The 65,582-nt window shown below is 42.1% G+C and overlaps 1 protein-coding gene and 50 non-coding genes across 51 annotated transcripts; 50 read left to right on the top strand and 1 right to left on the bottom strand.

Annotated features, from left to right (window-relative positions):
* Window positions 1-14,147: 14,147 nt before the first annotated feature.
* Window positions 14,148-14,288, top strand: LOC115806276 (U4 spliceosomal RNA). The gene has a single exon (XR_004025176.1). It is a non-coding gene; the product is annotated as a U4 spliceosomal RNA (small nuclear RNA).
* Window positions 14,289-14,749: 461 nt separating this feature from the next.
* On the top strand, window positions 14,750-14,890 carry LOC115806275 (U4 spliceosomal RNA). The gene has a single exon (XR_004025175.1). It is a non-coding gene; the product is annotated as a U4 spliceosomal RNA (small nuclear RNA).
* Window positions 14,891-15,475: 585 nt separating this feature from the next.
* LOC115806217 (U4 spliceosomal RNA) lies at window positions 15,476-15,616 on the top strand. Its single transcript, XR_004025121.1, has one exon. It is a non-coding gene; the product is annotated as a U4 spliceosomal RNA (small nuclear RNA).
* A 587-nt stretch (window positions 15,617-16,203) lies between these two features.
* Window positions 16,204-16,344, top strand: LOC115806210 (U4 spliceosomal RNA). Its single transcript, XR_004025115.1, has one exon. It is a non-coding gene; the product is annotated as a U4 spliceosomal RNA (small nuclear RNA).
* A 581-nt stretch (window positions 16,345-16,925) lies between these two features.
* LOC115806293 (U4 spliceosomal RNA) lies at window positions 16,926-17,066 on the top strand. The gene has a single exon (XR_004025191.1). It is a non-coding gene; the product is annotated as a U4 spliceosomal RNA (small nuclear RNA).
* Window positions 17,067-17,647: 581 nt separating this feature from the next.
* Window positions 17,648-17,788, top strand: LOC115806274 (U4 spliceosomal RNA). Its single transcript, XR_004025174.1, has one exon. It is a non-coding gene; the product is annotated as a U4 spliceosomal RNA (small nuclear RNA).
* A 590-nt stretch (window positions 17,789-18,378) lies between these two features.
* LOC115806214 (U4 spliceosomal RNA) lies at window positions 18,379-18,519 on the top strand. Its single transcript, XR_004025119.1, has one exon. It is a non-coding gene; the product is annotated as a U4 spliceosomal RNA (small nuclear RNA).
* A 579-nt stretch (window positions 18,520-19,098) lies between these two features.
* LOC115806280 (U4 spliceosomal RNA) lies at window positions 19,099-19,239 on the top strand. Its single transcript, XR_004025180.1, has one exon. It is a non-coding gene; the product is annotated as a U4 spliceosomal RNA (small nuclear RNA).
* Window positions 19,240-19,826: 587 nt separating this feature from the next.
* LOC115806273 (U4 spliceosomal RNA) lies at window positions 19,827-19,967 on the top strand. Its single transcript, XR_004025173.1, has one exon. It is a non-coding gene; the product is annotated as a U4 spliceosomal RNA (small nuclear RNA).
* A 590-nt stretch (window positions 19,968-20,557) lies between these two features.
* LOC115806213 (U4 spliceosomal RNA) lies at window positions 20,558-20,698 on the top strand. Its single transcript, XR_004025118.1, has one exon. It is a non-coding gene; the product is annotated as a U4 spliceosomal RNA (small nuclear RNA).
* A 579-nt stretch (window positions 20,699-21,277) lies between these two features.
* Window positions 21,278-21,418, top strand: LOC115806272 (U4 spliceosomal RNA). The gene has a single exon (XR_004025172.1). It is a non-coding gene; the product is annotated as a U4 spliceosomal RNA (small nuclear RNA).
* A 581-nt stretch (window positions 21,419-21,999) lies between these two features.
* LOC115806287 (U4 spliceosomal RNA) lies at window positions 22,000-22,140 on the top strand. Its single transcript, XR_004025187.1, has one exon. It is a non-coding gene; the product is annotated as a U4 spliceosomal RNA (small nuclear RNA).
* A 581-nt stretch (window positions 22,141-22,721) lies between these two features.
* On the top strand, window positions 22,722-22,862 carry LOC115806289 (U4 spliceosomal RNA). The gene has a single exon (XR_004025189.1). It is a non-coding gene; the product is annotated as a U4 spliceosomal RNA (small nuclear RNA).
* A 583-nt stretch (window positions 22,863-23,445) lies between these two features.
* LOC115806271 (U4 spliceosomal RNA) lies at window positions 23,446-23,586 on the top strand. The gene has a single exon (XR_004025171.1). It is a non-coding gene; the product is annotated as a U4 spliceosomal RNA (small nuclear RNA).
* A 587-nt stretch (window positions 23,587-24,173) lies between these two features.
* On the top strand, window positions 24,174-24,314 carry LOC115806286 (U4 spliceosomal RNA). The gene has a single exon (XR_004025186.1). It is a non-coding gene; the product is annotated as a U4 spliceosomal RNA (small nuclear RNA).
* A 581-nt stretch (window positions 24,315-24,895) lies between these two features.
* Window positions 24,896-25,036, top strand: LOC115806270 (U4 spliceosomal RNA). Its single transcript, XR_004025170.1, has one exon. It is a non-coding gene; the product is annotated as a U4 spliceosomal RNA (small nuclear RNA).
* Window positions 25,037-25,615: 579 nt separating this feature from the next.
* LOC115806294 (U4 spliceosomal RNA) lies at window positions 25,616-25,756 on the top strand. Its single transcript, XR_004025192.1, has one exon. It is a non-coding gene; the product is annotated as a U4 spliceosomal RNA (small nuclear RNA).
* Window positions 25,757-26,333: 577 nt separating this feature from the next.
* Window positions 26,334-26,474, top strand: LOC115806269 (U4 spliceosomal RNA). Its single transcript, XR_004025169.1, has one exon. It is a non-coding gene; the product is annotated as a U4 spliceosomal RNA (small nuclear RNA).
* Window positions 26,475-27,059: 585 nt separating this feature from the next.
* On the top strand, window positions 27,060-27,200 carry LOC115806285 (U4 spliceosomal RNA). The gene has a single exon (XR_004025185.1). It is a non-coding gene; the product is annotated as a U4 spliceosomal RNA (small nuclear RNA).
* Window positions 27,201-27,790: 590 nt separating this feature from the next.
* Window positions 27,791-27,931, top strand: LOC115806267 (U4 spliceosomal RNA). The gene has a single exon (XR_004025167.1). It is a non-coding gene; the product is annotated as a U4 spliceosomal RNA (small nuclear RNA).
* Window positions 27,932-28,521: 590 nt separating this feature from the next.
* LOC115806212 (U4 spliceosomal RNA) lies at window positions 28,522-28,662 on the top strand. The gene has a single exon (XR_004025117.1). It is a non-coding gene; the product is annotated as a U4 spliceosomal RNA (small nuclear RNA).
* A 579-nt stretch (window positions 28,663-29,241) lies between these two features.
* LOC115806266 (U4 spliceosomal RNA) lies at window positions 29,242-29,382 on the top strand. The gene has a single exon (XR_004025166.1). It is a non-coding gene; the product is annotated as a U4 spliceosomal RNA (small nuclear RNA).
* Window positions 29,383-29,969: 587 nt separating this feature from the next.
* Window positions 29,970-30,110, top strand: LOC115806284 (U4 spliceosomal RNA). The gene has a single exon (XR_004025184.1). It is a non-coding gene; the product is annotated as a U4 spliceosomal RNA (small nuclear RNA).
* Window positions 30,111-30,691: 581 nt separating this feature from the next.
* LOC115806283 (U4 spliceosomal RNA) lies at window positions 30,692-30,832 on the top strand. Its single transcript, XR_004025183.1, has one exon. It is a non-coding gene; the product is annotated as a U4 spliceosomal RNA (small nuclear RNA).
* A 581-nt stretch (window positions 30,833-31,413) lies between these two features.
* On the top strand, window positions 31,414-31,554 carry LOC115806288 (U4 spliceosomal RNA). The gene has a single exon (XR_004025188.1). It is a non-coding gene; the product is annotated as a U4 spliceosomal RNA (small nuclear RNA).
* Window positions 31,555-32,137: 583 nt separating this feature from the next.
* Window positions 32,138-32,278, top strand: LOC115806265 (U4 spliceosomal RNA). The gene has a single exon (XR_004025165.1). It is a non-coding gene; the product is annotated as a U4 spliceosomal RNA (small nuclear RNA).
* Window positions 32,279-32,859: 581 nt separating this feature from the next.
* On the top strand, window positions 32,860-33,000 carry LOC115806296 (U4 spliceosomal RNA). Its single transcript, XR_004025194.1, has one exon. It is a non-coding gene; the product is annotated as a U4 spliceosomal RNA (small nuclear RNA).
* A 581-nt stretch (window positions 33,001-33,581) lies between these two features.
* LOC115806277 (U4 spliceosomal RNA) lies at window positions 33,582-33,722 on the top strand. The gene has a single exon (XR_004025177.1). It is a non-coding gene; the product is annotated as a U4 spliceosomal RNA (small nuclear RNA).
* A 585-nt stretch (window positions 33,723-34,307) lies between these two features.
* Window positions 34,308-34,448, top strand: LOC115806263 (U4 spliceosomal RNA). Its single transcript, XR_004025164.1, has one exon. It is a non-coding gene; the product is annotated as a U4 spliceosomal RNA (small nuclear RNA).
* Window positions 34,449-35,035: 587 nt separating this feature from the next.
* Window positions 35,036-35,176, top strand: LOC115806262 (U4 spliceosomal RNA). The gene has a single exon (XR_004025163.1). It is a non-coding gene; the product is annotated as a U4 spliceosomal RNA (small nuclear RNA).
* A 587-nt stretch (window positions 35,177-35,763) lies between these two features.
* Window positions 35,764-35,904, top strand: LOC115806261 (U4 spliceosomal RNA). Its single transcript, XR_004025162.1, has one exon. It is a non-coding gene; the product is annotated as a U4 spliceosomal RNA (small nuclear RNA).
* A 587-nt stretch (window positions 35,905-36,491) lies between these two features.
* Window positions 36,492-36,632, top strand: LOC115806295 (U4 spliceosomal RNA). The gene has a single exon (XR_004025193.1). It is a non-coding gene; the product is annotated as a U4 spliceosomal RNA (small nuclear RNA).
* Window positions 36,633-37,217: 585 nt separating this feature from the next.
* On the top strand, window positions 37,218-37,358 carry LOC115806260 (U4 spliceosomal RNA). Its single transcript, XR_004025161.1, has one exon. It is a non-coding gene; the product is annotated as a U4 spliceosomal RNA (small nuclear RNA).
* Window positions 37,359-37,939: 581 nt separating this feature from the next.
* On the top strand, window positions 37,940-38,080 carry LOC115806259 (U4 spliceosomal RNA). The gene has a single exon (XR_004025160.1). It is a non-coding gene; the product is annotated as a U4 spliceosomal RNA (small nuclear RNA).
* Window positions 38,081-38,667: 587 nt separating this feature from the next.
* LOC115806258 (U4 spliceosomal RNA) lies at window positions 38,668-38,808 on the top strand. Its single transcript, XR_004025159.1, has one exon. It is a non-coding gene; the product is annotated as a U4 spliceosomal RNA (small nuclear RNA).
* Window positions 38,809-39,393: 585 nt separating this feature from the next.
* Window positions 39,394-39,534, top strand: LOC115806257 (U4 spliceosomal RNA). Its single transcript, XR_004025158.1, has one exon. It is a non-coding gene; the product is annotated as a U4 spliceosomal RNA (small nuclear RNA).
* A 585-nt stretch (window positions 39,535-40,119) lies between these two features.
* On the top strand, window positions 40,120-40,260 carry LOC115806278 (U4 spliceosomal RNA). Its single transcript, XR_004025178.1, has one exon. It is a non-coding gene; the product is annotated as a U4 spliceosomal RNA (small nuclear RNA).
* A 581-nt stretch (window positions 40,261-40,841) lies between these two features.
* LOC115806255 (U4 spliceosomal RNA) lies at window positions 40,842-40,982 on the top strand. The gene has a single exon (XR_004025156.1). It is a non-coding gene; the product is annotated as a U4 spliceosomal RNA (small nuclear RNA).
* A 585-nt stretch (window positions 40,983-41,567) lies between these two features.
* Window positions 41,568-41,708, top strand: LOC115806254 (U4 spliceosomal RNA). Its single transcript, XR_004025155.1, has one exon. It is a non-coding gene; the product is annotated as a U4 spliceosomal RNA (small nuclear RNA).
* Window positions 41,709-42,293: 585 nt separating this feature from the next.
* LOC115806253 (U4 spliceosomal RNA) lies at window positions 42,294-42,434 on the top strand. The gene has a single exon (XR_004025154.1). It is a non-coding gene; the product is annotated as a U4 spliceosomal RNA (small nuclear RNA).
* A 587-nt stretch (window positions 42,435-43,021) lies between these two features.
* On the top strand, window positions 43,022-43,162 carry LOC115806252 (U4 spliceosomal RNA). The gene has a single exon (XR_004025153.1). It is a non-coding gene; the product is annotated as a U4 spliceosomal RNA (small nuclear RNA).
* Window positions 43,163-43,749: 587 nt separating this feature from the next.
* LOC115806211 (U4 spliceosomal RNA) lies at window positions 43,750-43,890 on the top strand. Its single transcript, XR_004025116.1, has one exon. It is a non-coding gene; the product is annotated as a U4 spliceosomal RNA (small nuclear RNA).
* A 585-nt stretch (window positions 43,891-44,475) lies between these two features.
* On the top strand, window positions 44,476-44,616 carry LOC115806251 (U4 spliceosomal RNA). Its single transcript, XR_004025152.1, has one exon. It is a non-coding gene; the product is annotated as a U4 spliceosomal RNA (small nuclear RNA).
* A 581-nt stretch (window positions 44,617-45,197) lies between these two features.
* LOC115806292 (U4 spliceosomal RNA) lies at window positions 45,198-45,338 on the top strand. The gene has a single exon (XR_004025190.1). It is a non-coding gene; the product is annotated as a U4 spliceosomal RNA (small nuclear RNA).
* Window positions 45,339-45,919: 581 nt separating this feature from the next.
* LOC115806250 (U4 spliceosomal RNA) lies at window positions 45,920-46,060 on the top strand. The gene has a single exon (XR_004025151.1). It is a non-coding gene; the product is annotated as a U4 spliceosomal RNA (small nuclear RNA).
* A 591-nt stretch (window positions 46,061-46,651) lies between these two features.
* LOC115806282 (U4 spliceosomal RNA) lies at window positions 46,652-46,792 on the top strand. Its single transcript, XR_004025182.1, has one exon. It is a non-coding gene; the product is annotated as a U4 spliceosomal RNA (small nuclear RNA).
* Window positions 46,793-47,379: 587 nt separating this feature from the next.
* Window positions 47,380-47,520, top strand: LOC115806249 (U4 spliceosomal RNA). Its single transcript, XR_004025150.1, has one exon. It is a non-coding gene; the product is annotated as a U4 spliceosomal RNA (small nuclear RNA).
* A 581-nt stretch (window positions 47,521-48,101) lies between these two features.
* LOC115806240 (U4 spliceosomal RNA) lies at window positions 48,102-48,242 on the top strand. Its single transcript, XR_004025142.1, has one exon. It is a non-coding gene; the product is annotated as a U4 spliceosomal RNA (small nuclear RNA).
* A 579-nt stretch (window positions 48,243-48,821) lies between these two features.
* Window positions 48,822-48,962, top strand: LOC115806281 (U4 spliceosomal RNA). Its single transcript, XR_004025181.1, has one exon. It is a non-coding gene; the product is annotated as a U4 spliceosomal RNA (small nuclear RNA).
* A 579-nt stretch (window positions 48,963-49,541) lies between these two features.
* Window positions 49,542-49,682, top strand: LOC115806228 (U4 spliceosomal RNA). The gene has a single exon (XR_004025131.1). It is a non-coding gene; the product is annotated as a U4 spliceosomal RNA (small nuclear RNA).
* Window positions 49,683-50,578: 896 nt separating this feature from the next.
* LOC115805005 (Golgi-associated plant pathogenesis-related protein 1) lies at window positions 50,579-54,039 on the bottom strand (the record flags this gene model as incomplete). Its single annotated transcript, XM_030765491.1, has 4 exons — window positions 50,579-50,605; window positions 52,486-52,688; window positions 53,065-53,142; window positions 53,820-54,039. Coding segments are annotated over 4 exons (528 nt in total), but the record flags the coding sequence as incomplete, so codon positions are not given.
* Between the last annotated feature and the right edge of the window lie 11,543 nt (window positions 54,040-65,582).

Below are 65,582 nucleotides of genomic sequence, written 5' to 3'. Positions count from 1 at the left end.
GTCAAGTAGAAGAGAGTGTTACTGTATATCACTTATTATAAATGATTGAAATTAATGCTGACAGGAAAAGGTCATGATTCAGTGTGACTGATTTCTGGAGCCTTGTGGTGTTTTTGCATTTGGACTAATTCTAGATGAGTTGAGATGAAATAGCGTAAAAGCCAGAACTTTTCCTAATTTCAGTCATTTAGATTATTCTTCAGGATGCTGTGGAAAACAAATGTATCCAACTTCTTCTTCCTTTTCTTTGGATTTCTTCTTTTTTGTTGTTGTTGCTCTTCTACGATGTGAATGTGACAGAGTGATCATTCACAGTTAATTACACTCAAGCATGAGTTGAGTGTCCAGTGTTGTTTCACTGACAGAAGGTTTGCATTGTGGAGATACATGAACTTTTATTGAAGCTCAAATCTGCATACACTTTTTAACAACACAACACAATGGAGAGGACTAGTTATTTTGAACTTCAACAATGTTTTGAAGCCATGCTTGATTGCTCATATTTGAACTTGTGTTATAGCAGAATTAGTGAGGGGCAGGATTTATTTTCTGTGTCAGTGAAACAGTGAATTGCTTGAAAGAGAAATTCACCCATAGCTCTGTGTTCTGTTTATGCTTAGAGAATGGCTCGTTGCTTCCATTGTTGTGTACCATTGTGCATAAGGCAGCTGTGTTGTGTGTTTTTGCCACAATCCAAATGAAGTAGTCTTACTGGACTTCCACTAATTTCAAATGCTTATGTAATTATAATCAGTACACATTAAAATGGTTTTAGTGCATAAAACAGGCCTAATCTGTTCATGCACTGGGCATCTGTAATCTACATGTATTAAGTTTCACTGAATTATAAATTCTTCAAATTTGGATTTAGTTCCATAATTGAGTGAGACCTAAAAGGCTTTGATATACTGTAAACTAGCGAGAGTGATTGTGCCAAATGTAAAGTTTGTTTTTGCAGCTCGTATCAAAACTATATCATTCTGTGATAAGGAGAAATCTTGAAAACTAACGCTAGGCAACAGTTTCAGTAGTGGTGATGCTCACTGAAAATATTAGTATTGGACTTTGGCTGTACTCCCTGTTATTATAACTTCAGCATGCAATAGTTTTGTCTCAGTTGTTTTTTTTTGTACAATAACAAAGTGTTTAATTGCCCTAGCACACTTGTTTACCTTGGCTTGTATCCATTCTTAGCTTAATCCACAAGATATTTTTGGAGGAAAATGAAGAGAAGAATAATCATGTAGGTTTTCCGTTCCATTTTTTTTTTTTGTTGTTGTTGATTTATTATGTCTGTCCACTGTTTGTTGAAAAGCAATTTATACACTCTCCTTTTAAGTTAAAAAAGAGATTGAAATTTTTTGTTATTGTTGTAGTTTTTTGCGCAGAGGTTCAAACTGCATACATTATATGTCTTGCTGATAGACCGAAAGTCCCGTTTAAGACAATGCACCATTATTGCCAAGTCGCTAATCCATTTTTTATTCGTAGCTTTTCTAAAAACTTTTCATGGTTGTGTGTCCCTTAAAGTCTCTAACTGATTTCTGTATGCTATTTATCACTATCTGTGCAGCAGTATACTTCTTATGGTGAGGACATGGGAAGTTTGTCTTCATATGAGTATGTGTTCTTATTTTGTTTTGATTTTCTACAAGGCTTTCATGCATTGCCATCCCACTGATTTTGCAATTGGCTGACAATATTTTTTCAAACATATGGAGACATTCATCTCATTTGGATCTATGCCGTTCTAAAATATAATCCACATTCATCTCCTTTGGATCGACGTAGTTATAAAACATAATCCTTAAATGACAATGTCCCATGAGTAATAAGACTCTAACAGAACTTATGCTGACAGTGTGTTGATCTACACTGTGAACCTGAGAGAGTACTACAGAGAGAGAAAAGTGGTTGGACATATATCTTACCTTTTCACAATTTATGTCATACAGATTGATCGAAACTGCATACTCTTAGTTCTTTAAGTATAGTAAAAAGATGTACTGACTGAACATGAACTGATGCACATTGTTGTGACAAGTAATTTAATGATTTTCATAGATCAATCACAAATCAATTACTCAACAGCTGCACAAGTGGAGCCCATGTGGTTGCTACTAGGGTGTGACAACCAAAAGCACATGACATATTAGGCAGAAATGTTGACGGGACTACAAGTTCTTTACCTATTGTTCCATTGTTTTGCTGTGTCATGTGTTATGTCTGTGATATATTAAAATCTGTAACCATGAGTAGTTACCTTGAGAATGTTTATGGTTTTCTGCTCCTGCATTTGCATAATATATTAAACCATTTTTTACTCTTATGGGTGTCAATGTGTTACTTCATTGTTTTGGTTTTTAGGTCCATCTAGATGGCAAACGTTTCTTATACTCATCCCTGCAGGGGCAACGCTAAGAGCATTCACTACAAACTCACAAAGAAATTGCTGCTATTTACACATACATACAAATAATTTATCTGCGGATCAGTCCTGTGAATCATTTTATATTGCATTTTGTCTCTGAATGTTCCTCAGTATCTCATTCCTTGATCAGACCTATTCTATATGCTGGTGTGGATCTGTCTGCCGTGCTGCACTCAGACATGACCGTCAGAAAAGATGAGAGCTGTCACGCCATCTGAGTCATTCTGTTTCTCAATCGTCCATCGGAGAAACTGGCACTGCAAGTGCTCTCTACCACTCTGGTAATGGGGTGTAAGGACCACAGCCTGGCAAGGAATGAGTGAGAGCTTAGACTTAAGAGTGAGATGTTGCGCATGGCAGAGCAGCATGTGTGGCAGGTGTGTGCCTCTCTTTTCTGATTTGCTGGCTGAGTAAGATGCCATTCAGCAGCTCTGGCGGATAGAGGTGTGAGAGTGAATGATTCCAATCTAATAATCTGCCTCTCTTCAAGTCTGCATCCATGTTCATTCCTCTCTCTGGCATCCTTCTCTTTTCTTAAGGGCCTATATCCTCTGACTCTCTCAGACCTTCTGTTTCTCTTCTTGCTCTCCACTGATGTGTATCCAAGCCAGTCACTTAGGCCATCTGGAGTAGAGTGTCAAATATTGAGCGCACACTGCGTGACCAGTAGGAAGACAGGGTATCTATGATTGTCATACTAGGTCAATGTATGTATATGTTTCAAGTTTATTTGTATAGCGCTTTTTAAAGTCAAAGTTGTCTCAAAGCAGCTTTGCAGTGATCAGTGATGTGTGTGTGTGTGTGTAGGGGGGGGGGGGGGGGGGGGGGGGGGGGGCAGAGAGAGAGCAGGTGCTGGGCAGAATTCAGACCCATACTAAATCAACCTGCAGATGGGAAATAACTTATCAGAAAAGCAGTTTCTCAGCATCAGCATGTGCAGTGACTATAATAAATCACAATTCTGTAATTATATGTTGTACGATTCAGGATCGCTTTATTTACTCCACTGGCAAGGGAATGGCTAAAGTGCCATTTCAGAGAAATTGCCTTTTGACCAAGTGAATTACTTTAAAGGGCACACTGAATTTTTAGCAGATTTAAGGAAAAATATTATGGTGCAACAGAGTAAACTGCTAATCTAACTACTTATAAAATCAACCTTGGCTCCAAAAGGTGAAAATGACATAAATGCATTGTGAACTTTGTATATATAAGAAAATAGTAAAAAGTTAGCCAAATCAATACTTTTAATATCACTCATGCAATTATTCTTTTGATCAATACAAAGTAATTCTCAAGTCTTCACCACCAACACGTTCTTCTTTGCTGGGAAAGCTCTTTTAATGTTTAGCTCACTCAGGTCTTGAGGAAACTAACAATACTCTCGCATGTTCTAAAAGATTTTACAACTCTGTTTATGAACAACATGTTTGAACACATTTTTATCTGCATTGTCATATATCATCACAAAACAGAGGAAGCTTTCTTCTGTGTACTGTGCAAGGTGGACAAGAATAAAAATATCCATATCAATTCCATGCATGAACTGAATAACTGTTCCTTTGACTATCAGTAGGAAGAAGTTTGTGAGAAAAGAACAACGTTTAACAATGTTTTATCATGACAGCGCTGGTATTTTCATTGGGTTCTGTCAGATTAAGGCAGAACACATCAATTCTGCATTAAATGCAAATGTTTCCTGTTTCCTTTTTTGAGTCACACCATGCAGCTGTCCTGTCACACCCTTTGTGTTTGAATGTCACTGATAATTGGGTCCTCTTATTTCACAGAGCCTGTAGGACAGTTTGTATAACAAACTTGAGTATATGGCCCTCATAGACAATTTAATAAGAATAATATAATATACTGTTAAACATGTAAAAATGTTTTTGGACAGACATTATTTCTAAAAGTTATTGAAATTAAACTGTTTTACTCACCATAGACTCATTGGTTCTTCATTTGCAGTGCGCAACTAGAAGTTTCAGGTAACAAATAAACTAAATGTTTTTATCCAAGTACTGTGTTGGTCCACCTTTGGCACCAACTACTCACTTCACGGTGCTATGGTTTCCTTTTTTGTTAGTAATTTCTTACAAATAGGTGGTGGTCCTCTACAAAGAATTAGGAAGACTGACTTTCCATCTCGTTGTTTTGGCTCTACATTGTTTCTCAAGTCCAATGACAAATATGTTCTACTGGGTTAAGAATTATATCATGTGCTGCTCACTGCTGTGTTCCCCTAAAACACGTATGATTACACTCCATACGTTGTGAAGAAGAAAAGGAAGAAGAAGAAACCAAGTAGAGGTCCGCAGTACAAATTGGGATCAATGGAAAAAAATCACGTTAGCATAGGACACAGTACTTAAGAGAGGAAAGATTTAATAAATACATTGTTATCTCTCTCTCTCTCACACACACACGCGCACGCACGCACACACACACACACACACCTTATACAAACAGAAAGGTAGACTTAAATAAAGCGAATACACTACTCAGTAGAAAAGTGGGTGTATGGCAAAGCCATGGGTATTAAAATTAAGAATATTATTCTGTCTATGCTGAAATCTTGCAAACATTTTGATCTGTCAATCATCACCCTAAAAGTGCAAGAATACATCTTCATCAGGTTCAACACTTGATCTGAAATGGTAGCGTTCGGCCCCCCTCTAGTGGCAAACTCCTTTAAAACATCCAAAACACTTGTATATCTAGTCGTAGCCTACGCTTATGAGACTGTTACACTGAACAGAGATTTAATGAGCAGGAGTCCGCTGTACTTAATTTTAACAGCTGACTGTATAAATATTTTTACTGCCAAGTTCTCTCAAATATCTTTATGAGTGAAGAAGATGGTGTCCTACGTTTGTCATTTTCTTAAGTGAAGTACTAAAATGATTATTTATCAAAGGAGAACTTTAGGCAGGAGCAATATTGTGTCAAACTTGGGGCTTGACTGATTATTTTGAGTCCAGCCCCCAGTGACTGATTAACCCCCCTCATAGAAAAGGTCATTAAACTCCCTTGCGTAGCCGGATCTAAGTGCATCAGATGAACTAGAACTAGTTTGTATAAACGGCGATAAAGCCCCCCGCACATTTGAAAGCTGATACCGCCTTCAGCACCATTCATGGTAGCAGAGGTTCTGCTGGAGCCGGGGCAAGGTGGTGTCGCTCGATCATAGAGTACGAGTCACACATTATGCGGTTAATAGATACCGAAGAAGCGGGAAGGGCAACGAGGGGGGGAACACGGGAGCAGTTTGAATGTTAGGATCACCTGGCTCACAATTTCTTCAAGAGATTGCTAACTGGCTGAATCAGGAAGGGATTTGACCAGTGCTTAGAGCAAGTTAACCAGACTAATATGCTAATAGACTACTTGTGTGTTGTTGCTTGCTATTTAGCCGAATATCATTCTTCCCAATTTAAATCTGAATTACGTAGCTAATTTCGTTATATAACTTCGTTTAGTTACTATGTTACGTAGATTGCCAGTTAATGCTGAAATAACCGGAGTCATCCATTTAAAATTTGAAATTCCCTGTAAAGACTGCGCTCTACCCTGCTGCAGCTCAACCGTAAGTAGGCTACCTTTACCATGCATTTCCGTCCAGTAATATCATTGTCATGTAGCCTATCCTGTTCATCCTCGTGAGATGATCGAATTTTGTTGGCTACTATCCTGTTTGGTCAGCAGAGAGGTAATCGGCAACAACACGAGGGGAGGACATGCACGAGCTAAAGAAGGTGAACAAATTGAAGGGTTTCCCCCCAAAATTACTGTTGATGCAAAACTTGAACTCATCTGAAGAAAGATGTTGGGGTCGTATTCTTGAATGGACATCACACACCACGGCGTGCAGTTTCGCAGAACCAAGCCTCTTTTCTCTGTTTTGCAATGCTAAGTGGAGCAAAAGAGGGCCACCTTGAAAACGATGCGTCTTCCCTCATTTTACACCTGCATCTTATTTTTGAGGAGAGTAAGAACGCTTAAGGTGCTAGCCGTCACAAACAAACCTGAATACGGACCGGAGAAACGGTACCGATACATTTCTTGTACTTTGCCAATTAGCTCGAGACATATACAAAAGGTGTTGGAGCTAACGAACATGTATCACCTCACAGGCAACGTCCACTTGTGTAAATACTAATTTCTATAAAGAAAAGAAAAAATATATATATACATACACATATAAACTCGAACTTTCTTGAGAAACTACAAATGAGTTACAGCTTAGAGGTGATAATTAAATCTGGGCAGTATATCTGATGCTCTTTCTCAGAGTTTATCCACAGGATAATTCAGGTTACCTCATTCTTAACCTGTCTAACAGGTTTGCATCCTATCACACATCTCACTGAATAACCCATTTAACCCATCCACCGTCCATCTAATAAAGTAGTCTCTCTCTATCAGGCAGAGAGAGAAAGAGAAAGTGTGCGTGAATAGGCTGTATTGTGAGGCATTAGTTTACATTACACAAACTAATGGATATTGTTTATTCTTGCTAATACTGAACAGTTATGAAAAATGACTAAACAAAAATGATTTTTGTTCTTTTTTACCACTCAGCTGCAGCGTTGGTCTCCCTGTAATATGTCAAATTTTTACTAATATGAAAGCAATATTGAAAGAATATTTAAAATTGTACTTTGTTCATCTAGAAACAAGCTTTGTATGGGACAGCATCAAGATGACGTTCATGTAGGAAGCATAATGAATTCCCTGTAGAATTTCATGCACCCGCACTGATCCCCCTTTCCTTCAGCCTGATTCACAATTACCTCTCACAACTAATTTTTCTAAAACCCAAGCAATCATTGAAATGTTTTGTTTGCTGTTAATCTCTGGATGGCTATTCAACTCATGAAAGTGAATTCACTACAGGTGAAAATATGGAAGTAACGATTAAACAGGCTTAACTTTCATAGCAACATAAAGCAGATCCCTTCAGTAGCATGCCTCTGAAGGACTTACACTTTTAGCCTGAATCCACACCATGTGCAACATGAGTGGAGTGAATGATTGACATGGTTGTTAGGCTCTACTGTTTGTCCACTCTGGATCTGACTGTTCTTGCATTGGTGATGAAATGAATCAAATGCGAACGAATCAGAGTGGTGTCATAACTGAACTGATGCTTGTGCATGTTTTTTTTTTCTTTTTCGTTTGTTTGTTTAATCTTCGACTATTTACAACAGCATTTCCACTGAGTACTTTGACTTGTGAGTCATACATCATAGTTGATTAATGCATATGTTTTTGGCCTAATGATTAAAATTTACAGACTAGTGAAAAAATGTTGAACAGAGGAACAAATAATTCAATTTTATCAATAATATTTTAAGAGAATTAAGAGCGTTTTAGTGCATATCTGACAGGAAACTGTAACTCCATGGAGGTACTTCATGAGATTGAGGAGCTTTGAAGAAAATTATTCGTCATTGTGTGCATGCCCTCATCAGTTTGATCAGAATATATATATATATATATATATATATGTAATAGGGATGTCCCGATCTGATCTCATTTTTGAACTGATCAGTATCGGCTTTACTGAGCACGACCCTAAAACCGATCCTGTGTTTTGTGTCAGCTGTCATACAGGTGTCGTAAATGGAGATTATATGTGGAAGGACGCGGCAAAAATGTCTGCAGTGTGGACATGTTTTAAAACAAAGCAGTCCAACAGCCACTTGTAATGTTTGCATTGCGAGCACTTCGCGAGGCAGTAGTAACACAGAGCTGCGTTCATTAGGCTACTACCACTTTAGTATGGCACCTAAAAAATAAACACTCAGCGAAATACAGTGAGTTCACTGAGGTAACACAGGCAAAGGCTGCCCTGAAGCAACACACATTGGAGTATATACTTTTAAAAGGGGAGAGAAATTTCCTCGACAAGGCCAAAAAGATTACCAAGAGGGTAATTGAATAAATTGGTTTTGATGACTAGCCCATGTGGTAGCGGATACAGAGGTGCGCTCAAATTCTGCAAATTGTGGCGAACAGATTTTCTTTTAACTTTTAAATTTGAACGTTTTTTAGGTCAGCATACTCCGAAGACATTAATCCTTAAGGCTGCTAATAACAACCAAGGTATCATTTCAAAATTGAAACACCTAATGCTTTAGCTGTGATGTACGCAAGCTAGCCTAAACTAACGACCAAAGAGAGCAGTACAGTCGCTTAACTAACGCTAAAGATTGATAACGATAGCATACAAAAAAGAAGCTTTCAGAAAAAGTATCAACGTAACTGACAGACAACTTAACCACTTGAATTACAGTAAGATTAAATAAAATCGAACACTTACGTATATCTCTTGGTATAACTCCCACAGTACTCCTTAACCTCTCGACACTACATTTCAGACACTGCTCTACCGGAGCTTTACAAGAAAGTTTACTTTGTTATTTTTTAAAATAAAAAAAAGTAATTAATAAAAAATATAAAATAAGGAACAGCTTGGGCGCAGGCAATTTTTTTCTATTATTTGCTATTCAGTTGTCAAGCATATACATTTAATTGGTTTTAATAACTTTAATGTACTTGAAATGTGCACTGTACAACTGTATTACCTAGTAAAATACAAGTGTCGGATCGGGACTTGGTATCGGCAGATACTCAATATTAAATGAATCGGATCAGGATCGGGTAAAAAAAAACCCATATATATATATATACACACACAGTATATGTGTGCATGTGTGTGTACACATACACAGCAGAGATCAAAATTAGAGAACAATTCATAAATACTTGATTTTTTCTCAAAATTCGAAAGAATATTAGCTGTGGGTATACTGCTGTTCTACTTGCATGTTTTTCAAAATAACCAAACCAATTCAACAAAAACCTTTATACTGTGAAAAATACAGTGATCAAAATTACAGAACAGTAACCGTTGTAGCAGTAAAGAGGCTTACAATTGAAATTTTTTGAGGGTTACAGCTTTCAAAAATTGCAGAAAACTTCCCCCAAACCATGGTGCTTCCACCTCCAAACTTAACTGACTTCTTAACACACTTTGGGTTCAGTCTTTCCCTGGTTCGATGCCGAACACAATGTTTCCTGATCCAACTAAATTAAATTTGCTCTCATCACTGAAGTGAACTTTGGACCAGTTTTCCTCCGTCCACGCCACATGCTCTTCAGCAAAGGGTAGTCTAGACTTTTGATTTGATCTACTGATGAGAGGCTTGATCATTGTGCTTCAGTATTCTAGAAATTACGCTCTTGGAACGACCAGCTTCACTTGCAACGGCTGAAAGGTTGATCCCTTCGGCCCCCATCTGAACAACCTGGTGTCGCAGGTTTTCAGACACTTTAGAGTAGCTCACCATCTTGCAAAATGATTGAGTGAGTGTTGTCAGATAAATAGGGTTTGTCAGATAATTAAGGGAATTAGCACCAGGTGACAGATTAGCACCAATAACTGTGAAGTATCCCAAAGTGTTGATCACAGTTCTTTTTCAAATTTCTCATGTAAGTTTTTTACATTGTGCTAAAGAATATTTTTTAAATGATGAAATACGCTTCAACTACATCTCTTCTATTCATGTTGGGATAACTTTAAATTGGAATAAGCAGCAACTTTAAAATTTAAGAAAGTGTGAGTTGTTTAATTTTGATCTGTACTGTGTGTGTGTGTGTGTATATATATGTAAGAGGAAAAGAGGACTCCACTTCTCCAAGACAGGCACACAAAGGCTTGCCTAGACTTTGCAAATGCTCACCTGGACAAATCTGGTCATCCAGCCACAGAACTGATGACCAAAATCTTTCTTCTTTTCTGTCTTGGGGAAGTGGAGTCCTCTTTGATCAGTGTCCATGAAGACCAGCTTTGTGCAGTGTCCGCTGGAGTGTCTGCCTTGAGATCTTGGTACCAGAATTGCTCAGATTCGTCAGGATGGCCTCGTGGTTATCCCTGGATTCTTCTTGGCCTCTCACACTGCCATTCTTGCCAGCACATGGGTTTTTTGGCTTCCAACCCCACCCTTTAAGATTTTTCACAGTGTGGAACTCCTTGTACTTTTAGATTATGCTTTGCACTGTGGGCACTGGCTCTTGAAATCTCTTAGATATGGCTTTATAGCCTTTCCCCGTCTCGTGAGCAGCCACAATGTGCTACCGGAGGTCCTCACTAAGCTCTTTGGTTTTAGCCATGACTTGCAGTTGACTAGTAACTAACTAGTTCTCAATAGCCTCATACATCTAGTGCTTACTGTGTCTCTTCATTGCATCATTTTCCCTTGTACTTGATTTACTCTTGTGTTGTTTTGCTCATCATGGCACCTAAGCATACAAAACCCACTGCTAATGTTGCCAGTAAGAGGCCACGTCGAGTGATTGACCTAGATACGAAATTAAAAGTGATGAAGGACTATGACGGTGGAAAATCAGTGATGTTTATTGCTTGCCAGTCAGGCATGTCCCATTCCACCATAGCTACGATCTTGAAGAACAAGGACAAAGTGATGGAGGCTGTTAAAGGATCTGCTTCATTGAAGGCAACGAACTAACAGAAATATGGAGAAACTTCTAATGACCTGGACTGAGGACCAGACACAGAAGCATATCCCTCTCAGCACCATGACAGTCACGAGCAACATGAAAAGTTTGTTGAAAGAAAAGGCTGGACCCGACTACGATGTTGAATTTACTGCTAGCTCTGGGTGGTTTAAATGATTCAAGAATCGTTATTCATTACATAATGTGAAAGTGAGTGGTAAGTCTGCAAGTGCCGACGTAAAGGCGGCTGAAGAATTTTTGGATAAGCTGATTGTGGAGGAAAATTACTTTCCAGAGCAAATCTTCAGTGTGGTGTAAACCTCCCTATTCTGGAAACAGATGCCTGAAAGGACTTTCATCCATAAGGAGGCCAAGTTAATACCAGGTTTGAAGGCTTTTAAGGACAGGATAACAGTCTTGTTTGGGGGCAGTGTTGCAGGCTACAAATTGAAATATATCAATAAGCACACACTTCCAATGCACTATAGGAGCAGTAAAAAGTCATGGATAGCGAGCTCCTCTTTCAAAATGCCCTCCTGAATTGCTATGCCAGTGAAAAGGAGAAGTACTGTTTAGAGATTAACGAGATTTTGCTTATTGTTGATAATGCTCCCGGACATCCTCCTTTTATTAGTGATCTTCATCCCAATATCAAAGTGGTGTTTCTCCCTCCAAAGACCACCTCTTTGATCCAAACAGTGGATGAAGGAGTTATAGTAGCTTTTAAGGCCTACTAGCTGAGGAGGACCCTTGCCCAGGCTATTGCTGCAACTGAGGAAGACACTAAGAAGATGGGTGATGTCGCCAAGGAGTTTGCGAAATGCAACTGGAAGAAGACACTTGAGGTCCGTTCATGACTTAAGAGGACTTGCTAAGGATGAGGAGGTTGCAAAAATCAACAAGGCTGTGGTTGAGATGACAAACAACTTTAACCTTGGTGTGGATGAAGATGACATTGAGGAGCTCCTAAAGGTGGTTCCTGAGGAATTGACTAATGAGGAGTTGTTGGAACTGGAACATGAACGCATAGCTGAAGAGGAGGCAAAAGAAAAGCAAACTGCAGGAGGCGAAAAAGAAGAAGAACCCCTAAGACAATTCACAGTGAAGGATTTAGCAGAAACTTCTGGAGACCTCATAGAGCTCCTTAAAAAGTTTGAAAACATGGACCCCAACACTGAAAGGTTTTTATTAATAGAGAGGAATGTTCATGGTGCATTATCTGCTTACAAGCCAATTCATGATGAAAAAAAGAAACAAACCAAGCATACCACCATTGACCTATTTCTGAAAAGAGTGACACCTCCTCAAGAAGAGCCTCAGGCAGGTCCTTCAGGAGGTATTCCAGAAGAAGGCGTTATCATAGGAGATGACAGCTCTATGCAAGTTATTGCCACTGAAGACCTTCCAGTGGAACAAGATGTGGAGGTGATATTGATGATCCTGACCCTATGTAGGCCTAGGCTTTTGTCTGTGTTTATGTCTTAATTAAAAAAATAAATAAATACATTTTAAAAACAGATCAAAGCTTATAGAATAAGGCTATAAAGAAAGAAAATAGTTTTGTACAGCTGTACAATGTTTCTTAAGCTAAGTATTATCACAAGAGAGTCAAAAAGTTAAAAAAAAATTAAGAGTTACAGTAAGCTAAGGTTAATTTATTATTGAAGAAAGAATATGTGTGTGTGTGTGTGTATATATATATATATATATATATAATATAGCCTAAGTTTACAGTGCTTAAAGTCTACAGTAATGTACAGTAATGTCCTAGACCTTCACATTCACCACACATCACTCACCCTCTGACTCACCCAGAGCAACTTCCAGTCCTGCAAGCTCCATTCATGGTAAGTGCCCTATAGGAATGTACCAGTTTTTATCCTTTATACCGTATTTTTACTGTACCTTTTTATGTTAAGATATGTTTAGATACACAAATACTTACCATTATGTTACAAATACCTACAGTACTCAGTACAGCAACATGCTGTATAGGCTTGTAGCCTAGGAGCGATAGGCTATACCATATAGCCTAGGTGTATAGTAGGCTATACCATCTACATTTGCACAAGTACACACTTGTGAAAACGCAGAATGATGAAATTGTCTCACGACGCATTTCTCAGAACATATCCCTGTTGTTAAGCGACGCATGACTGCACTATGTTACTTAGTTGCTCCATTTACACTGAAAATGGGTGCAAATACCATTGCCATTTGATTTTTTAAGAAGCATAGTATTTGAGCCAGTAAGTAATAACTTCAGAATACCTTTTCGAATTTGAAAAACACTAAACTAGAACCAAATGGCCTGGCATTACCTCTCAAAAATTATGATACTATACTGTATTCAGTTGCATACAAATACAGGTATAACTGTTGAGAGGATTACAAATGCTGTCTACAGAAGGCACTGTCCTAAAGTGATGAAAACCTGTCATGGAGCTCCTCCAAACCTCCAAATCATTTAAGGTAACAATATAACTACCATTTTATACTAATTAACCAGTCTGTAGTGCTTTGGACAGAAAGACGATGAGTTTGACATGTCTCAGAACTTTATTAACAAACCTGAAGGAAAAACGTAAATTCCGAAAAAAGCATTTAAAATGTCATTTTATATTTTCATGTGACTCCAATTGATATGGTGTTGAGAGTATTGATGACTCCAAGTTGATTTCAAAATATGTTCATGACACATACTACATTGCTTTTGAAAGTGTTTGCCAAGAGAATATGCAAAACATTTTGCAATATAATGGTGTAACGTTCTGGCTAGACCGAAAGATTCCTGCAAAATACGGAGGGATCTTTGAGATGGTACTTGTTCCATGTGAGTGCAGAAAAAGATCATTTCCATGGTGAGAGTTGCCCTCTGATCGTCAGGCATTTAGAGTGGTGATGTGTACATATGGATTGTCAAACAGGTCCGGTTTGCGTTACCCAGAGTGCACGGCTTTGAATGACGTGAGACGAGAGACTGCATGAAACTTTGTACTGAGACATTCTTTTTTTGTTGTTGTTGTTTTTTGTTTTTCAAGATATGCCTGATTCATGAAGAAATGTATAATCAGATGTTTGTGCTTTTCTTGTGTTGGAGCATGATTTGGCTAAAGAGAGACGTAGCACTGCCTACTCTCTATGAAATGCTCCTACAGACATATGTGTTGACTTGGGGTGTGCTTCGACAGGCATGCTTGCGCAGTGGCAGTATCGTAGCCTATGAGGTTTATCCGAGGCGCGATCATTGCTGGTTGAAAACTTTACCCAATACCCCGCCAGAACGACTTGAAAAACAGTCGGTCTTGGCAATTTTTGTCGGTCTCTTTTGAGACTTTGTTTACCTGGTATCAAAGAGAAGGTTGAATTGGTGAGAAGCTGTTCCGATGGGACTGGCCTGTCACGAGCATGGGCTCAGTCATCCGGTGAAGAAGCAGAAAAGAAGTACTTTATTCGTCTCCCACACACACACACTCACCATCATTTCCATGGTGAGAATGGCGATGTGTACCTATGGATTGCCAAATAGGTCCGGTTTGCGTTACCCAGAGTGCACCGCTTTGAATGACGTGAGACGAGAGACTGCATGAAACTTTGTACTGAGACATTCTTTTTTTTTTGTTGTTGTCTTTTGTTTTTCAAGATATGCCTGATTCATGAAGAAATGTATAATCAGATGTTTGTGCTTTTCTTGTGTTGGAGCATGATTTGGCTAAAGAGAGACGTAGCACTGCCTACTCTCTATGAAATGCTCTTACAGACATATGTGTTGACTTGGGGTGTGCTTCGACAGGCATGCTTGCGCAGTGGCAGTATCGTAGCCTATGAGGTTTATCCGAGGCGCGATCATTGCTGGTTGAAAACTTTACCCAATACCCCGCCAGAACGACTTGAAAAACAGTCGGTCTTGGCAATTTTTGTCGGTCTCTTTTGAGACTTTGTTTACCTGGTTTCAAAGAGAAGGTTGAATTGGTGAGAAGCTGTTCCGATGGCTTACCAATGCTTAGGCTGAGTCAGACTTTTGGTGGCTTTCTTGTGGCTGAGGCCGGGGAGAAGCTTTTGGTGTTTTGAAAGTGTCGCTGTGTCTGGTGCCATTTACCAGGGCAATGGGACGGGCCTGTCACGAGCATGGGCTCAGTCATCCGGTGAAGAAGCAGAAAAGAAGTACTTTATTCGTCTCCCACACACACACACTCACCATCATTTCCATGGTGAGAATGGCGATGTGTACCTATGGATTGCCAAATAGGTCCGGTTTGCGTTACCCAGAGTGCACCGCTTTGAATGACGTGAGACGAGAGACTGCATGAAACTTTGTACTGAGACATTCTTTTTTTTTTGTTGTTGTTGTTGTTTTTTGTTTTTCAAGATATGCCTGATTCATGAAGAAATGTATAATCAGATGTTTGTGCTTTTCTTGTGTTGGAGCATGATTTGGCTAAAGAGAGACGTAGCACTGCCTACTCTCTATGAAATGCTCTTACAGACATATGTGTTGACTTGGGGTGTGCTTCGACAGGCATGCTTGCGCAGTGGCAGTATCGTAGCCTATGAGGTTTATCCGAGGCACGATCATTGCTGGTTGAAAACTTTACCCAATACCCCGCCAGAACGACTTGAAAAACAGTCGGTCTTGACATTTTTTGTCGGTCTCTTTTGAGACTTTGTTTACCTGGTTTCAAAGAGAAGGTTGAATTGGTGAGAAGCTGTTCCGATGGCTTACCAATGCTTAGGCTGAGTCAGACTTTTGGTGGCTTTTTCTTGTGGCTGAGGCCGGGGAGAAGCTTTTGGTGTTTTGAAGGTGTCGCTGCGTCTGGTGCCATTTACCAGGGCAATGGGACGGGCCTGTCACGAGCATGGGCTCAGTCATCCGGTGAAGAAGCAGAAAAGAAGTACTTTATTCGTCTCCCACACACACACACTCACCATCATTTCCATGGTGAGAATGGCGATGTGTACCTATGGATTGCCAAATAGGTCCGGTTTGCGTTACCCAGAGTGCACCGCTTTGAATGACGTGAGACGAGAGACTGCATGAAACTTTGTACTGAGACATTCTTTTTTTTTTGTTGTTGTTGTTGTTTTTTGTTTTTCAAGATATGCCTGATTCATGAAGAAATGTATAATCAGATGTTTGTGCTTTTCTTGTGTTGGAGCATGATTTGGCTAAAGAGAGACGTAGCACTGCCTACTCTCTATGAAATGCTCTTACAGACATATGTGTTGACTTGGGGTGTGCTTCGACAGGCATGCTTGCGCAGTGGCAGTATCGTAGCCTATGAGGTTTATCCGAGGCGCGATCATTGCTGGTTGAAAACTTTACCCAATACCCTGCTAGAACGACTTGAAAAACAGTCGGTCTTGGCAATTTTTGTCGGTCTCTTTTGAGACTTTGTTTACCTGGTTTCAAAGAGAAGGTTGAATTGGTGAGAAGCTGTTCCGATGGCTTACCAATGCTTAGGCTGAGTCAGACTTTTGGTGGCTTTTTCTTGTGGCTGAGGCCAGGGAGAAGCTTTTGGTGTTTTGAAGGTGTACCTGCGTCTGGTGCCATTTACCAGGGCAATGGGACGGGCCTGTCACGAGCATGGGCTCAGTCATCCGGGGAAGAAGCAGAAAAGAAGTACTTTATTCGTCTCCCACACACACACACTCACCATCATTTCCATGGTGAGAATGGCGATGTGTACCTATGGATTGCCAAATAGGTCCGGTTTGCGTTACCCAGAGTGCACCGCTTTGAATGACGTGAGACGAGAGACTGCATGAAACTTTGTACTGAGACATTCTTTTTTTGTTGTTGTTGTCTTTTGTTTTTCAAGATATGCCTGATTCATGAAGAAATGTATAATCAGATGTTTGTGCTTTTCTTGTGTTGGAGCATGATTTGGCTAAAGAGAGACGTAGCACTGCCTACTCTCTATGAAATGCTCTTACAGACATATGTGTTGACTTGGGGTGTGCTTCGACAGGCATGCTTGCGCAGTGGCAGTATCGTAGCCTATGAGGTTTATCCGAGGCGCGATCATTGCTGGTTGAAAACTTTACCCAATACCCCACCAGAACGACTTGAAAAACAGTCGGTCTTGGCAATTTTTGTCGGTCTCTTTTGAGACTTTGTTTACCTGGTATCAAAGAGAAGGTTGAATTGGTGAGAAGCTGTTCCGATGGCTTACCAATGCTTAGGCTGAGTCAGACTTTTGGTGGCTTTTTCTTGTGGCTGAGGCCGGGGAGAAGCTTTTGGTGTTTTGAAGGTGTCGCTGCGTCTGGTGCTATTTACCAGGGCAATGGGACTGGCCTGTCACGAGCATGGGCTCAGTCATCCGGTGAAGAAGCAGAAAAGAAGTACTTTATTCGTCTCCCACACACACACACTCACCATCATTTCCATGGTGAGAATGGCGATGTGTACCTATGGATTGCCAAATAGGTCCGGTTTGCGTTACCCAGAGTGCACCGCTTTGAATGACGTGAGACGAGAGACTGCATGAAACTTTGTACTGATACATTCTTTTTTTGTTGTTGTTGTCTTTTGTTTTTCAAGATATGCCTGATTCATGAAGAAATGTATAATCAGATGTTTGTGCTTTTCTTGTGTTGGAGCATGATTTGGCTAAAGAGAGACGTAGCACTGCCTACTCTCTATGAAATGCTCTTACAGACATATGTGTTGACTTGGGGTGTGCTTCGACAGGCATGCTTGCGCAGTGGCAGTATCGTAGCCTATGAGGTTTATCCGAGGCGCGATCATTGCTGGTTGAAAACTTTACCCAATACCCCGCCAGAACGACTTGAAAAACAGTCGGTCTTGGCAATTTTTGTCGGTCTCTTTTGAGACTTTGTTTACCTGGTATCAAAGAGAAGGTTGAATTGGTGAGAAGCTGTTCCGATGGCTTACCAATGCTTAGGCTGAGTCAGACTTTTGGTGGCTTTTTCTTGTGGCTGAGGCCGGGGAGAAGCTTTTGGTGTTTTGAAGGTGTACCTGCGTCTGGTGCCATTTTCCAGGGCAATGGGACGGGCCTGTCACGAGCATGGGCTCAGTCATCCGGTGAAGAAGCAGAAAAGAAGTACTTTATTCGTCTCCCACACACACACACTCACCATCATTTCCATGGTGAGAATGGCGATGTGTACCTATGGATTGCCAAATAGGTCCGGTTTGCGTTACCCAGAGTGCACCGCTTTGAATGACGTGAGACGAGAGACTGCATGAAACTTTGTACTGAGACATTCTTTTTTTGTTGTTGTTGTTGTTGTTGTTTTTTGTTTTTCAAGATATGCCTGATTCATGAAGAAATGTATAATCAGATGTTTGTGCTTTTCTTGTGTTGGAGCATGATTTGGCTAAAGAGAGACGTAGCACTGCCTACTCTCTATGAAATGCTCTTACAGACATATGTGATGACTTGGGGTGTGCTTCGACAGGCATGCTTGCGCAGTGGCAGTATCGTAGCCTATGAGGTTTATCCGAGGCGCGGTCATTGCTGGTTGATAACTTTACCCAATACCCCGCCAGAACGACTTGAAAAACAGTCGGTCTTGGCAATTTTTGTCGGTCTCTTTTGAGACTTTGTTTACCTGGTTTCAAAGAGAAGGTTGAATTGGTGAGAAGCTGTTCCGATGGCTTACCAATGCTTAGGCTGAGTCAGACTTTTGGTGGTTTTCTTGTGGCTGAGGCCGGGGAGAAGCTTTTGGTGTTTTGAAGGTGTCGCTGCGTCTGGTGCCATTTTCCAGGGCAATGGGACTGGCCTGTCACGAGCATGGGCTCAGTCATCCGGTGAAGAAGCAGAAAAGAAGTACTTTATTCGTCTCCCACACACACACACTCACCATCATTTCCATGGTGAGAATGGCGATGTGTACCTATGGATTGCCAAATAGGTCCGCTTTGCGTTACCCAGAGTGCACGGCTTTGAATGACGTGAGACGAGAGACTGCATGAAACTTTGTACTGATACATTCTTTTTTTGTTGTTGTTGTCTTTTGTTTTTCAAGATATGCCTGATTCATGAAGAAATGTATAATCAGATGTTTGTGCTTTTCTTGTGTTGGAGCATGATTTGGCTAAAGAGAGACGTAGCACTGCCTACTCTCTATGAAATGCTCTTACAGACATATGTGTTGACTTGGGGTGTGCTTCGACAGGCATGCTTGCGCAGTGGCAGTATCGTAGCCTATGAGGTTTATCCGAGGCGCGATCATTGCTGGTTGAAAACTTTACCCAATACCCCGCCAGAACGACTTGAAAAACAGTTGGTCTTGGCAATTTTTGTCGGTCTCTTTTGAGACTTTGTTTACCTGGTTTCAAAGAGAAGGTTGAATTGGTGAGAAGCTGTTCCGATGGCTTACCAATGCTTAGGCTGAGTCAGACTTTTGGTGGCTTTTTCTTGTGGCTGAGGCCGGGGAGAAGCTTTTGGTGTTTTGAAGGTGTCGCTGCGTCTGGTGCCATTTACCAGGGCAATGGGACTGGCCTGTCACGAGCATGGGCTCAGTCATCCGGTGAAGAAGCAGAAAAGAAGTACTTTATTCGTCTCCCACACACACACACTCACCATCATTTCCATGGTGAGAATGGCGATGTGTACCTATGGATTGCCAAATAGGTCCGGTTTGCGTTACCCAGAGTGCACCGCTTTGAATGACGTGAGACGAGAGACTGCATGAAACTTTGTACTGAGACATTCTTTTTTTGTTGTTGTTGTTGTTGTCTTTTGTTTTTCAAGATATGCCTGATTCATGAAGAAATGTATAATCAGATGTTTGTGCTTTTCTTGTGTTGGAGCATGATTTGGCTAAAGAGAGACGTAGCACTGCCTACTCTCTATGAAATGCTCTTACAGACATATGTGTTGACTTGGGGTGTGCTTCGACAGGCATGCTTGCGCAGTGGCAGTATCGTAGCCTATGAGGTTTATCCGAGGCGCGATCATTGCTGGTTGAAAACTTTACCCAATACCCCGCCAGAACGACTTGAAAAACAGTCGGTCTTGGCAATTTTTGTCGGTCTCTTTTGAGACTTTGTTTACCTGGTTTCAAAGAGAAGGTTGAATTGGTGAGAAGCTGTTCCGATGGCTTACCAATGCTTAGGCTGAGTCAGACTTTTGGTGGCTTTTTCTTGTGGCTGAGGCCGGGGAGAAGCTTTTGGTGTTTTGAAGGTGTCGCTGCGTCTGGTGCCATTTACCAGGGCAATGGGACGGGCCTGTCACGAGCATGGGCTCAGTCATCCGGTGAAGAAGCAGAAAAGAAGTACTTTATTCGTCTCCCACACACACACACTCACCATCATTTCCATGGTGAGAATGGCGATGTGTACCTATGGATTGCCAAATAGGTCCGGTTTGCGTTACCCAGAGTGCACCGCTTTGAATGACGTGAGACGAGAGACTGCATGAAACTTTGTACTGAGACATTCTTTTTTTGTTGTTGTTGTTGTTGTTGTTTTTTGTTTTTCAAGATATGCCTGATTCATGAAGAAATGTATAATCAGATGTTTGTGCTTTTCTTGTGTTGGAGCATGATTTGGCTAAAGAGAGACGTAGCACTGCCTACTCTCTATGAAATGCTCTTACAGACATATGTGATGACTTGGGGTGTGCTTCGACAGGCATGCTTGCGCAGTGGCAGTATCGTAGCCTATGAGGTTTATCCGAGGCGCGGTCATTGCTGGTTGATAACTTTACCCAATACCCCGCCAGAACGACTTGAAAAACAGTCGGTCTTGGCAATTTTTGTCGGTCTCTTTTGAGACTTTGTTTACCTGGTTTCAAAGAGAAGGTTGAATTGGTGAGAAGCTGTTCCGATGGCTTACCAATGCTTAGGCTGAGTCAGACTTTTGGTGGTTTTCTTGTGGCTGAGGCCGGGGAGAAGCTTTTGGTGTTTTGAAGGTGTCGCTGCGTCTGGTGCCATTTACCAGGGCAATGGGACTGGCCTGTCACGAGCATGGGCTCAGTCATCCGGTGAAGAAGCAGAAAAGAAGTACTTTATTCGTCTCCCACACACACACACTCACCATCATTTCCATGGTGAGAATGGCGATGTGTACCTATGGATTGCCAAATAGGTCCGGTTTGCGTTACCCAGAGTGCACGGCTTTGAATGACGTGAGACGAGAGACTGCATGAAACTTTGTACTGAGACATTCTTTTTTTGTTGTTGTTGTCTTTTGTTTTTCAAGATATGCCTGATTCATGAAGAAATGTATAATCAGATGTTTGTGCTTTTCTTGTGTTGGAGCATGATTTGGCTAAAGAGAGACGTAGCACTGCCTACTCTCTATGAAATGCTCTTACAGACATATGTGTTGACTTGGGGTGTGCTTCGACAGGCATGCTTGCGCAGTGGCAGTATCGTAGCCTATGAGGTTTATCCGAGGCGCGATCATTGCTGGTTGAAAACTTTACCCAATACCCCGCCAGAACGACTTGAAAAACAGTCGGTCTTGGCAATTTTTGTCGGTCTCTTTTGAGACTTTGTTTACCTGGTTTCAAAGAGAAGGTTGAATTGGTGAGAAGCTGTTCCGATGGCTTACCAATGCTTAGGCTGAGTCAGACTTTTGGTGGCTTTTTCTTGTGGCTGAGGCCGGGGAGAAGCTTTTGGTGTTTTGAAGGTGTCGCTGTGTCTGGTGCCATTTACCAGGGCAATGGGACGGGCCTGTCACGAGCATGGGCTCAGTCATCCGGTGAAGAAGCAGAAAAGAAGTACTTTATTCGTCTCCCACACACACACACTCACCATCATTTCCATGGTGAGAATGGCGATGTGTACCTATGGATTGCCAAATAGGTCCGGTTTGCGTTACCCAGAGTGCACCGCTTTGAATGACGTGAGACGAGAGACTGCATGAAACTTTGTACTGAGACATTCTTTTTTTGTTGTTGTTGTCTTTTGTTTTTCAAGATATGCCTGATTCATGAAGAAATGTATAATCAGATGTTTGTGCTTTTCTTGTGTTGGAGCATGATTTGGCTAAAGAGAGACGTAGCACTGCCTACTCTCTATGAAATGCTCTTACAGACATATGTGTTGACTTGGGGTGTGCTTCGACAGGCATGCTTGCGCAGTGGCAGTATCGTAGCCTATGAGGTTTATCCGAGGCGCGATCATTGCTGGTTGAAAACTTTACCCAATACCCTGCCAGAACGACTTGAAAAACAGTCGGTCTTGGCAATTTTTGTCGGTCTCTTTTGAGACTTTGTTTACCTGGTTTCAAAGAGAAGGTTGAATTGGTGAGAAGCTGTTCCGATGGCTTACCAATGCTTAGGCTGAGTCAGACTTTTGGTGGCTTTTTCTTGTGGCTGAGGCCGGGGAGAAGCTTTTGGTGTTTTGAAGGTGTCGCTGCGTCTGGTGCCATTTACCAGGGCAATGGGACTGGCCTGTCACGAGCATGGGCTCAGTCATCCGGTGAAGAAGCAGAAAAGAAGTACTTTATTCGTCTCCCACACACACACACTCACCATCATTTCCATGGTGAGAATGGCGATGTGTACCTATGGATTGCCAAATAGGTCCGGTTTGCGTTACCCAGAGTGCACGGCTTTGAATGACGTGAGACGAGAGACTGCATGAAACTTTGTACTGAGACATTCTTTTTTTGTTGTTGTTGTCTTTTGTTTTTCAAGATATGCCTGATTCATGAAGAAATGTATAATCAGATGTTTGTGCTTTTCTTGTGTTGGAGCATGATTTGGCTAAAGAGAGACGTAGCACTGCCTACTCTCTATGAAATGCTCTTACAGACATATGTGTTGACTTGGGGTGTGCTTCGACAGGCATGCTTGCGTAGTGGCAGTATCGTAGCCTATGAGGTTTATCCGAGGCGCGATCATTGCTGGTTGAAAACTTTACCCAATACCCCGCCAGAACGACTTGAAAAACAGTCGGTCTTGGCAATTTTTGTCGGTCTCTTTTGAGACTTTGTTTACCTGGTTTCAAAGAGAAGGTTGAATTGGTGAGAAGCTGTTCCGATGGCTTACCAATGCTTAGGCTGAGTCAGACTTTTGGTGGCTTTCTTGTGGCTGAGGCCGGGGAGAAGCTTTTGGTGTTTTGAAGGTGTCGCTGCGTCTGGTGCCATTTACCAGGGCAATGGGACTGGCCTGTCACGAGCATGGGCTCAGTCATCCGGTGAAGAAGCAGAAAAGAAGTACTTTATTCGTCTCCCACACACACACTCACCATCATTTCCATGGTGAGAATGGCGATGTGTACCTATGGATTGCCAAATAGGTCCGGTTTGCGTTACCCAGAGTGCACCGCTTTGAATGACGTGAGACGAGAGACTGCATGAAACTTTGTACTGAGACATTCTTTTTTTGTTGTTGTTGTTGTTGTTTTTTGTTTTTCAAGATATGCCTGATTCATGAAGAAATGTATAATCAGATGTTTGTGCTTTTCTTGTGTTGGAGCATGATTTGGCTAAAGAGAGACGTAGCACTGCCTACTCTCTATGAAATGCTCTTACAGACATATGTGTTGACTTGGGGTGTGCTTCGACAGGCATGCTTGCGCAGTGGCAGTATCGTAGCCTATGAGGTTTATCCGAGGCGCGATCATTGCTGGTTGAAAACTTTACCCAATACCCCGCCAGAACGACTTGAAAAACAGTCGGTCTTGGCAATTTTTGTCGGTCTCTTTTGAGACTTTGTTTACCTGGTATCAAAGAGAAGGTTGAATTGGTGAGAGGCTGTTCCGATGGCTTACCAATGCTTAGGCTGAGTCAGACTTTTGGTGGCTTTTTCTTGTGGCTGAGGCCGGGGAGAAGCTTTTGGTGTTTTGAAGGTGTCGCTGCGTCTGGTGCCATTTACCTGGGCAATGGGACTGGCCTGTCACGAGCATGGGCTCAGTCATCCGGTGAAGAAGCAGAAAAGAAGTACTTTATTCGTCTCCCACACACACACACTCACCATCATTTCCATGGTGAGAATGGCGATGTGTACCTATGGATTGCCAAATAGGTCCGCTTTGCGTTACCCAGAGTGCACCGCTTTGAATGACGTGAGACGAGAGACTGCATGAAACTTTGTACTGAGACATTCTTTTTTTGTTGTTGTTGTTGTTGTTTTTTGTTTTTCAAGATATGCCTGATTCATGAAGAAATGTATAATCAGATGTTTGTGCTTTTCTTGTGTTGGAGCATGATTTGGCTAAAGAGAGACGTAGCACTGCCTACTCTCTATGAAATGCTCTTACAGACATATGTGTTGACTTGGGGTGTGCTTCGACAGGCATGCTTGCGCAGTGGCAGTATCGTAGCCTATGAGGTTTATCCGAGGCGCGATCATTGCTGGTTGAAAACTTTACCCAATACCCTGCCAGAACGACTTGAAAAACAGTCGGTCTTGGCAATTTTTGTCGGTCTCTTTTGAGACTTTGTTTACCTGGTTTCAAAGAGAAGGTTGAATTGGTGAGAAGCTGTTCCGATGGCTTACCAATGCTTAGGCTGAGTCAGACTTTTGGTGGCTTTTTCTTGTGGCTGAGGCCAGGGAGAAGCTTTTGGTGTTTTGAAGGTGTCGCTGCGTCTGGTGCCATTTACCAGGGCAATGGGACGGGCCTGTCACGAGCATGGGCTCAGTCATCCGGGGAAGAAGCAGAAAAGAAGTACTTTATTCGTCTCCCACACACACACACTCACCATCATTTCCATGGTGAGAATGGCGATGTGTACCTATGGATTGCCAAATAGGTCCGGTTTGCGTTACCCAGAGTGCACCGCTTTGAATGACGTGAGACGAGAGACTGCATGAAACTTTGTACTGAGACATTCTTTTTTTGTTGTTGTTGTCTTTTGTTTTTCAAGATATGCCTGATTCATGAAGAAATGTATAATCAGATGTTTGTGCTTTTCTTGTGTTGGAGCATGATTTGGCTAAAGAGAGACGTAGCACTGCCTACTCTCTATGAAATGCTCTTACAGACATATGTGTTGACTTGGGGTGTGCTTCGACAGGCATGCTTGCGCAGTGGCAGTATCGTAGCCTATGAGGTTTATCCGAGGCGCGATCATTGCTGGTTGAAAACTTTACCCAATACCCCGCCAGAACGACTTGAAAAACAGTCGGTCTTGGCAATTTTTGTCGGTCTCTTTTGAGACTTTGTTTACCTGGTATCAAAGAGAAGGTTGAATTGGTGAGAGGCTGTTCCGATGGCTTACCAATGCTTAGGCTGAGTCAGACTTTTGGTGGCTTTCTTGTGGCTGAGGCCGGGGAGAAGCTTTTGGTGTTTTGAAGGTGTCGCTGCGTCTGGTGCCATTTACCAGGGCAATGGGACGGGCCTGTCACGAGCATGGGCTCAGTCATCCGGTGAAGAAGCAGAAAAGAAGTACTTTATTCGTCTCCCACACACACACACTCACCATCATTTCCATGGTGAGAATGGCGATGTGTACCTATGGATTGCCAAATAGGTCCGGTTTGCGTTACCCAGAGTGCACCGCTTTGAATGACGTGAGACGAGAGACTGCATGAAACTTTGTACTGAGACATTCTTTTTTTGTTGTTGTTGTCTTTTGTTTTTCAAGATATGCCTGATTCATGAAGAAATGTATAATCAGATGTTTGTGCTTTTCTTGTGTTGGAGCATGATTTGGCTAAAGAGAGACGTAGCACTGCCTACTCTCTATGAAATGCTCTTACAGACATATGTGTTGACTTGGGGTGTGCTTCGACAGGCATGTTTGCGCAGTGGCAGTATCGTAGCCTATGAGGTTTATCCGAGGCGCGATCATTGCTGGTTGAAAACTTTACCCAATACCCTGCCAGAACGACTTGAAAAACAGTCGGTCTTGGCAATTTTTGTCGGTCTCTTTTGAGGCTTTGTTTACCTGGTATCAAAGAGAAGGTTGAATTGGTGAGAGGCTGTTCCGATGGCTTACCAATGCTTAGGCTGAGTCAGACTTTTGGTGGCTTTTTCTTGTGGCTGAGGCCGGGGAGAAGCTTTTGGTGTTTTGAAGGTGTCGCTGCGTCTGGTGCCATTTACCAGGGCAATGGGACTGGCCTGTCACGAGCATGGGCTCAGTCATCCGGTGAAGAAGCAGAAAAGAAGTACTTTATTCGTCTCCCACACACACTCACCATCATTTCCATGGTGAGAATGGCGATGTGTACCTATGGATTGCCAAATAGGTCCGGTTTGCGTTACCCAGAGTGCACGGCTTTGAATGACGTGAGACGAGAGACTGCATGAAACTTTGTACTGAGACATTCTTTTTTTGTTGTTGTTGTCTTTTGTTTTTCAAGATATGCCTGATTCATGAAGAAATGTATAATCAGATGTTTGTGCTTTTCTTGTGTTGGAGCATGATTTGGCTAAAGAGAGACGTAGCACTGCCTACTCTCTATGAAATGCTCTTACAGACATATGTGTTGACTTGGGGTGTGCTTCGACAGGCATGCTTGCGCAGTGGCAGTATCGTAGCCTATGAGGTTTATCCGAGGCGCGATCATTGCTGGTTGAAAACTTTACCCAATACCCCGCCAGAACGACTTGAAAAACAGTCGGTCTTGGCAATTTTTGTCGGTCTCTTTTGAGACTTTGTTTACCTGGTATCAAAGAGAAGGTTGAATTGGTGAGAAGCTGTTCCGATGGCTTACCAATGCTTAGGCTGAGTCAGACTTTTGGTGGCTTTCTTGTGGCTGAGGCCGGGGAGAAGCTTTTGGTGTTTTGAAGGTGTCGCTGCGTCTGGTGCCATTTACCAGGGCAATGGGACTGGCCTGTCACGAGCATGGGCTCAGTCATCCGGTGAAGAAGCAGAAAAGAAGTACTTTATTCGTCTCCCACACACACACACTCACCATCATTTCCATGGTGAGAATGGCGATGTGTACCTATGGATTGCCAAATAGGTCCGGTTTGCGTTACCCAGAGTGCACCGCTTTGAATGACGTGAGACGAGAGACTGCATGAAACTTTGTACTGATACATTCTTTTTTTGTTGTTGTTGTTGTTGTCTTTTGTTTTTCAAGATATCCCTGATTCATGAAGAAATGTATAATCAGATGTTTGTGCTTTTCTTGTGTTGGAGCATGATTTGGCTAAAGAGAGACGTAGCACTGCCTACTCTCTATGAAATGCTCTTACAGACATATGTGTTGACTTGGGGTGTGCTTCGACAGGCATGCTTGCGCAGTGGCAGTATCGTAGCCTATGAGGTTTATCCGAGGCGCGATCATTGCTGGTTGAAAACTTTACCCAATACCCTGCCAGAACGACTTGAAAAACAGTCGGTCTTGGCAATTTTTGTCGGTCTCTTTTGAGACTTTGTTTACCTGGTATCAAAGAGAAGGTTGAATTGGTGAGAAGCTGTTCCGATGGCTTACCAATGCTTAGGCTGAGTCAGACTTTTGGTGGCTTTTTCTTGTGGCTGAGGCCGGGGAGAAGCTTTTGGTGTTTTGAAGGTGTACCTGCGTCTGGTGCCATTTTCCAGGGCAATGGGACGGGCCTGTCACGAGCATGGGCTCAGTCATCCGGTGAAGAAGCAGAAAAGAAGTACTTTATTCGTCTCCCACACACACACACTCACCATCATTTCCATGGTGAGAATGGCGATGTGTACCTATGGATTGCCAAATAGGTCCGGTTTGCGTTACCCAGAGTGCACCGCTTTGAATGACGTGAGACGAGAGACTGCATGAAACTTTGTACTGAGACATTCTTTTTTTGTTGTTGTTGTTGTTGTTGTTTTTTGTTTTTCAAGATATGCCTGATTCATGAAGAAATGTATAATCAGATGTTTGTGCTTTTCTTGTGTTGGAGCATGATTTGGCTAAAGAGAGACGTAGCACTGCCTACTCTCTATGAAATGCTCTTACAGACATATGTGTTGACTTGGGGTGTGCTTCGACAGGCATGCTTGCGCAGTGGCAGTATCGTAGCCTATGAGGTTTATCCGAGGCGCGATCATTGCTGGTTGAAAACTTTACCCAATACCCCGCCAGAACGACTTGAAAAACAGTCGGTCTTGGCAATTTTTGTCGGTCTCTTTTGAGACTTTGTTTACCTGGTTTCAAAGAGAAGGTTGAATTGGTGAGAAGCTGTTCCGATGGCTTACCAATGCTTAGGCTGAGTCAGACTTTTGGTGGCTTTTTCTTGTGGCTGAGGCCGGGGAGAAGCTTTTGGTGTTTTGAAGGTGTCGCTGTGTCTGGTGCCATTTACCAGGGCAATGGGACGGGCCTGTCACGAGCATGGGCTCAGTCATCCGGTGAAGAAGCAGAAAAGAAGTACTTTATTCGTCTCCCACACACACACACTCACCATCATTTCCATGGTGAGAATGGCGATGTGTACCTATGGATTGCCAAATAGGTCCGGTTTGCGTTACCCAGAGTGCACCGCTTTGAATGACGTGAGACGAGAGACTGCATGAAACTTTGTACTGAGACATTCTTTTTTTGTTGTTGTTGTTGTTGTTGTTTTTTGTTTTTCAAGATATGCCTGATTCATGAAGAAATGTATAATCAGATGTTTGTGCTTTTCTTGTGTTGGAGCATGATTTGGCTAAAGAGAGACGTAGCACTGCCTACTCTCTATGAAATGCTCTTACAGACATATGTGATGACTTGGGGTGTGCTTCGACAGGCATGCTTGCGCAGTGGCAGTATCGTAGCCTATGAGGTTTATCCGAGGCGCGGTCATTGCTGGTTGATAACTTTACCCAATACCCCGCCAGAACGACTTGAAAAACAGTCGGTCTTGGCAATTTTTGTCGGTCTCTTTTGAGACTTTGTTTACCTGGTTTCAAAGAGAAGGTTGAATTGGTGAGAAGCTGTTCCGATGGCTTACCAATGCTTAGGCTGAGTCAGACTTTTGGTGGTTTTCTTGTGGCTGAGGCCGGGGAGAAGCTTTTGGTGTTTTGAAGGTGTCGCTGCGTCTGGTGCCATTTACCAGGGCAATGGGACTGGCCTGTCACGAGCATGGGCTCAGTCATCCGGTGAAGAAGCAGAAAAGAAGTACTTTATTCGTCTCCCACACACACACACTCACCATCATTTCCATGGTGAGAATGGCGATGTGTACCTATGGATTGCCAAATAGGTCCGGTTTGCGTTACCCAGAGTGCACCGCTTTGAATGACGTGAGACGAGAGACTGCATGAAACTTTGTACTGAGACATTCTTTTTTTGTTGTTGTTGTCTTTTGTTTTTCAAGATATGCCTGATTCATGAAGAAATGTATAATCAGATGTTTGTGCTTTTCTTGTGTTGGAGCATGATTTGGCTAAAGAGAGACGTAGCACTGCCTACTCTCTATGAAATGCTCTTACAGACATATGTGTTGACTTGGGGTGTGCTTCGACAGGCATGCTTGCGCAGTGGCAGTATCGTAGCCTATGAGGTTTATCCGAGGCGCGATCATTGCTGGTTGAAAACTTTACCCAATACCCCGCCAGAACGACTTGAAAAACAGTCGGTCTTGGCAATTTTTGTCGGTCTCTTTTGAGACTTTGTTTACCTGGTTTCAAAGAGAAGGTTGAATTGGTGAGAAGCTGTTCCGATGGCTTACCAATGCTTAGGCTGAGTCAGACTTTTGGTGGCTTTTTCTTGTGGCTGAGGCCGGGGAGAAGCTTTTGGTGTTTTGAAGGTGTCGCTGTGTCTGGTGCCATTTACCAGGGCAATGGGACGGGCCTGTCACGAGCATGGGCTCAGTCATCCGGTGAAGAAGCAGAAAAGAAGTACTTTATTCGTCTCCCACACACACACACTCACCATCATTTCCATGGTGAGAATGGCGATGTGTACCTATGGATTGCCAAATAGGTCCGGTTTGCGTTACCCAGAGTGCACGGCTTTGAATGACGTGAGACGAGAGACTGCATGAAACTTTGTACTGAGACATTCTTTTTTTGTTGTTGTTGTTGTTGTTTTTTGTTTTTCAAGATATGCCTGATTCATGAAGAAATGTATAATCAGATGTTTGTGCTTTTCTTGTGTTGGAGCATGATTTGGCTAAAGAGAGACGTAGCACTGCCTACTCTCTATGAAATGCTCTTACAGACATATGTGTTGACTTGGGGTGTGCTTCGACAGGCATGCTTGCGCAGTGGCAGTATCGTAGCCTATGAGGTTTATCCGAGGCGCGATCATTGCTGGTTGAAAACTTTACCCAATACCCTGCCAGAACGACTTGAAAAACAGTCGGTCTTGGCAATTTTTGTCGGTCTCTTTTGAGACTTTGTTTACCTGGTTTCAAAGAGAAGGTTGAATTGGTGAGAAGCTGTTCCGATGGCTTACCAATGCTTAGGCTGAGTCAGACTTTTGGTGGCTTTTTCTTGTGGCTGAGGCCGGGGAGAAGCTTTTGGTGTTTTGAAGGTGTCGCTGCGTCTGGTGCCATTTACCAGGGCAATGGGACTGGCCTGTCACGAGCATGGGCTCAGTCATCCGGTGAAGAAGCAGAAAAGAAGTACTTTATTCGTCTCCCACACACACACACTCACCATCATTTCCATGGTGAGAATGGCGATGTGTACCTATGGATTGCCAAATAGGTCCGGTTTGCGTTACCCAGAGTGCACCGCTTTGAATGACGTGAGACGAGAGACTGCATGAAACTTTGTACTGAGACATTCTTTTTTTGTTGTTGTTGTCTTTTGTTTTTCAAGATATGCCTGATTCATGAAGAAATGTATAATCAGATGTTTGTGCTTTTCTTGTGTTGGAGCATGATTTGGCTAAAGAGAGACGTAGCACTGCCTACTCTCTATGAAATGCTCTTACAGACATATGTGTTGACTTGGGGTGTGCTTCGACAGGCATGCTTGCGCAGTGGCAGTATCGTAGCCTATGAGGTTTATCCGAGGCGCGATCATTGCTGGTTGAAAACTTTACCCAATACCCTGCCAGAACGACTTGAAAAACAGTCGGTCTTGGCAATTTTTGTCGGTCTCTTTTGAGACTTTGTTTACCTGGTTTCAAAGAGAAGGTTGAATTGGTGAGAAGCTGTTCCGATGGCTTACCAATGCTTAGGCTGAGTCAGACTTTTGGTGGCTTTTTCTTGTGGCTGAGGCCGGGGAGAAGCTTTTGGTGTTTTGAAGGTGTCGCTGCGTCTGGTGCCATTTACCAGGGCAATGGGACTGGCCTGTCACGAGCATGGGCTCAGTCATCCGGTGAAGAAGCAGAAAAGAAGTACTTTATTCGTCTCCCACACACACACACTCACCATCATTTCCATGGTGAGAATGGCGATGTGTACCTATGGATTGCCAAATAGGTCCGGTTTGCGTTACCCAGAGTGCACGGCTTTGAATGACGTGAGACGAGAGACTGCATGAAACTTTGTACTGAGACATTCTTTTTTTGTTGTTGTTGTCTTTTGTTTTTCAAGATATGCCTGATTCATGAAGAAATGTATAATCAGATGTTTGTGCTTTTCTTGTGTTGGAGCATGATTTGGCTAAAGAGAGACGTAGCACTGCCTACTCTCTATGAAATGCTCTTACAGACATATGTGTTGACTTGGGGTGTGCTTCGACAGGCATGCTTGCGTAGTGGCAGTATCGTAGCCTATGAGGTTTATCCGAGGCGCGATCATTGCTGGTTGAAAACTTTACCCAATACCCCGCCAGAACGACTTGAAAAACAGTCGGTCTTGGCAATTTTTGTCGGTCTCTTTTGAGACTTTGTTTACCTGGTTTCAAAGAGAAGGTTGAATTGGTGAGAAGCTGTTCCGATGGCTTACCAATGCTTAGGCTGAGTCAGACTTTTGGTGGCTTTCTTGTGGCTGAGGCCGGGGAGAAGCTTTTGGTGTTTTGAAGGTGTCGCTGCGTCTGGTGCCATTTACCAGGGCAATGGGACTGGCCTGTCACGAGCATGGGCTCAGTCATCCGGTGAAGAAGCAGAAAAGAAGTACTTTATTCGTCTCCCACACACACACTCACCATCATTTCCATGGTGAGAATGGCGATGTGTACCTATGGATTGCCAAATAGGTCCGGTTTGCGTTACCCAGAGTGCACCGCTTTGAATGACGTGAGACGAGAGACTGCATGAAACTTTGTACTGAGACATTCTTTTTTTGTTGTTGTTGTTGTTGTTTTTTGTTTTTCAAGATATGCCTGATTCATGAAGAAATGTATAATCAGATGTTTGTGCTTTTCTTGTGTTGGAGCATGATTTGGCTAAAGAGAGACGTAGCACTGCCTACTCTCTATGAAATGCTCTTACAGACATATGTGTTGACTTGGGGTGTGCTTCGACAGGCATGCTTGCGCAGTGGCAGTATCGTAGCCTATGAGGTTTATCCGAGGCGCGATCATTGCTGGTTGAAAACTTTACCCAATACCCCGCCAGAACGACTTGAAAAACAGTCGGTCTTGGCAATTTTTGTCGGTCTCTTTTGAGACTTTGTTTACCTGGTATCAAAGAGAAGGTTGAATTGGTGAGAGGCTGTTCCGATGGCTTACCAATGCTTAGGCTGAGTCAGACTTTTGGTGGCTTTTTCTTGTGGCTGAGGCCGGGGAGAAGCTTTTGGTGTTTTGAAGGTGTCGCTGCGTCTGGTGCCATTTACCTGGGCAATGGGACTGGCCTGTCACGAGCATGGGCTCAGTCATCCGGTGAAGAAGCAGAAAAGAAGTACTTTATTCGTCTCCCACACACACACACTCACCATCATTTCCATGGTGAGAATGGCGATGTGTACCTATGGATTGCCAAATAGGTCCGCTTTGCGTTACCCAGAGTGCACCGCTTTGAATGACGTGAGACGAGAGACTGCATGAAACTTTGTACTGAGACATTCTTTTTTTGTTGTTGTTGTTTTTTGTTTTTCAAGATATGCCTGATTCATGAAGAAATGTATAATCAGATGTTTGTGCTTTTCTTGTGTTGGAGCATGATTTGGCTAAAGAGAGACGTAGCACTGCCTACTCTCTATGAAATGCTCTTACAGACATATGTGTTGACTTGGGGTGTGCTTCGACAGGCATGCTTGCGCAGTGGCAGTATTGTAGCCTATGAGGTTTATCCGAGGCGCGATCATTGCTGGTTGAAAACTTTACCCAATACCCTGCCAGAACGACTTGAAAAACAGTCGGTCTTGGCAATTTTTGTCGGTCTCTTTTGAGACTTTGTTTACCTGGTTTCAAAGAGAAGGTTGAATTGGTGAGAAGCTGTTCCGATGGCTTACCAATGCTTAGGCTGAGTCAGACTTTTGGTGGCTTTTTCTTGTGGCTGAGGCCAGGGAGAAGCTTTTGGTGTTTTGAAGGTGTACCTGCGTCTGGTGCCATTTACCAGGGCAATGGGACGGGCCTGTCACGAGCATGGGCTCAGTCATCCGGGGAAGAAGCAGAAAAGAAGTACTTTATTCGTCTCCCACACACACACACTCACCATCATTTCCATGGTGAGAATGGCGATGTGTACCTATGGATTGCCAAATAGGTCCGGTTTGCGTTACCCAGAGTGCACCGCTTTGAATGACGTGAGACGAGAGACTGCATGAAACTTTGTACTGAGACATTCTTTTTTTGTTGTTGTTGTCTTTTGTTTTTCAAGATATGCCTGATTCATGAAGAAATGTATAATCAGATGTTTGTGCTTTTCTTGTGTTGGAGCATGATTTGGCTAAAGAGAGACGTAGCACTGCCTACTCTCTATGAAATGCTCTTACAGACATATGTGTTGACTTGGGGTGTGCTTCGACAGGCATGCTTGCGCAGTGGTAGTATCGTAGCCTATGAGGTTTATCCGAGGCGCGATCATTGCTGGTTGAAAACTTTACCCAATACCCCGCCAGAACGACTTGAAAAACAGTCGGTCTTGGCAATTTTTGTCGGTCTCTTTTGAGACTTTGTTTACCTGGTATCAAAGAGAAGGTTGAATTGGTGAGAGGCTGTTCCGATGGCTTACCAATGCTTAGGCTGAGTCAGACTTTTGGTGGCTTTCTTGTGGCTGAGGCCGGGGAGAAGCTTTTGGTGTTTTGAAGGTGTCGCTGCGTCTGGTGCCATTTACCAGGGCAATGGGACGGGCCTGTCACGAGCATGGGCTCAGTCATCCGGTGAAGAAGCAGAAAAGAAGTACTTTATTCGTCTCCCACACACACACACTCACCATCATTTCCATGGTGAGAATGGCGATGTGTACCTATGGATTGCCAAATAGGTCCGGTTTGCGTTACCCAGAGTGCACGGCTTTGAATGACGTGAGACGAGAGACTGCATGAAACTTTGTACTGAGACATTCTTTTTTTGTTGTTGTTGTTGTTGTTTTTTGTTTTTCAAGATATGCCTGATTCATGAAGAAATGTATAATCAGATGTTTGTGCTTTTCTTGTGTTGGAGCATGATTTGGCTAAAGAGAGACGTAGCACTGCCTACTCTCTATGAAATGCTCTTACAGACATATGTGTTGACTTGGGGTGTGCTTCGACAGGCATGCTTGCGCAGTGGCAGTATCGTAGCCTATGAGGTTTATCCGAGGCGCGATCATTGCTGGTTGAAAACTTTACCCAATACCCCGCCAGAACGACTTGAAAAACAGTCGGTCTTGGCAATTTTTGTCGGTCTCTTTTGAGACTTTGTTTACCTGGTATCAAAGAGAAGGTTGAATTGGTGAGAAGCTGTTCCGATGGCTTACCAATGCTTAGGCTGAGTCAGACTTTTGGTGGCTTTTTCTTGTGGCTGAGGCCGGGGAGAAGCTTTTGGTGTTTTGAAGGTGTCGCTGCGTCTGGTGCCATTTACCTGGGCAATGGGACTGGCCTGTCACGAGCATGGGCTCAGTCATCCGGTGAAGAAGCAGAAAAGAAGTACTTTATTCGTCTCCCACACACACACACTCACCATCATTTCCATGGTGAGAATGGCGATGTGTACCTATGGATTGCCAAATAGGTCCGCTTTGCGTTACCCAGAGTGCACCGCTTTGAATGACGTGAGACGAGAGACTGCATGAAACTTTGTACTGAGACATTCTTTTTTTGTTGTTGTTGTTGTTGTCTTTTGTTTTTCAAGATATGCCTGATTCATGAAGAAATGTATAATCAAATGTTTGTGCTTTTCTTGTGTTGGAGCATGATTTGGCTAAAGAGAGACGTAGCACTGCCTACTCTCTATGAAATGCTCTTACAGACATATGTGTTGACTTGGGGTGTGCTTCGACAGGCATGCTTGCGCAGTGGCAGTATCGTAGCCTATGAGGTTTATCCGAGGCGCGATCATTGCTGGTTGAAAACTTTACCCAATACCCCGCCAGAACGACTTGAAAAACAGTCGGTCTTGGCAATTTTTGTCGGTCTCTTTTGAGACTTTGTTTACCTGGTTTCAAAGAGAAGGTTGAATTGGTGAGAAGCTGTTCCGATGGCTTACCAATGCTTAGGCTGAGTCAGACTTTTGGTGGCTTTTTCTTGTGGCTGAGGCCGGGGAGAAGCTTTTGGTGTTTTGAAGGTGTCGCTGCGTCTGGTGCCATTTACCAGGGCAATGGGACTGGCCTGTCACGAGCATGGGCTCAGTCATCCGGTGAAGAAGCAGAAAAGAAGTACTTTATTCGTCTCCCACACACACACACTCACCATCATTTCCATGGTGAGAATGGCGATGTGTACCTATGGATTGCCAAATAGGTCCGGTTTGCGTTACCCAGAGTGCACCGCTTTGAATGACGTGAGACGAGAGACTGCATGAAACTTTGTACTGAGACATTCTTTTTTTGTTGTTGTTGTTGTTGTCTTTTGTTTTTCAAGATATGCCTGATTCATGAAGAAATGTATAATCAGATGTTTGTGCTTTTCTTGTGTTGGAGCATGATTTGGCTAAAGAGAGACGTAGCACTGCCTACTCTCTATGAAATGCTCTTACAGACATATGTGTTGACTTGGGGTGTGCTTCGACAGGCATGCTTGCGCAGTGGCAGTATCGTAGCCTATGAGGTTTATCCGAGGCGCGATCATTGCTGGTTGAAAACTTTACCCAATACCCCGCCAGAACGACTTGAAAAACAGTCGGTCTTGGCAATTTTTGTCGGTCTCTTTTGAGACTTTGTTTACCTGGTTTCAAAGAGAAGGTTGAATTGGTGAGAAGCTGTTCCGATGGCTTACCAATGCTTAGGCTGAGTCAGACTTTTGGTGGCTTTTTCTTGTGGCTGAGGCCGGGGAGAAGCTTTTGGTGTTTTGAAGGTGTCGCTGCGTCTGGTGCCATTTACCAGGGCAATGGGACGGGCCTGTCACGAGCATGGGCTCAGTCATCCGGTGAAGAAGCAGAAAAGAAGTACTTTATTCGTCTCCCACACACACACACTCACCATCATTTCCATGGTGAGAATGGCGATGTGTACCTATGGATTGCCAAATAGGTCCGGTTTGCGTTACCCAGAGTGCACCGCTTTGAATGACGTGAGACGAGAGACTGCATGAAACTTTGTACTGAGACATTCTTTTTTTGTTGTTGTTGTTGTTGTTTTTTGTTTTTCAAGATATGCCTGATTCATGAAGAAATGTATAATCAGATGTTTGTGCTTTTCTTGTGTTGGAGCATGATTTGGCTAAAGAGAGACGTAGCACTGCCTACTCTCTATGAAGTGCTCTTACAGACATATGTGTTGACTTGGGGTGTGCTTCGACAGGCATGCTTGCGCAGTGGCAGTATCGTAGCCTATGAGGTTTATCCGAGGCGCGATCATTGCTGGTTGAAAACTTTACCCAATACCCTGCCAGAACGACTTGAAAAACAGTCGGTCTTGGCAATTTTTGTCGGTCTCTTTCGAGGCTTTGTTTACCTGGTATCAAAGAGAAGGTTGAATTGGTGAGAAGCTGTTCCGATGGCTTACCAATGCTTAGGCTGAGTCAGACTTTTGGTGGCTTTCTTGTGGCTGAGGCCGGGGAGAAGCTTTTGGTGTTTTGAAGGTGTCGCTGCGTCTGGTGCCATTTACCAGGGCAATGGGACTGGCCTGTCACGAGCATGGGCTCAGTCATCCGGTGAAGAAGCAGAAAAGAAGTACTTTATTCGTCTCCCACACACACACACTCACCATCATTTCCATGGTGAGAATGGCGATGTGTACCTATGGATTGCCAAATAGGTCCGGTTTGCGTTACCCAGAGTGCACCGCTTTGAATGACGTGAGACGAGAGACTGCATGAAACTTTGTACTGAGACATTCTTTTTTTGTTGTTGTTGTTGTTGTCTTTTGTTTTTCAAGATATGCCTGATTCATGAAGAAATGTATAATCAGATGTTTGTGCTTTTCTTGTGTTGGAGCATGATTTGGCTAAAGAGAGACGTAGCACTGCCTACTCTCTATGAAATGCTCTTACAGACCTATGTGTTGACTTGGGGTGTGCTTCGACAGGCATGCTTGCGCAGTGGCAGTATCGTAGCCTATGAGGTTTATCCGAGGCGCGATCATTGCTGGTTGAAAACTTTACCCAATACCCCGCCAGAACGACTTGAAAAACAGTCGGTCTTGGCAATTTTTGTCGGTCTCTTTTGAGACTTTGTTTACCTGGTATCAAAGAGAAGGTTGAATTGTTGAGAAGCTGTTCCGATGGCTTATCAATGCTTAGGCTGAGTCAGACTTTTGGTGGCTTTTTCTTGTGGCTGAGGCCGGGGAGAAGCTTTTGGTGTTTTGAAGGTGTCGCTGCGTCTGGTGCCATTTACCAGGGCAATGGGACTGGCCTGTCACGAGCATGGGCTCAGTCATCCGGTGAAGAAGCAGAAAAGAAGTACTTTATTCGTCTCCCACACACACACACTCACCATCATTTCCATGGTGAGAATGGCGATGTGTACCTATGGATTGCCAAATAGGTCCGGTTTGCGTTACCCAGAGTGCACCGCTTTGAATGACGTGAGACGAGAGACTGCATGAAACTTTGTACTGAGACATTCTTTTTTTTTTGTTGTTGTTTTTTGTTTTTCAAGATATGCCTGATTCATGAAGAAATGTATAATCAGATGTTTGTGCTTTTCTTGTGTTGGAGCATGATTTGGCTAAAGAGAGACGTAGCACTGCCTACTCTCTATGAAATGCTCTTACAGACCTATGTGTTGACTTGGGGTGTGCTTCGACAGGCATGCTTGCGCAGTGGCAGTATCGTAGCCTATGAGGTTTATCCGAGGCGCGATCATTGCTGGTTGAAAACTTTACCCAATACCCCGCCAGAACGACTTGAAAAACAGTCGGTCTTGGCAATTTTTGTCGGTCTCTTTTGAGACTTTGTTTACCTGGTATCAAAGAGAAGGTTGAATTGGTGAGAAGCTGTTCCGATGGCTTATCAATGCTTAGGCTGAGTCAGACTTTTGGTGGCTTTTTCTTGTGGCTGAGGCCGGGGAGAAGCTTTTGGTGTTTTGAAGGTGTCGCTGCGTCTGGTGCCATTTACCAGGGCAATGGGACTGGCCTGTCACGAGCATGGGCTCAGTCATCCGGTGAAGAAGCAGAAAAGAAGTACTTTATTCGTCTCCCACACACACACACTCACCATCATTTCCATGGTGAGAATGGCGATGTGTACCTATGGATTGCCAAATAGGTCCGGTTTGCGTTACCCAGAGTGCACCGCTTTGAATGACGTGAGACGAGAGACTGCATGAAACTTTGTACTGAGACATTCTTTTTTTTTTGTTGTTGTTGTTGTTTTTTGTTTTTCAAGATATGCCTGATTCATGAAGAAATGTATAATCAGATGTTTGTGCTTTTCTTGTGTTGGAGCATGATTTGGCTAAAGAGAGACGTAGCACTGCCTACTCTCTATGAAATGCTCTTACAGACATATGTGTTGACTTGGGGTGTGCTTCGACAGGCATGCTTGCGCAGTGGCAGTATCGTAGCCTATGAGGTTTATCCGAGGCGCGATCATTGCTGGTTGAAAACTTTACCCAATACCCCGCCAGAACGACTTGAAAAACAGTCGGTCTTGGCAATTTTTGTCGGTCTCTTTTGAGACTTTGTTTACCTGGTTTCAAAGAGAAGGTTGAATTGGTGAGAAGCTGTTCCGATGGCTTACCAATGCTTAGGCTGAGTCAGACTTTTGGTGGCTTTCTTGTGGCTGAGGCCGGGGAGAAGCTTTTGGTGTTTTGAAGGTGTGGCTGCGTCTGGTGCCATTTACCAGGGCAATGGGACTGGCCTGTCACGAGCATGGGCTCAGTCATCCGGTGAAGAAGCAGAAAAGAAGTACTTTATTCGTCTCCCACACACACACACTCACCATCATTTCCATGGTGAGAATGGCGATGTGTACCTATGGATTGCCAAATAGGTCCGGTTTGCGTTACCCAGAGTGCACGGCTTTGAATGACGTGAGACGAGAGACTGCATGAAACTTTGTACTGATACATTCTTTTTTTGTTGTTGTTGTTGTTGTCTTTTGTTTTTCAAGATATGCCTGATTCATGAAGAAATGTATAATCAGATGTTTGTGCTTTTCTTGTGTTGGAGCATGATTTGGCTAAAGAGAGACGTAGCACTGCCTACTCTCTATGAAATGCTCTTACAGACATATGTGTTGACTTGGGGTGTGCTTCGACAGGCATGCTTGCGCAGTGGCAGTATCGTAGCCTATGAGGTTTATCCGAGGCGCGATCATTGCTGGTTGAAAACTTTACCCAATACCCCGCCAGAACGACTTGAAAAACAGTCGGTCTTGGCAATTTTTGTCGGTCTCTTTTGAGACTTTGTTTACCTGGTATCAAAGAGAAGGTTGAATTGGTGAGAAGCTGTTCCGATGGCTTACCAATGCTTAGGCTGAGTCAGACTTTTGGTGGCTTTCTTGTGGCTGAGGCCGGGGAGAAGCTTTTGGTGTTTTGAAGGTGTCGCTGCGTCTGGTGCCATTTACCAGGGCAATGGGACTGGCCTGTCACGAGCATGGGCTCAGTCATCCGGTGAAGAAGCAGAAAAGAAGTACTTTATTCGTCTCCCACACACACACACTCACCATCATTTCCATGGTGAGAATGGCGATGTGTACCTATGGATTGCCAAATAGGTCCGGTTTGCGTTACCCAGAGTGCACGGCTTTGAATGACGTGAGACGAGAGACTGCATGAAACTTTGTACTGATACATTCTTTTTTTGTTGTTGTTGTTGTTGTCTTTTGTTTTTCAAGATATGCCTGATTCATGAAGAAATGTATAATCAGATGTTTGTGCTTTTCTTGTGTTGGAGCATGATTTGGCTAAAGAGAGACGTAGCACTGCCTACTCTCTATGAAATGCTCTTACAGACATATGTGTTGACTTGGGGTGTGCTTCGACAGGCATGCTTGCGCAGTGGCAGTATCGTAGCCTATGAGGTTTATCCGAGGCGCGATCATTGCTGGTTGAAAACTTTACCCAATACCCCGCCAGAACGACTTGAAAAACAGTTGGTCTTGGCAATTTTTGTCGGTCTCTTTTGAGACTTTGTTTACCTGGTTTCAAAGAGAAGGTTGAATTGGTGAGAAGCTGTTCCGATGGCTTACCAATGCTTAGGCTGAGTCAGACTTTTGGTGGCTTTTTCTTGTGGCTGAGGCCGGGGAGAAGCTTTTGGTGTTTTGAAGGTGTCGCTGCGTCTGGTGCCATTTACCAGGGCAATGGGACTGGCCTGTCACGAGCATGGGCTCAGTCATCCGGTGAAGAAGCAGAAAAGAAGTACTTTATTCGTCTCCCACACACACACACTCACCATCATTTCCATGGTGAGAATGGCGATGTGTACCTATGGATTGCCAAATAGGTCCGGTTTGCGTTACCCAGAGTGCACCGCTTTGAATGACGTGAGACGAGAGACTGCATGAAACTTTGTACTGAGACATTCTTTTTTTGTTGTTGTTGTCTTTTGTTTTTCAAGATATGCCTGATTCATGAAGAAATGTATAATCAGATGTTTGTGCTTTTCTTGTGTTGGAGCATGATTTGGCTAAAGAGAGACGTAGCACTGCCTACTCTCTATGAAATGCTCTTACAGACATATGTGTTGACTTGGGGTGTGCTTCGACAGGCATGCTTGCGCAGTGGCAGTATCGTAGCCTATGAGGTTTATCCGAGGCGCGATCATTGCTGGTTGAAAACTTTACCCAATACCCCGCCAGAACGACTTGAAAAACAGTCGGTCTTGGCAATTTTTGTCGGTCTCTTTTGAGACTTTGTTTACCTGGTTTCAAAGAGAAGGTTGAATTGGTGAGAAGCTGTTCCGATGGCTTACCAATGCTTAGGCTGAGTCAGACTTTTGGTGGCTTTCTTGTGGCTGAGGCCGGGGAGAAGCTTTTGGTGTTTTGAAGGTGTCGCTGCGTCTGGTGCCATTTACCAGGGCAATGGGACTGGCCTGTCACGAGCATGGGCTCAGTCATCCGGTGAAGAAGCAGAAAAGAAGTACTTTATTCGTCTCCCACACACACACACTCACCATCATTTCCATGGTGAGAATGGCGATGTGTACCTATGGATTGCCAAATAGGTCCGGTTTGCGTTACCCAGAGTGCACGGCTTTGAATGACGTGAGACGAGAGACTGCATGAAACTTTGTACTGAGACATTCTTTTTTTGTTGTTGTTGTTGTTGTCTTTTGTTTTTCAAGATATGCCTGATTCATGAAGAAATGTATAATCAGATGTTTGTGCTTTTCTTGTGTTGGAGCATGATTTGGCTAAAGAGAGACGTAGCACTGCCTACTCTCTATGAAATGCTCTTACAGACATATGTGTTGACTTGGGGTGTGCTTTGACAGGCATGCTTGCGCAGTGGCAGTATCGTAGCCTATGAGGTTTATCCGAGGCGCGATCATTGCTGGTTGAAAACTTTACCCAATACCCCGCCAGAACGACTTGAAAAACAGTCGGTCTTGGCAATTTTTGTCGGTCTCTTTTGAGACTTTGTTTACCTGGTTTCAAAGAGAAGGTTGAATTGGTGAGAAGCTGTTCCGATGGCTTACCAATGCTTAGGCTGAGTCAGACTTTTGGTGGCTTTCTTGTGGCTGAGGCCGGGGAGAAGCTTTTGGTGTTTTGAAGGTGTCGCTGCGTCTGGTGCCATTTACCAGGGCAATGGGACTGGCCTGTCACGAGCATGGGCTCAGTCATCCGGTGAAGAAGCAGAAAAGAAGTACTTTATTCGTCTCCCACACACACACACCCACCATCATTTCCATGGTGAGAATGGCGATGTGTACCTATGGATTGCCAAATAGGTCCGGTTTGCGTTACCCAGAGTGCACGGCTTTGAATGACGTGAGACGAGAGACTGCATGAAACTTTGTACTGAGACATTCTTTTTTTGTTGTTGTTGTTGTTGTCTTTTGTTTTTCAAGATATGCCTGATTCATGAAGAAATGTATAATCAGATGTTTGTGCTTTTCTTGTGTTGGAGCATGATTTGGCTAAAGAGAGACGTAGCACTGCCTACTCTCTATGAAATGCTCTTACAGACATATGTGTTGACTTGGGGTGTGCTTCGACAGGCATGCTTGCGCAGTGGCAGTATCGTAGCCTATGAGGTTTATCCGAGGCGCGATCATTGCTGGTTGAAAACTTTACCCAATACCCCGCCAGAACGACTTGAAAAACAGTCGGTCTTGGCAATTTTTGTCGGTCTCTTTTGAGACTTTGTTTACCTGGTATCAAAGAGAAGGTTGAATTGGTGAGAGGCTGTTCCGATGGCTTACCAATGCTTAGGCTGAGTCAGACTTTTGGTGGCTTTTTCTTGTGGCTGAGGCCGGGGAGAAGCTTTTGGTGTTTTGAAGGTGTCGCTGCGTCTGGTGCCATTTACCAGGGCAATGGGACTGGCCTGTCACGAGCATGGGCTCAGTCATCCGGTGAAGAAGCAGAAAAGAAGTACTTTATTCGTCTCCCACACACACACACTCACCATCATTTCCATGGTGAGAATGGCGATGTGTACCTATGGATTGCCAAATAGGTCCGGTTTGCGTTACCCAGAGTGCACGGCTTTGAATGACGTGAGACGAGAGACTGCATGAAACTTTGTACTGAGACATTCTTTTTTTGTTGTTGTTGTTGTTGTCTTTTGTTTTTCAAGATATCCCTGATTCATGAAGAAATGTATAATCAGATGTTTGTGCTTTTCTTGTGTTGGAGCATGATTTGGCTAAAGAGAGACGTAGCACTGCCTACTCTCTATGAAATGCTCTTACAGACATATGTGTTGACTTGGGGTGTGCTTCGACAGGCATGCTTGCGCAGTGGCAGTATCGTAGCCTATGAGGTTTATCCGAGGCGCGATCATTGCTGGTTGAAAACTTTACCCAATACCCCGCCAGAACGACTTGAAAAACAGTCGGTCTTGGCAATTTTTGTCGGTCTCTTTTGAGACTTTGTTTACCTGGTTTCAAAGAGAAGGTTGAATTGGTGAGAGGCTGTTCCGATGGCTTACCAATGCTTAGGCTGAGTCAGACTTTTGGTGGCTTTTTCTTGTGGCTGAGGCCGGGGAGAAGCTTTTGGTGTTTTGAAGGTGTCGCTGCGTCTGGTGCCATTTACCAGGGCAATGGGACGGGCCTGTCACGAGCATGGGCTCAGTCATCCGGTGAAGAAGCAGAAAAGAAGTACTTTATTCGTCTCCCACACACACACACTCACCATCATTTCCATGGTGAGAACGGCGATGTGTACCTATGGATTGCCAAATAGGTCCGGTTTGCGTTACCCAGAGTGCACGGCTTTGAATGACGTGAGACGAGAGACTGCATGAAACTTTGTACTGAGACATTCTTTTTTTGTTGTTGTTGTTGTTGTCTTTTGTTTTTCAAGATATGCCTGATTCATGAAGAAATGTATAATCAGATGTTTGTGCTTTTCTTGTGTTGGAGCATGATTTGGCTAAAGAGAGACGTAGCACTGCCTACTCTCTATGAAATGCTCTTACAGACATATGTGTTGACTTGGGGTGTGCTTCGACAGGCATGCTTGCGCAGTGGCAGTATCGTAGCCTATGAGATTTATCCGAGGCGCGATCATTGCTGGTTGAAAACTTTACCCAATACCCTGCCAGAACGACTTGAAAAACAGTCGGTCTTGGCAATTTTTGTCGGTCTCTTTTGAGACTTTGTTTACCTGGTTTCAAAGAGAAGGTTGAATTGGTGAGAAGCTGTTCCGATGGCTTACCAATGCTTAGGCTGAGTCAGACTTTTGGTGGCTTTCTTGTGGCTGAGGCCGGGGAGAAGCTTTTGGTGTTTTGAAGGTGTCGCTGCGTCTGGTGCCATTTACCAGGGCAATGGGACTGGCCTGTCACGAGAATGGGCTCAGTCATCCGGTGAAGAAGCAGAAAAGAAGTACTTTATTCGTCTCCCACACACACACACTCACCATCATTTCCATGGTGAGAATGGCGATGTGTACCTATGGATTGCCAAATAGGTCCGGTTTGCGTTACCCAGAGTGCACGGCTTTGAATGACGTGAGACGAGAGACTGCATGAAACTTTGTACTGAGACATTCTTTTTTTGTTGTTGTTGTTGTTGTCTTTTGTTTTTCAAGATATCCCTGATTCATGAAGAAATGTATAATCAGATGTTTGTGCTTTTCTTGTGTTGGAGCATGATTTGGCTAAAGAGAGACGTAGCACTGCCTACTCTCTATGAAATGCTCTTACAGACATATGTGTTGACTTGGGGTGTGCTTCGACAGGCATGCTTGCGCAGTGGCAGTATCGTAGCCTATGAGGTTTATCCGAGGCGCGATCATTGCTGGTTGAAAACTTTACCCAATACCCCGCCAGAACGACTTGAAAAACAGTCGGTCTTGGCAATTTTTGTCGGTCTCTTTTGAGACTTTGTTTACCTGGTATCAAAGAGAAGGTTGAATTGGTGAGAGGCTGTTCCGATGGCTTACCAATGCTTAGGCTGAGTCAGACTTTTGGTGGCTTTTTCTTGTGGCTGAGGCCGGGGAGAAGCTTTTGGTGTTTTGAAGGTGTCGCTGCGTCTGGTGCCATTTACCAGGGCAATGGGACGGGCCTGTCACGAGCATGGGCTCAGTCATCCGGTGAAGAAGCAGAAAAGAAGTACTTTATTCGTCTCCCACACACACACACTCACCATCATTTCCATGGTGAGAATGGCGATGTGTACCTATGGATTGCCAAATAGGTCCGGTTTGCGTTACCCAGAGTGCACCGCTTTGAATGACGTGAGACGAGAGACTGCATGAAACTTTGTACTGAGACATTCTTTTTTTGTTGTTGTTGTCTTTTGTTTTTCAAGATATGCCTGATTCATGAAGAAATGTATAATCAGATGTTTGTGCTTTTCTTGTGTTGGAGCATGATTTGGCTAAAGAGAGACGTAGCACTGCCTACTCTCTATGAAATGCTCTTACAGACATATGTGTTGACTTGGGGTGTGCTTCGACAGGCATGCTTGCGCAGTGGCAGTATCGTAGCCTATGAGGTTTATCCGAGGCGCGATCATTGCTGGTTGAAAACTTTACCCAATACCCCACCAGAACGACTTGAAAAACAGTCGGTCTTGGCAATTTTTGTCGGTCTCTTTTGAGACTTTGTTTACCTGGTATCAAAGAGAAGGTTGAATTGGTGAGAAGCTGTTCCGATGGCTTACCAATGCTTAGGCTGAGTCAGACTTTTGGTGGCTTTTTCTTGTGGCTGAGGCCGGGGAGAAGCTTTTGGTGTTTTGAAGGTGTCGCTGCGTCTGGTGCCATTTACCAGGGCAATGGGACGGGCCTGTCACGAGCATGGGCTCAGTCATCCGGTGAAGAAGCAGAAAAGAAGTACTTTATTCGTCTCCCACACACACACACTCACCATCATTTCCATGGTGAGAATGGCGATGTGTACCTATGGATTGCCAAATAGGTCCGGTTTGCGTTACCCAGAGTGCACCGCTTTGAATGACGTGAGACGAGAGACTGCATGAAACTTTGTACTGAGACATTCTTTTTTTGTTGTTGTTGTCTTTTGTTTTTCAAGATATGCCTGATTCATGAAGAAATGTATAATCAGATGTTTGTGCTTTTCTTGTGTTGGAGCATGATTTGGCTAAAGAGAGACGTAGCACTGCCTACTCTCTATGAAATGCTCTTACAGACATATGTGTTGACTTGGGGTGTGCTTCGACAGGCATGCTTGCGCAGTGGCAGTATCGTAGCCTATGAGGTTTATCCGAGGCGCGATCATTGCTGGTTGAAAACTTTACCCAATACCCCGCCAGAACGACTTGAAAAACAGTCGGTCTTGGCAATTTTTGTCGGTCTCTTTTGAGACTTTGTTTACCTGGTATCAAAGAGAAGGTTGAATTGGTGAGAGGCTGTTCCGATGGCTTACCAATGCTTAGGCTGAGTCAGACTTTTGGTGGCTTTTTCTTGTGGCTGAGGCCGGGGAGAAGCTTTTGGTGTTTTGAAGGTGTCGCTGCGTCTGGTGCCATTTACCAGGGCAATGGGACGGGCCTGTCACGAGCATGGGCTCAGTCATCCGGTGAAGAAGCAGAAAAGAAGTACTTTATTCGTCTCCCACACACATACACTCACCATCATTTCCATGGTGAGAATGGCGATGTGTACCTATGGATTGCCAAATAGGTCCGGTTTGCGTTACCCAGAGTGCACCGCTTTGAATGACGTGAGACGAGAGACTGCATGAAACTTTGTACTGAGACATTCTTTTTTTGTTGTTGTTGTTGTTGTTGTTTTTTTTTTTTTCAAGATATGCCTGATTCATGAAGAAATGTATAATCAGATGTTTGTGCTTTTCTTGTGTTGGAGCATGATTTGGCTAAAGAGAGACGTAGCACTGCCTACTCTCTATGAAATGCTCTTACAGACATATGTGTTGACTTGGGGTGTGCTTCGACAGGCATGCTTGCGCAGTGGCAGTATCGTAGCCTATGAGGTTTATCCGAGGCGCGATCATTGCTGGTTGAAAACTTTACCCAATACCCCACCAGAACGACTTGAAAAACAGTCGGTCTTGGCAATTTTTGTCAGTCTCTTTTGAGACTTTGTTTACCTGGTATCAAAGAGAAGGTTGAATTGGTGAGAGGCTGTTCCGATGGCTTACCAATGCTTAGGCTGAGTCAGACTTTTGGTGGCTTTTTCTTGTGGCTGAGGCCGGGGAGAAGCTTTTGGTGTTTTGAAGGTGTGGCTGCGTCTGGTGCCATTTACCAGGGCAATGGGACTGGCCTGTCACGAGCATGGGCTCAGTCATCCGGTGAAGAAGCAGAAAAGAAGTACTTTATTCGTCTCCCACACACACACACTCACCATCATTTCCATGGTGAGAATGGCGATGTGTACCTATGGATTGCCAAATAGGTCCGGTTTGCGTTACCCAGAGTGCACGGCTTTGAATGACGTGAGACGAGAGACTGCATGAAACTTTGTACTGAGACATTCTTTTTTTGTTGTTGTTGTTGTTGTCTTTTGTTTTTCAAGATATCCCTGATTCATGAAGAAATGTATAATCAGATGTTTGTGCTTTTCTTGTGTTGGAGCATGATTTGGCTAAAGAGAGACGTAGCACTGCCTACTCTCTATGAAATGCTCTTACAGACATATGTGTTGACTTGGGGTGTGCTTCGACAGGCATGCTTGCGCAGTGGCAGTATCGTAGCCTATGAGGTTTATCCGAGGCGCGATCATTGCTGGTTGAAAACTTTACCCAATACCCCGCCAGAACGACTTGAAAAACAGTCGGTCTTGGCAATTTTTGTCGGTCTCTTTTGAGACTTTGTTTACCTGGTATCAAAGAGAAGGTTGAATTGGTGAGAGGCTGTCCCGACGGCTTACCAATGCTTAGGCTGAGTCAGACTTTTGGTGGCTTTTTCTTGTGGCTGAGGCCGGGGAGAAGCTTTTGGTGTTTTGAAGGTGTCGCTGCGTCTGGTGCCATTTTCCAGGGCAATGGGACGGGCCTGTCACGAGCATGGGCTCAGTCATCCGGTGAAGAAGCAGAAAAGAAGTACTTTATTCGTCTCCCACACACACACACTCACCATCATTTCCATGGTGAGAATGGCGATGTGTACCTATGGATTGCCAAATAGGTCCGGTTTGCGTTACCCAGAGTGCACCGCTTTGAATGACGTGAGACGAGAGACTGCATGAAACTTTGAACTGAGACATTCTTTTTTTGTTGTTGTTGTCTTTTGTTTTTCAAGATATGCCTGATTCATGAAGAAATGTATAATCAGATGTTTGTGCTTTTCTTGTGTTGGAGCATGATTTGGCTAAAGAGAGACGTAGCACTGCCTACTCTCTATGAAATGCTCTTACAGACATATGTGTTGACTTGGGGTGTGCTTCGACAGGCATGCTTGCGCAGTGGCAGTATCGTAGCCTATGAGGTTTATCCGAGGCGCGATCATTGCTGGTTGAAAACTTTACCCAATACCCCGCCAGAACGACTTGAAAAACAGTCGGTCTTGGCAATTTTTGTCGGTCTCTTTTGAGACTTTGTTTACCTGGTTTCAAAGAGAAGGTTGAATTGGTGAGAAGCTGTTCCGATGGCTTACCAATGCTTAGGCTGAGTCAGACTTTTGGTGGCTTTCTTGTGGCTGAGGCCGGGGAGAAGCTTTTGGTGTTTTGAAGGTGTCGCTGCGTCTGGTGCCATTTACCAGGGCAATGGGACTGGCCTGTCACGAGAATGGGCTCAGTCATCTGGTGAAGAAGCAGAAAAGAAGTACTTTATTCGTCTCCCACACACACACACTCACCATCATTTCCATGGTGAGAATGGCGATGTGTACCTATGGATTGCCAAATAGGTCCGGTTTGCGTTACCCAGAGTGCACGGCTTTGAATGACGTGAGACGAGAGACTGCATGAAACTTTGTACTGAGACATTCTTTTTTTGTTGTTGTTGTCTTTTGTTTTTCAAGATATGCCTGATTCATGAAGAAATGTATAATCAGATGTTTGTGCTTTTCTTGTGTTGGAGCATGATTTGGCTAAAGAGAGATGTAGCACTGCCTACTCTCTATGAAATGCTCTTACAGACATATGTGTTGACTTGGGGTGTGCTTCGACAGGCATGCTTGCGCAGTGGCAGTATCGTAGCCTATGAGGTTTATCCGAGGCGCGATCATTGCTGGTTGAAAACTTTACCCAATACCCCGCCAGAACGACTTGAAAAACAGTCGGTCTTGGCAATTTTTGTCGGTCTCTTTTGAGGCTTTGTTTACCTGGTTTCAAAGAGAAGGTTGAATTGGTGAGAAGCTGTTCCGATGGCTTACCAATGCTTAGGCTGAGTCAGACTTTTGGTGGCTTTCTTGTGGCTGAGGCCGGGGAGAAGCTTTTGGTGTTTTGAAGGTGTCGCTGCGTCTGGTGCCATTTACCAGGGCAATGGGACTGGCCTGTCACGAGCATGGGCTCAGTCATCCGGTGAAGAAGCAGAAAAGAAGTACTTTATTCGTCTCCCACACACACACACTCACCATCATTTCCATGGTGAGAATGGCGATGTGTACCTATGGATTGCCAAATAGGTCCGGTTTGCGTTACCCAGAGTGCACCGCTTTGAATGACGTGAGACGAGAGATTGCATGAAACTTTGTACTGAGACATTCTTTTTTTGTTGTTGTTGTCTTTTGTTTTTCAAGATATCCTTGATTCATGAAGAAATGTATAATCAGATGTTTGTACTTTTCTTGTGTTGGAGCATGATTTGGCTAAAGAGAGATGTAGCACTGCCTACTCTCTATGAAATGCTCTTACAGACATATGTGTTGACTTGGGGTGTGCTTCGACAGGCATGCTTGCGCAGTGGCAGTATCGTAGCCTATGAGGTTTATCCGAGGCGCGATCATTGCTGGTTGAAAACTTTACCCAATACCCCGCCAGAACGACTTGAAAAACAGTCGGTCTTGGCAATTTTTGTCGGTCTCTTTTGAGACTTTGTTTACCTGGTTTCAAAGAGAAGGTTGAATTGGTGAGAAGCTGTTCCGATGGCTTACCAATGCTTAGGCTGAGTCAGACTTTTGGTGGCTTTCTTATGGCTGAGGCCGGGGAGAAGCTTTTGGTGTTTTGAAGGTGTCGCTGCGTCTGGTGCCATTTACCAGGGCAATGGGACTGGCCTGTCACGAGCATGGGCTCAGTCATCCGGTGAAGAAGCAGAAAAGAAGTACTTTATTCGTCTCCCACACACACACACTCACCATCATTTCCACAGCCATTCTTTCATTCTTGTAGATTGGGTATAGATCCATTTAAATTAAAGGCTCTTACTGATCTATCTTAATGAAATGATTAATTTGTTCGGAAACTGTTCAGTAGGTTTCCCAATGAGCGGGTCAGGTTTATGAAACTTTAAAAGGCATTTTTGTGGTCAGATTCTGTAGAGGACCTTTTCATGATTTGGAAAATTTAAGACATTAGTTTGAATTGTGCTCTATGAAATAGACTCTCTTTGTGTGATCAGTAGTAGCTTGGGTTTGGTGAATGTCTTTTATAGCAGTTGGCTTATTAATAGGTTCACAGAAGTCTGTCTAGCCCCTGTCTAGGTCCAGGAGCATGAACAAAAGAAGGGGAGATGGCACAACCAGCAAAAAAACACGGCAAGAAGGCTATTTTTATATTTTAAAGTATTTATTGTAGAAATGAGATATATGAAGGGAGAGTAATGGAAAACTAAGGTTCGTAAAGCTAGAGAGTCCACACACAAAGGCATATCAGACTCTCTCTCTCTCTGAATCGGGCAAACAGTGTGGTGTGGTGTGACGTGGCTCCAACACTTCTCCCGACAAACCGAAACTATAGAGAAGAATCCCCCATCACACGTCCGTAGGTGGATTACTCACTAATAAGGGCGTCATCCACCTACAAGAGTAGAGGTGTACAGAGACATCATTATCATTATCTGTCTCCGTATCTGTATTCGGACAGTAGACTGGAAGCGGGCGAGATTTATACAGGAGGTTGTGTCAGATCGAGTAAGTGTTGTATTTTCTAATCTAATATTCATTGGCAATGCAATTATTGTGCCTTCAAAGCATCAGAGTGATTTAATATTGGCATATAATTAATTATGAAATATACTTCCCCATCCTCATACTGTACTTTTCATCTCTCTCTCTCTCTCTCTCTCTCTCTCTCTCTCTTTGTTTTATTTTTAACTAAGCTAAGTTTTATGAACCCCTTTAACTGAGAGACATTGAACAATCAGAAACTGAAAAAATGTATTTGAATTTTATTATAGCGATTACTTTTCAATAATGTGCAGTAAATGAAATGACTAGTGAGTGAAATCAAAGTCCTCTGTTGCAAATAGAATGGACATGTTTATCTTGTGGCCATCCTCAGCGATAAACATAATGGCTGACGCGCAGACATGCAGTCATAAGATGGATACAAACAATTTTCATAAAATAGGGGAAAATTAATCCCTCTTTGCAATTCATGTAGTTGGCTATGATAAACTCAAATTTGGCATTTTTTAGATTTATGGTGTTTTAGTCTGTGTCCAAATGATCACCTACCAATAGCATATTAACACTTAGTATCTCATCAAAGACTTTTTCCACAGTTTGAACTGGCCCTCCTGTGTGTTCAAACTATGCCCTAGTCGGTCATATCACTTTTGTGAATCTGTCTTGAGGTAACTTTTCATACCAACACTAGTGGCAAGGTTATGGTGTAAGTTTTAATATCCTTAAGAGACTCCTCAACATTCCAATCATGTAACACTTATTCAGGTTCAGGATTGGATTCAATTCGCTGCCTAAACTTTGGGCTGGAATATCTTACGTCTACCACCAGGGGGTGTGAGACATTTTAAAAACCCTTTTCCCTCCTTAAAAGCAAAATGTTGAACCGTTATAGATGTATATTGGCCAAGTGGATTTAAGGAAGACAGTGTTAAAATTCACTTAATGCATTAAAATGTAGGTCATAGTTTGGCCTTACACAAGAAGGGAGCTTTCCTGTGATTCTCATTGAAAGTTTTACATGCGTTTGACCAATTACTGTTATTTTGTTATTTTATACAACGTTTAAGTATTTCCTTCTCAAACATTATTTTGTCAGAGATGGGTGTCAGTGTAACACACTTACACAGTGTACTAAATGGAATATTTTGTCTGCACAATCTGACTTCCTCTAAATTTCCGTAGCATGAGTACAAATTGACTTAAATTGACTCAGATTGAAAATGAAGATATTGGGTAACACTTCCCTGTCATAGAAAATATGTGCATGTAATAAATAATATTGCCTTAATTGCATGTAGCTTGACCACAAGTAATGGTATACTTGCAGTAAAAAGGATGCACCATTGAATACTGTAGCATTAGTTGTACAGCCACAAATAAACAGCAAGGTGAATATTTATTTATTGAAACTGTAATTAAATTCATATTGAGCTGCACAGGTTGAGGAATCCTGTTATAGAGAATAATTTAAACATTGTAGTAAATGTTCTGCTGGCCCACAGAAGAGCCACCAGTGAAGTATTCCTTGCTTAGGTCTTGTTCCTTTTTATGATTCCTGGCATGATTCCCAGCAGATCATTCTATGCAGATACAACAAAGAGACATTAATTATGTTTATTATTATGACGTTGGACAATTTTAAGCTGTGGTTAGAATCCTGCAATAAGCAGAATCTTTCCTAATTCTTATCAGTACACCAATGAGATGTGTTTTGTTTTTTTATCTGCAGTATTTAAACAGGTAAAGCCACACAATAGATATGATCATTACCACTGTTTCCTCTTTCTGTTGAGCTACCCTTATGTTTTCCCTATCATGATTACCTTTGCGCAGTACATTTCTCTCAAAGTATCCCTCATTAGTCATGTTTCCAGCTGGGCTGTACTGGCCCACAACAAAAACGGTATTTCCGTCTGTTGCAAGGCCAACACCAACCTCTGTTGTTGCTTTCCATACAACCTGGGTGAAGTGTCCTGAAGATCAAAATGTATAGAGTTAATGGGCATTCTGTTTAATGCTGGTTAAAACACATAATCTGCCTGTTTTCAAAATAATGTGAACTCACAAATACGAGACCAGATGAGTAATTATTGAATATGCTGACAGTAATAACATTATTTGAACGTAAGTCTAACTACTCTTCATGACTAATTACATGCATTTAGTCTTCTATATTTATTTGCAAGCTTGCACAAATGTCTGAGAAAATAAGAATTCAGCTTGGATCCAGTTTAATCTTGAGTCATATATTATGAGGTCTGGCATCCTGTAAAGCTGCTTCATGACAGTGTCCACTCCTAACAATATCCAAGTGCCATACAGATAAAACTGAATTGAACTGAGCGTTACCTGTATTGGATTGAAATCTGGGGTTACTGAAGTCATAGTCTTTGATTTCACTGTACCATGAGTCCACAGCTTCTTTCCCTTAAAATGCATGCCAATGAAAATAAGGAATGAACAAAAGAATACATTAGTTTGATTTAGAATAATTTGTCAGTGCAGGAGTCTACTTTTTTTTTTGTGCAATCGACACGTCATTACTGAAAAACACTGCAGATTTTTCATGACGTGAACTATTTGATAAATGTGTCATGCATAACAAATGTTTCAATTCAGTTCAAGGTCAGGACTAAGTAGAAATCTTTAAGTAGTAAATCACAAAGGTGTGCCAGTGTTTGAAGATGGGACTGATGAGGTACAGTGATGCTGATGGTCAGCATATGATGCTCCGGTCATATATATATATATATATATATATATATATATATATATATATATATATATATATATTTATGTGTGTGTGTGTGTGTACATGACCTTACACCTGTGCTGTGAATACATACCCCATAAAGTTTTCAGGTTCTAACACAATTAAAAGGGGAACAGTATTATCACGGTCTTGTGAGAATAGATCATATCTGTCATGTAAAAGACTCTTTAAAGAAAAAACTATAATTCCAGCACTGTAATCGGTTTAGGACACAAGCAACAGCATTATTGAAACATGCATATATTCATTTTGTAACGTAACAGTCCACCAAAAAATCTTGTCTGCTTAGGCTGTTCACATCTTGATGTGTTAAAACGGGAGATTTAAATACCTGTTAGATTCTTAGTATCGGAGGACCATGCATAGTAAAGGTTCTCTCCGTTATTTGTGTTGCTGTGCTGTAGGGCTTTTGTAGACAGCAGGTGATTGGCCCAAGCCTGAGCTGAGCTGCATAGGTCCTCACTCATCGTCAGGGCGGGTGCCTGATGCTGTCTCCGATACTCATTATGGGCACTGAGAAACTGTTCTTTAAAGCTGGCGTCTGTGATGAGACAATATTATTTTGTTGTTTTTGTTGTGATGAGACTTTACTCATTCATCACACAGATTCAGATTTTTTCTAACTGTTACATTTATTACTTTCATCACAATTACAACTGAACAAAAAGTTTTATGTTGAGATTATAGTTTTCATTCTCTTCATTATGAATGAGCAGTTCATATTGACCACTGAAAATAAAATAATACAGGAGAACATTTATTGTATCAAATATATTTAATTTTGCAAAAGTGATAAAAATGGTATAATACTGGACTGTTTATATTATGAACCAACCTGCCATGACTCCCAAATTTCAAGGATCTGCAAAACATTCAAAGTAACCAAAATGAATTAATTTCTCTGATATTCTGGAGTTTTACAGCAGTAGTTTTCACTACATCAGTATCATCATTTCGGCATTACAAATATCTTAATGTAGGCCCTGTAGCGTGGTAGTCATACGCTTTTTAACTTTCCACTATAATGGGTTAGCACAAATGGAAAATAAAATGTTTTACAGTGTTAACATATTCTTGTTCCATCATATATAGCAGCCTGTTAGCTCTGAATTGCTTATCTGTCTATCTTATTTCATATTACCTTCTCGTCTGTCAGTATCTTTGTAGACTTTCTTCCACGCTCCTCCACACCTCTTAGTATGTGTTAGTTTTGCAGCCTTGAGCAGTTCTATTTATATGAGCATCTTCTCTCCTCCTCCCTTTTACTACACTGAGGTGGAGATTCATGTGATGCAGTCCCTTTATGCGGAGTGGTTCTTCCAGTTTTAGGCTAATAGCACCTCTTTGAAAAACAACAAAAAGAAAAGAAAGAAAGAAAGAATTTGATCTTGTGGTGCCTCGCAGCTTTGGTCGTTCCCTAGCCAAGCTGTGACATCTAATAGCAGACTGGTACTACTGTAGAGTAGCATATAGTTTAGTTTATTGATATTTTGGTAGATGTTGGGCCAGTTGTGCAGTATGTTAGCACAGTTTGAGGTGACTGAAGATTGTGAGCCAACAAATGCAACTGTAACATAATCAACGTTGAAAAACACACTGCAGGGTAGCAAACAGTTTGTGTTCAAAGAATCTGAACTCTTGCCTTTATTTATTCATTTAGAAATACAGTGCTGCTGTACACACAAGTTTTTTTGCAAAAAAAAAAAGTACTCTAAATAGAGTTAAACTGACAACGTTTTTGTAAATTGTGAATGACTGATTATTTTACTGTTACTTGAGTATTTTTCAGGAGTCACACTTTAACTGTACTTAGAGTACTTTTCTTTCTCCACCCCTACACACAGCATACAGGACAGTTTCAAAGTGAACTGTTCCAGCCATTTCCTTGCTAAACAAAAGACAATTTTTTGAACATTTTTGATCCATCTACTTATGCTAAAAAATAAAAATAAAAACTTGATATAGGCAAATTAGGGTTGGCTTTCTTGGAAATTCATTCATATATGTTTTTGCTCGCAGTTCATAATCAAAGTCAGATTATGATTTGTGCCAAATTTTGACAATGTTTTGTCGATGGGAACAACAGGACATCAGACCTTGGCCTGGCCTTAGGTCTGAGTAGCCTTTAAGTTACTTTGCATGTGCAAGTAGACTCAAACCACCCGTTTTTAGGATCGGGGGAGAGGCTCACTCATGGCATCGCCTTGGACTGGCTTATCTCTGCTACATTCACATGCAGCTGTATTTATAGTTATATCATGAAGCAAATGTGGGCACTTCTATAGGTAGTCAATTTTGCTATTTTGTGTGTCAACTTCAATGGAAATGTTCATAGACTAGAATCAGAACAATGCTCCAATAGGCAATTAAGAGCTTTTGTGGAAACAATAAGCCACAAGATCTTTCCCTGGAACTGTTATGCATGATAAGCCACCAAGCTGTTCTGACTTGACTATGTACTTGCTTTGAAACACATGTTGTACATAGAAGTGTCATTTGAATACATGGTGTTTTGCCTTGAGTCACAAAAGCCACAGTTTATGAGTTTCCTTTAAAGAATCTAGTGCTTTGGAATGCAAGCTTCTAATTAAACAGTCTATAATTTCAAACTTGTGTTTTTTTTTTCCTTTAAAAAAATAACTTCAGAGAAGTATATGCTATGCATGAAGCCCAAGGATCACCAGTTTAGATGGTTGGTATTCCAGTAATGAATCATTTGTCAATAATCTAAAGTACATCCACCTTTTACAACTGTCAATAATAACTGCTTTTCCTGCAAGGCTCTCAACCACTTCAAACCACCAGCAGTGAAACTGACTTAAAACAATCTAATCATGCAGCAAAAAAAAAACAAAACACCTTTTTATCCCCACTAATGCTTATATTTTAGAAATATTCATTGGTAAACTAAGTGTCTTTTGCTTAGCATCTTGTGTCTCTTGGTTAGATTTGCTTAGGGTTATGTTTAATTGTGTTGTCTGTGCTTGTTTAAGACCATGCTAAACAAGCTTCTTGTCTAGACTTGTTTCGTATGGTGTTCTGTTCTGTGTTTTTAGGACATTTTTAGGAATAAGCAGAGTTTACACAATTACATATACTTATGTGTACTGAAAACTTATGGGAAAGTTGTTGTCTAGATACTCAGTGTAAATGATGTGCTTTGTGACATATTTGTACTGCGCTCAGCTAAACTACGGTTTAAAAGAGAAGATCCTAAGAAAGATGCATTGAAGTATTGCACTCATGTAAGGAACTGAAGTATTGGTGTAAAATGTCTGCGAGATGGAAATGTGGTGTTAATCTAAAACAAAGATTTGTTATTCATTTTATGAGTGGTTATCATCTTTGAGGTGAGCATATTTAAACAGATATCGCAGTGGCATACTTCTGATCAGTGAGAGCTTTTATTGTTGATTCTGTCCCTTTGTTTTTGCTCTATGATCTATCCCTAGCCAAACCATACCAATCCTTTGCCAGTCTCAGTGCAGGTGAAAGAGACTGGAGCTGCATTTGGAGTAGGAGAGGGAGCAAGAAGATCAAATAATACCAATGAAAGGGATGTACCACAGAAGAAGTGGGACAAGGATTTGTGCAATCTTTTTTTTTTTTCTAATATACAGTTTTAAAAGTTTTGATGACTTTAATCAAGATTAATAATCCAAGTTAATTTCGCTTAACGAGAAGTTGTTTTCACCGATTAAGAATTTCATAATTCTATATTACGCTTGCTGGATTGCATGTATTGCTGTGCCATATACATGTGAGAAAACTTCAGAGGTTGTTTGCAGAGTTGGTTCTTTGCTTGTAAATTCTCTCATAAAAGCCATAACAGCCAGACTGTTCGGTAGTTAATGAGAATAGTCTGGAAATACACATCGTAGTAAAAAAAAAAAACCTGTGCTTGAGAAGGGGCGTCATGAGAATCACTGAATTAAGAACAGAGGAAAATTTCAAATTTATCTTAGGTTATAATATCGCATTTCAGTGGAACCTAAGTACAGTGGAGAGGTAAACTCATGGAAATGCGATTTAAATATTCTGACTCGGGACATGTACAAATGTTGCAATTCACTATAATGCTGGAACTACCCCTCAGGATACACACATAAAAACAAACCCTTCTCATAAAAGCACATTACCGTGACACCCTTATACTTTTAATGCAGCTTTGCACAAATATAATAGTCAAGGCTTTGGAACATATGGAAAACATCTGGAGTCCAGCCAACACTGAGAGCTATGTCTATAGATTGGTACAACATGGTTCCATAAAGTTATTTCCACGCAATCAGCATCCTGTTTCCCCCAATAGATCCAAACACTGAGAAAATAAAACACCAAACTGAAAATAATTTGAAATCACATAAGAAAATTCTATTATGATCTGTCAAATGAGTATTTCTGTGTATTTCAATACTGGGTGCCTTTTAATAGTTTTAATTAATAGCTCAATTTAAAATAAAGCTTATTCTCTTGTCTTCTGAGATTTTTTCTCTTGTGCTCTGAAATGCAGACATTAGTTGCAGGGCTTCCAGTGAAGAAATACTGACATGTGAACAGTAATTGCAAAACTCGACATGTAAGAACAAGACTCTGAAGACATTTTGCATATGTCTCTGAAAGAATGAGTATAATAACTGCCCTGCAAAATGACTGTGGAATTCACAGGTCAAATTGGTCAGCTTAAAAGAAGAGAACATACTAATTCTCTTTGCAGGCTAATGATAACCTTTCTACCCTAGAATTCTCTGTGCAATTTCTCCTTCAGTAATTTTCACAGAAGGCGTCAAAGGATATGTATGTGTGAGAATTTATGTGTGTATCTATGTATGTACGTATGTATGTATGAATGTATTTAGTTAGAGAATGGACATATCTATATTTAATCCATTTTTCCCCCAATTCATTTTTAATTCATTATGGACATTAACTAATCATGAATTTTAGTTGTTTCATGTACAATATTTCATATACACTAATTTTCTAGTTAATTCTTTTTTGATAGAAGTGTCCTGTTCTACTTCTGTAGTGGATAAAAAAGAAAAAGAACTATATTGGAAGTAGATAAAAGCCTCTTTCTTCTGATAGTGTTTCAAGTCACCACACAGTGCAACTTCCATATAACCAAACTGATTTCATTTTAAATATAAGCAAACTAATTCCATTTTAAATCTAGCTCACAAAGGAAAAACATTTGGATCTAAAGGGATGTATGCTGGGTGCACTGCTGTTTAAGTTGGAAGTAAAATTTTCACGTGCCTTAAGGCTGTGACACACAAGTGGGGCCCCAGCAGTCAGGTTTGCATCTCACACAGTGTACTTGCTTCTCACACAGTTCACCATTTGCTGGACTGTTAGGGTTAGAGTTAGGGTATGAAAGTCGTGTAATATGATTCGATATCGATCTGTAAAATTTATGAATCAATCTTTTAGGCAATTACTATGATACAACAAATAGCCTTGCTATTGTTAGTTAAATAAAGACATTAGCCTACATTGAATGTATGTCTCTTTGCATTCCAAGCCCATCAAATTAAATAGTTTGAAAACAGGCTAAATGAGTAAGCAATTAGGTCTTAAATAAAATAATAGAACATCTAAATGCCATAACAACTGAAAACCTCAACTACCATATGGCACAGCATTTTAAAAAGGGAGGCCACACCAACCCAAACTCCTTGAGGGTGATGGCCATTTAGGTTACCCCAAAGGATGCAAGAGGGGGGATAGTGTCAAGTGTCTTCTACAAAGGGAGACCAGGTGGAATATTAGAGTAATGGCCACCACTTTTCCAGGCCCTTATGAGGACGTGGACTTTTCCCCTTTCCTGTAGATTCAAGTTGTGTCACTGTTTGCTACCTAGTATGACACACACACACAAGTCTTTATCTGTGTATGTTTATGAATGCATTCACCTCCTGTGTCTCTTGTCCTTGGTGTGTGAGCGTGTACACGTGAGTATTTTTATGAAAGCCTACCAGCTCTCTGTACAGTGTTTTGGAATTAGTATTCTTGTATATATTATTAGTATAGCAGGATCTCTTTTCTGTCCTTTTTTTCTCATCATACTCTTTCCTGTTGTTCTTTGTATAATTTGTGAATTATGTTTTTTTGAGCATGGACTCTCATTTTGTATCTCCTGAGTGGTGGGAACCAAATCAAGTAACTGTTCTCACCTTTCTCTCTACCTGTTAAGTGTGCACACCTGTGTTTGTTTGGCATGCCCTGATGAAGACTTTGCAGTCGAAACACATAGGCATGTAGCCAGTGGTCAGTAAATGTTTTTTATACTATTGCAGGAGTGCCTCAGGGTTTTTTTTTCTTTTTTTCCAGAGATTATAAGAATTTCTCTGACACAGGGATGCATTCCTTTTCTCCTCTCTAACATAATAGGTTGGTTGGTCCAAATTCCAAAGACATGTTTGTCAAATTCCCACTTGTTCCCAGGAAAAAAAAAGATCGCCACAGGAAGTCTGCTTTGACATTTTGGAGTTGCACTAATATGCGGAGTCGAGCCATAGCCCAGGCTGAAGTATACCCACATGTTCCTCAAATAAAAAGATTTTGATATACAAGCCTTTGGGCTTTTCTTTAGTGGTTTTCACAATTTGTTTCCAGTGACTCTGCATTTGTAAATTTGTGTTTCCTTTAGAGCTTTTTTGAAATATCTCTTCAAATATGGAGTGCTGCTAGGTAGTATTTCATATCTCATTCCTGTCAAATCAATATTGAATTGGACAGAGTGTGAATTATACAATGAGAATTGGGGGGTTAACTTTTTCTCTAGGGCTATATAGCATAGAATATATAAATGTTTCGAGCCCACCCGAGCTGTTGTTTTTACCTCTTTTGGGGGGGTCCAAGTCTTAATTAGGGGGGTCAGACCCCCTCAATCCCCCTGTAATTCGAACCCTGGAATTGGAGTTGAATCGAATTGTTAGCTTGTGAATCGTAATTGAATCAAATCAGGGCATCTGTGGCAATACCCAGCCCTGTTTTTTATGTCCTGTACAAAGTTTTGACCTTTAAGTGCTTGACTAGACTGGTAAAAATGGCCCTGAATATCTAGTTTAAGGATTTAACAATGTGTTTGACTCCCTTCTATTGTTAGCCAATTGAGGCTTGCACTCATTGCCAAATTTTAAAATTGCCAAAGGTTTTCATTATGGGTATAAAAGGTTACATGTTTAAACGGTTGACCGAAACTGATTTGGAAAAGTTTACAAAAAGAATATTACCGACAAGCGATTGTCTTTTTTCCGTTTAAATGATAAGACAATAAATGTTTTCTTTCACCACTGATTCATCAGATTGGCCACACCGAATCAGCTGCTAGCAACAAAAGCTTTTAAAAACAGTCCATTCTTACCTTTACCCACAAGAAATGCATTAAGAGATGAAGCGAGAGAATTACATCGCAGAAATTTGTGCAGCCAGCGTCAATCATTCAACAAACTTATGACATATTTAGAACCTGACTATAACATAGCGTGCTGGAAAACCGTGACGGCTCGGCTAGAGGACTTACACAGTGACCTGTCCGCAGGTGCAAAACGTGAGCTCGCCAAAGATATGTCAGTTTAACTAATGACTATTGTACATCTGTGTGCTCAGAAATGTGTTGAAATGATTTTGTCACTGTTTAGCGGTCAAAAGCAGTTCATTTTACGCGTCTGTACGGCCACTTTCCTCCTTATTGGCTATGGTCACGGTTGTTTCTGTCATTTTTAAGTAGGGAAAAAAAAAAACCAGACATCAGGTGATATGGTTCAATTCAGTCAGTCGTTCAGACCTGAAAACTCAAAACTGTTTGGCCATAGATCAGAAACTTTGTTGTGATTATGTAGCAATAATCAGATTGTCAGTTTTTCACAGGGTATAGTAACACAAGTACCCATAGTAGAGAGGCGTGTCAGGGAAGTGTTCTGTCAAAGATTTTCGTCTTCTCAGACTTGTTGGACCTGTGAGACTCACAAGACAGAAAAACAAAAACCTGAAGTTTTAATGATACAGATTGACTACCATAGTTGTTAGCATATCGTAGTTAGACAAAAAGAAAGGACACTTTGTGACTGATGAGATTAACGCCCATTCTAAGAAAAATGATCTTTTTAAGTGTCCTAATTGCGGTTGGCACTAATGTTTTAATAACCTTCATTCCTGAAGCATAATTACTTAAGTATTTCACTGGCATTTATTGGCATTTACTGGCTTTACTATTGCCATTGAATTAGATCAGTATTTGGTTGTGACTTGAGGAAAAATTCATCTGCACTGTTCAAACTTGTGCAGATCATAGAATATGTTGACGGGTTAATTATAACCTTACATGACAAGCAAACCTGGCTTACAATGAGGGGTTGACAATGGAAAAAGGACCATTTTCACATTGTTCAGTGACAGCTTGTTGTGGAAATTCAGTGTTGCACACTATTTGACTGACAATAATTCCTAAGCCACACAGGAGCTCAAGTTGTCTTCCTCTGTTGTTTTCCCTTATGTGTTGTGGACATAGAAAAAATGAATAAAGAAAGGATGAAGAAAAGAATATGTGATGTGGTGGTCTTTCCCCCTAGTTGGTAACTCAAAGTTAATGGACACAGCACAGTTAACACCACGTCTCTAGTTTTAAGGAGGAAGAGAGTAAATGGGCAGAGAATCAAACCAAGAGCATGGTTTAGTAGAATACAGGTAAGAATGTATCGGAAAAAAATATTCACGCGTCAGCATGAAATATAAAACAGATTACAATAATAATAATGAGGCCTCGGAGAAATAAAAAAAAAAAAAGAAAAGAAAAAAGAACTCTTGTCCGTCCCACTGCGTCGCTACCCAGGTAGATTTCTTTGTTTTAAGCGCAAGTCCACGCATATGTGTGAATGTGTTATTGTGTGTGTGGAAAAAAAAGCGACAACAAAAAAACAAAACAAAATAGCAGTGCAGTGGATGTCTGGATCTCTTAGCTGTTGGAATGGCATGACAACAGGAATTCCTCACTCTCTCTCAGCATGGGGCGGCATGGTGGCGCAGTGGGTAGCGCTGTCGTCTCACGGCAAGTTCGTGACTCCACAGTCCTTTCTGTGAGGAGTTTGCATGTTCTCCCCGTGTCTGTGTGGGTTTGCTCTGGGAGCTCTGGTTTCCTCCCACAGTCCAAAGATATGCAGGCTAGGTGAATTGGAGACACTAAATTGCCCCTTGGTATGATTGTGTGTGTGAGTGTGTTTGTCTGTGTGTCTGCCCTGCGATGGACTGGTGACCTGTTCAGGGTGTTCCCCCACCTTTCATCCAATGAACACTGGGATAGGCTCCAGCACTCCCCGCGGCCCAAATTAAGATAAACGCCTTTGAAAATGACTGAGTGAGAGAGTGAGTGACTTAGCATGTGCACATCACTGGCTCTGACTTGCCGTCTTGTTCATTGTCTTTGGCAGTAAATGTCTGCCAACAAAATAAACCAATCTGCATGGTGCAGAATACATTCATCACGGTCAACCGTACAAACCTCACAAAATCTGGTTACGAAATCTCTGTCTGTCTCTTTCATCTACTGAACAAGTGACGCACTTAGTAGAAAGAACAAAAGGCAGGAAAACTAACTGCACTTATGCATTGCAACAGCCTGTGCTCAATGAAATGCATAAATTCACATTGCAACATATTCTTAGAAATCTAGCGTTTTCATAGAAAAATATGGTGCACATATATGAATGCCTCGCATACAGATTACCAGCCTCATACAAGTTTGCTTCATACAATCTCATATAACACTACTCCAATGGTTAAAAAAAAAAAACTGTACTCCTTTAAATGCAACAAATTCAGTTCCCAGGTCTGTCATTCACTTACACTATATCAATGCCATGCTCAACATTAGTAGCGAATTTGCTAGCATAGCACAAGAAAAAAAACAACTTGTCAGAGCTTCGCTCAAACAAATGCACACATGGAAAAAGTTGCTCCGACACAGAATTATCGTGAATAAAGAAATAAGATTGATTGAATCAAATGAAAAGACTTGAAAAGTAATGATATCAGACTGACTTCTGGATTTTTCTCTCATGTTTGCAAGATCAGTTCTACTCCTGCATATATAGCGTCCTGCTCTATTTTTTTTTTTCTGGGAAGAGCGCCCTCTAGAGGCATCGGCTATAAATGACTTATCGAGTATCGAGTGAACTCGTGTGAGTTACACATACATAAAAAAAAAAAGCATGAACATAGACTTAGCGTTGCTGCTTATCGATCTGTCTATTTATTTATTTGTAAAGATGAACAGATAATGTTTGAATCTTATTTATTCTTTTTCGTTCATTATATTTGTTTATTACTTCTGATTAAATGTAAAACAAAAGCAGGAGAAGACTGACATGGAGTGACTGAGAACATCATGTTTTCTCCTCATGGTTTGGAGCCCCTCCATCTACATAACACATTTATAACAACTGAATTCTGGGAGCCATATGGACTCTACATTACTTCATGAACTGATTAGCTTTCCCTAAGGTTCTGCATGAGTATAACAGAAAGAAGTGTCTAATCAGAAAGTGCCCACCTAATAGCGTGCCAAGACTGAATAGCGGATAAGGATCTGTAAACGTGGCTTTTACTGCTCAACCCAAAATGATCATCCTGCAGATTAAGCCAAGGCAGTAATTCTACTTTCTCAGCACTAGAAAAACGGGATGTTTTCTCCCTCACTTCCTAGTTGTGTTTTCACAAGAATTTGTTATCGTGTGTCACTACAGAATGCATTATATTTTTTTATGGACTGGGGCATGGTGCAAGAAATAAAATGTACTACATACTGTGTGTGTGTTTTCAGGTGTTTTATGTAGGGTATTACCATGCTCAGGTCAAGAGTATGGGAGCTTGAGAGCACACCTGTAAAATCAGAAAATTCCCTGAATTGCTTTCCTTTACTGCAACTGGCATGAAATGGTCGGTACCTAACTTTTAACAGCATGGCCAAAAGCATTGTGTCTCTGTGCACACCTAGTCAAAAATAACAAGGATCCCACACCTGTCATAACAAGACAAATGAGGTATTTGAAGAATGTTGCCGCATGTATGGTCTGTGACAGGTGTAACACAGTAATGGGTTAAATGGGTTAAACTAAACTCACACATGCAATTAAAGAAAATGTAGTTTTCGTCTTTAAATGAAACCCAGCAGTCGAGATGGTCAGCTGTACAAATGCTTTTACAGTGCAGTTTTATTAAATAGCACAGACATCTTTTATTACTGTTCACAATTAAATACCATTATTAAAAAAAAATAAAACCAATGAAGCATAGAAAAACAAGAGGATAGACAGACCAGGCAGCATACTAGGACTTAGGGAGTGATGAGTGAGGAGGAGAAATTAAGAGAGAGAAAGAACGGGCCACACCACAGCTCACAAGCACACACTATACTTTGTGACTCACTACAAACCACTGCACTCGGATCAGTGAGGTGCTCAAAAGAGTGACACACTTGCGCCCCAACTGCGCCCTGCGCCCTTGCCTGGAGGGAAAGGGATAATGAGGGAACTGGGCGTTAGTGAATGCCAGTCATCCAGAGCGAACATGTAGGCACAATACCTTTTAATACCTGCACAGTTAGCTTTATTTAACTTAAAATAAACAACAATCGGTGCTATGACCTAAAGTGAAACAACCAGCTGCCAACAATCATAATGTTTAAAAACGAGAGTAAATATTCCTATTAAAAGCCCTGTACCATTTGCAAAGGACCAGGGATTCTCAGGCACACACAGAAGTGCTGGCCACGCGAGGTTGTTTACCCAGCAGATCATGAGCTTTGCTGACAATCGTCAGGCTTTGTACATTCAGCAATCACATTAATAACCAAACAGCAAATAGTATTGTTAAAACCGAAAACACATTAAGAGAGTTCCATTACATTGGTTTAACAGCACATCACATCACCTCAGGTCGCTGCTTGTCTCATGCAACAACGTTCCTACAAACTACCAACATGCATGTCAAGCAAGCATTACAACAGGAGCTAAAGTGCAAATATACAGGTATGTGGACCTATTGAAATATTGCAACTTGTGCATCTAGCTCAGAGCCCCAATTTCAAACACAA

Source organism: Chanos chanos, chromosome 2, assembly GCF_902362185.1.
Source record: "Chanos chanos chromosome 2, fChaCha1.1, whole genome shotgun sequence".
Taxonomy (NCBI): domain Eukaryota; kingdom Metazoa; phylum Chordata; class Actinopteri; order Gonorynchiformes; family Chanidae; genus Chanos; species Chanos chanos.
Note: the sequence above shows the minus strand (reverse complement) of the source record. Positions and strands in the feature narration are given on the sequence as shown.